The following is a 71,132-nucleotide window of genomic DNA, read 5'->3' on the forward strand; positions in this document are numbered from 1 at the left end:
AGGTCACACATCCTCGTATTCATTGTGGATTTAAGTTATACTCTCATATGCACCCCCAACGTGCCAAAACAAACTGAAATATTTGAGGAGAATTTCTTATGGCCTAGTATCTCTCTATGGATAGAACAAAACCATATATATCATTTTGGCCTATATATCCATATAAGAATGTTGTTCGATAAGGAACTCTTTCCTCAAATAGCATCAATGCGTTGTGGGATTCGCCAAAAGTTTCACATTTGATGTATCAAATAGTGTTTCTGACCACCTAGAAGAGGGAGTACATAAGTTTTTATGCTTCTAACATGATACATTTGTCACATTTAGGATTAACAATCTTATATTGTGACATGTATTGCAATATATACTAAGAAACACTTCCTTAAATCGGAATTTCAGGTAGCAATGAAACTAGTTCCTGATAACAAAACCATTACTGAGATTCTTTTATCTGAAGCAAAAGACGAAGAAACACTCAAAGACGACTTAAAGACCTTCACGGCTTTGCTAATACCACTTCTAGATGACATACACTCGATTTTGGTGCCCTTCTTGTTGATTTTTAGTGATCCTGTATTAATTTTGGGTTAATCTTGAAATTTCAACACTTGATTCTTGATCCTTATTTATTTTATATATACCGCAGGAAACATACGGTTTGGATAGGCTGAAGGCAACTTAAAGATCCAAGAGAATTCCAAATCGGTTTAGAAAAAACAAACACTATATGTATTATTGTAAATTATGCACACAGTAGATCATAGAATATCATATATATATATAACACTATCAGGAAAAGGTACATATGACAACAATTGTCATGCTTTATTAATGTATGTTGTCATAGTTACCTTTTTCTCACCTAGCGAAACCCCATGCTGGGTCTTGTGTAAGTATTAAACTTTTAAATCTGTGCCCAGTTGTAGAGTATGTAAATGTCATGAGATGTATATACGATTAATGCAAGTCGAATAACTAATATAAAAGTGTGCCATCTAGTAACAGGTTTGTAACACACTATAGCTTCAAACACTCAAAATTATCAAATTAGATGAATATTATGAAAGATGCCTGACTTATCTATACCTAATATATCTGCACCATTCTGGCTAGAAGGCGAATGTGGAGGATCATGGAGTGCCACGAGCGCTGCAACTAGACCGGCATTACTAGAAATTGTTGGTTCTGTGAACCGCGGTTTATCCCTTTTGTCTAAGAACATGTCATTCTGGTCCGGTCCTCCTACCATAGCTCCCAAAAGTTCATTAGGATTTGGTTTTTCTGAGTTCAACCATGTACTACCTTCAGCACAAGAATGCCACTGATTATCCCATGGGATAGATGCACCCCTGTGGTGCACATGCATTGGGTAGTTGTTCCCAAATCCTACCACATAGATCATTTTCATGGGATTGTCTCCAAGTATGTAATTGACCTAAAATAAAATAGTAGGTATATGAACTTGCAGTTGATACTAGCTGGCTATGGGTCATGGATACTAATTATGTGTTTATACGAATCATCATCATCATCATCGTACTCAGTATATCCCACCAATAGCAATGCTATGATAGGGTCTGAGGAGGGTAAGATGTAGACAGCCTTACCTCTATCCCATAGGGATAGAGAGGCTGCTTCCGGTGAGACCCCCGGCTCGATAGTAGTTTTGCATCAAGCCTTGGACATAAGGCACATAGCACTCAATCATCGGGACACCGGCTGATCGGTGCATGTGCCCTTGTCTTTCGGCTATCAACGCCACCACATGATGCCTGATTAACCTTCCGCCACTTTTAACGTTATTTTCACGAGATTAGTAAAATAACGTCAAAATTAGTGCAATTTTACTTTTGCCCACCCGAGGGTTCACACATATATACATTATATGCGCGCACCGCAAGCAGGGCGTTATGTGTTTATACGAAGAGGACCAAAAACATATTCAAAAAATGATTAGTTGTCTCCTGTTGGCATAATTTATTTTATCGTAGTTATTATAATTTAATTTATCATTTAACTTTAGTATTGTTTGTTAGTCCTTATTTTGTTGCTAGTCTGAATATTAGACTATATATCCATTGTGGAAGGGTGAAGTGGGGCGCGAACGAGGGGCTTCAACATCACTTGTGAACACCATAACACCTTGTAGCGAATAGGGGCGTACGGCCGCTAATGGTGAGTGGAGGGATCGGCTGGCGGACCACAACAGGCTCAAGTGAGGGAGGGCGCGACTAAGACATGTGACGCAATATGATAGGATGAATATTTGTGGTGATTTCAACCACAACATATAGCCCTATAGCAGTTAGGTTAATTAGCTAGGCTTATTATTATCTTATTCATTGTAATCTCTATATAAAGAGATCTAGTTTTCAATTAATTATTTAATACTGAGAAAATAATACTTATCAAAACCGTTGTTCTTCATTCAAGTTCTTTTTCTCCCACTTAACATGTGTTTATCAATTTTGTTATTATTACTAAAGATTCTTTGTTCAAGATATTCAATTATGATAATTAGTTTAGCACTTGCCTGAGACATAGAGAAATCCTGCAAAGTTTCAACTGAAAAACTAGTACCATCAGTGCAACTGCTACTGGACCTGGGCAAAAGAGCAAGATAGTCGCTATACAGTTTGCTAAGAAAGGATGCGGTTGCAGCATACTCAAGAGGTGCGTACTGATCCGGTTTTAGAAATACCAGCCCACCTATATGTATCAAGAGAAAAATAGTAAGAGTGCTTTATGCGTTTAATTCGATCAATATAAAATATACAGAAGTACCTTGTGTTTTATGCATAGTAGGAGACAAATATGAACACATGACCGAGTCTACGTTGTTAGTTGATGATGTGAAGGATTCTTCGTATGGATATCCAAGATCTTTAAAGAATCTCAGCCTTGTTAACAAAACCTATAGATAAAAATAAGTAAATATATGTACCAAGAAAACCTCTAATTGATTTTTGTGTTTTATATAAATCCCAAATGCAAAATTGGTTTTTATTGAAAAGGGTAACATCGATAACACTATCAGCAAAATCTTTCATGACTGTATATAATATATGTGTGTGTGTTTAGAACGAAAACTCATACGCATTCTCTACTCTACTCCTAAATTACAAAAAATTTTTATGACCACGGGACTTCATGCCCTGTTCCTTGGATAGGCAACCTTATAAATAATGTAAACTTTGAGAATCAACATTAAACATTCAATTATTTTCGTATTTATCTAAATTAAAATATTAACATAACTATTAGCCTATATACTTGAATTGATATATTTATGTGTGTTCATATAGTATTATAAACATTTACATGTAGATTCACACTTATTCTCTAATCTGCATATGCATACCTAATTACAATTATAGAGTGGAAATAAAGTAAGAAATTTAATAATTGGAGAGAAAAACCAGTTAATCTTTCTATGGTATTTAATTTGTAATAATAAATCAATGATTCAAGTTGGTTATGCTTCTTACTCAAAAAAAGAAAAAATTGAATTACTTATTCATGATATTTGGGAAGAAATTGGTTGGTTGGATCACAGAAGTCAAACTTGTAAATCAATGGAGACTAGAAGCACAGGATTGACATGATCGAATACATACCGTGTTAGCAGTGAACTTGTTATTCCAATAGAAGACGCCTTTATCTACTGATAATTCTTCTTCTTTAGCTGAAACTAGATTTTCAGTAGCGTATCTAAGATAACTTGTATTGCCTGTAGCGAAAAATAACCATGTCCCTCCCCAAACTAACTCATCTTTGTACCCTGTTGAGTTATAGACACCTCTAGCTTGTCCTCCGCATTCTTCTTTCGTTGTATACATACCTTGAACAAACCTGGGGTCATCTTTTGTGACTATATCAAATAACTCCATAGCGGTTTTGGTTAAATTAGTTGAGTATTTATTGTCTTCCTTGAAAACTAATGATGCTGCTGAAAGTGCTGCAATAATCTCCCCAGCTAAATCTGAGGCTGTCTGGTCGCAACTAGAAACCGGTCTTGTGTATCTCATATCCTCTGGTCTTTGCCAACAATTGTCATCGTCCTCAGTCGACGTTTTGTTGTTTGACATGGCACCTACCTATAAATTTAAGGTTAGGAAACTAATTAGCTTAACTAGGACCCATGCCACATAAAAATGTTGGTCAAGGAGATCAACTTAAGCTGTCCCTAAAACATATCGCAATTGTGAGTTTTTAGTGTACCTGTGAAAACAAAGTAGCCGAACCAGGAGAAGTTTCATTCGGACGGATAAAAAGCTTGAGCAAATAGTCACTGCCCCATCTAATTATGCTCTTGATATGATCAAGTTCTCCTATCTCTTCATATTTTGGATGATATTCAATCACAGACCAACTCAACAATGTGATCGTATATGCTGTAGGAAAGCTAAACTTAATATTGTTTCCCGAGTCATAAAAGCCACCTACGAGACTTTTGTTTCCGTCCTCTAATCCAGAATCACCTCGAAACTTAACCATGTTATCTTTCGGCAACACCCCAGCTGCCAAGACAAAAACAAAATGAAAAGATGAAAAATGGTCAGTAAAACGTCAACAGAGTTTTCGTCACTATATCATTTTGTTGAGCTATACAAACATCACCGACACGCTATCAAGACACCATTTACATGTCATACCTGCCATATAGTCTATATGAGCCGTATGACACAAGAAAATTTTCATATGGGTTGTATATATAAGGGGAAAATTATATGACACGTATCATATGTTTAAAAGACAAATAATTGACTGATATGATCACTAATAAAATCATATAGCCCTATTTGTGCATACTTTTTTTGACATCATACGACACATACAACAACATGATAATATGGCTCGTAGGATATGACAGCCACGTTGATGTATGGTGTTTGTATATCAACACCCTTCCATTAAATATAAGTGTGGCGTACATTTCTGAGCATCGAAGAAAATGAGAGCCTGTTTAAGTGCTAGTGTCAAGTCTTTTGTTGCACCACGATGACGATTCTTGTTTGGCAAGAAATGTAACAACAAGCATAGGATTATAAGGAGGGATACAATGGCTGATGAAGCATAAATGAAGCGTTTGAAGTTTTTCTTGTTAATAACTGTTAGTTTGAAATCAACGGACTTTGAGAATCTTGAAGGGATGGATTCGTAATCCCAAGTGTTTCGAGTTTGAGGGAAGAGGTTAAAGTTGACTTCGATTGAGTTCCATTGGCTCGACGAAGGCAGAAGGCGGCAGGCGGGAGAGATTGAGTGGATGTAAAGTGTGGGTTCGGCGTCGCGGGTTTCGCTAGTGTCCATTGGAGATGGGATGGAGTAGGAGAGTTTAGATTTGGTGGTTTATGAGTAAGTGATATATGTTTTTGGGTTATACTATGAATTCATCGACGAGCATGGCTTTGGAAAGTGCTCCGGTTAATTAATTAAGGAAATTTTGTCATGTCCATAAATCCAAAAGAGAATTAGTCTTTAAAAGTCGGATTATTCTTTTGGTTACTTTTAATTGGAGAAAAAAGCAAAAAGATGTGGTGTATTAATAACAAGTGTTTAACTATAATTCGGTCTCTATGTTGACGGAATCAACTTATGAAATAAAACATGATCAAATATATTTTATTCTTAACATGAAAACAATAAGAACTAATTTATTGTTATCATTAGGTTTATTTTCATAGGTGTTTGTTGTTATCTTTTGTTCGTATTTGCTAATTTTCGATTATGTGACATTATAAGTATTTGTTGATTTATATTGTTGTTATTATTAGATTTTTTTTTCTTTTGCTGTTATAAGTATTTGTTGGTATTTGATGTTATTATTTTGTTCTTTATTTTGATTATTTTGTTGTAAGTTTTAGATTTTTCTCTTTGTTATTATAAATTATTATTTATGTAAATTGGTATTGTAGTTGGTATTGTTTCTTACGTTCTCATATTTTTATAAATTAATATTATTTTCTACGTTCTCATGTTAAGATTAAAATGTACATGAACTTTCCCCGTCAACTTATAACCATATTTTAAAATTTTAACCACTTGGACCCACTTATCTTTACATTTTTTCCCTTCACCAATTAAGTGAACGTTAAAAACGATATGAAATTATAACCTTACTCACAGTACTCAAATTGCAATTCTCTCTCTCTCTCCCTCTCTCTGAGTTCGAAGCATAACCCGTAGCCCGTGCAACTCGGCACTGATACAAACTTAACACGACATCGAAAGCGTAACTGTTGTTAGTACACATGTAGCATGACATCATGAGTGTGGAAGCGCAATCTGGAGCTGGTATATTTGCAGCTCGGCGCAGCTACGCATTTAACACGTCATCATTCATCATTCGTGTAACCAGTGTTAGTACCCGCATAACACAACATTGGATTGTAACCAGCACGGTATGGCGTAATGCAGTGTCGGTATGCGTGTAACGCTGCATCAAACACGTAATCAGTTTGGTACGTGCGTAAACCAACGTTTGGTACGCGTGTAACATGGTATCGAACACGTAATGAGCACTGATACGTGCGCAACCCGATATCAGATGTGTAATTGATGTCGGGTACTCGCATAACCAAAGTTGATTACTCTTGCGGAGCCAGTTGCGTGTCAAGCGTTGAGTGAAACAAGTGTAACCAACTTGATGCACATAAACGACATTAAATTCATGTAACCAACATCAGTTACTCGCGCAGAGCGTCGAGGTAAGCGCGCACTGGCATGGCCGACTCTCAATGAGGGCAAGGTGGTTGACGGACCCTAGCCTGAAACCCTGCTAGGCCTGAAATTTTTTTTAAAAAAATATACATATGTTTTTTGTGAGAAACGGTATGTATATTTAATGTTTAAACTCAATTACATAACCATTAACTTGGTCTACTAGCAAATACATATGGCTCCCAACCAAAAGGTTGTGAGCTCTAGTCTCACTTAAGACTGTTTAAACCTACTTTTGTAAAAAGTTTTTGACACAATCCAAATCATAACCAAGTAGGCCCATTTTTTTCGCCTTCAGTTCTAAAAAATTTAACAATTCTCGAAGACGGCCCTGCGTACTGGTCCAGGTTACATGCATTTTGAAGTGTTGGTCGTGCGCTTCCCAACGTCGGTACGTATAACTGGCCCCGCATGGTTAACCAACACCAGACTGCACATAACCGACATTTAAACACGTGTAACCGGTACCGGAAACCATAAACAAAGCTAATATGTACAGTAATTTCAAAAAAAAAAAAACAAAGACATTTTTTAAACCAACATGTTTGACCTAAAACTCGTTCCGATCCGAATATGTTCTAACCTGAAAGGCTGAAACCCATTCTTACTCGACCCGAAGTCATACAGAATCGAACCAAATTAACCTTTTTATTAATCAACCCGTTCCAACCTAACCCGACAAGTCCTAACAATAAGCATCGATCATAAAACATATTGTTTTCATTATTATTATAGGGTGAGGTTTCTGTACAATAATTGCTTAACGTACGATAGGTGAGCGAGACGTTCAAAGACAAAAACAAAAACGCTCAAAGGCAAAACATTCTAAAACGCTCAGCCAAAAAACTATAACGCTCAGCCAAAACCTAAAACGCTGAAAAACGGTTTTCGTGAAAAAAAAAGTAAAAAATTGATCGATTTACGATCCAAAACTGTTTTTTCGGTGAACCAATGATTAACTGGATATGTATTGACGATTCCGAGATGGTGAGAAGTAATTTCATCGATCGATTTCATGAATATAGGGCGTTAAGATATTATTTTATTCCATCTTTTCTCTATAAGTATAATAGAGAAATCTGCATTTCGTCTCCCTGGAAAATAACGTCGCGAGATGGGTTAACCACTGAAAAATATTTTGCGAACTTTGGACCATTGTGATATTTGGGCGGGTCAGTCTGTGCCCATCCGTTAAATATTTTCGTTAAAGGCCGTTGAGTTGAAGGGTATTTCAGACTTTTACAAATATAAATTTGGCCGGTCACATCTGTGCCCCTCTGTTAGTTATTTTTTTTAAAAGCTTGAAAAAACCAGCTTGCCGGGAAAAATAACAGTCCGACCACCGGGTATTATCTTCTTCCTCCTTCCTCCATACTCTTCCCCCTTCTCCACCTCTCCTTCCTCCCTCTTTCCTTCCTTCGTTTCTTACCCAACACCATCACCTACATTTTCCCCACAATTTCCCCACTATCTATATATATACACCACACCATCACCATCACCCATCACCAACACCATCACCGCCATAAACAACACCATCACCGACGCCATCTCCATCACCATCACCGACGCCATCTCAATCGCAATCTCCATCTCCAACACCAACCCACGCCGCCACCACCGACGCCGAGCCGCCATCCCCATCCACATCCGACGCCGCCATCCACCGCCGTACAATGGTTTTCGTGTTCGTTATTCGGTTCAACTGTTTAATCGGAGTCCCACTTGCATTGAGTTTTCGAATCCGGTTTCGGATTCGAAGAATTTCCGTCCGTGTTGTTGTTAATATCGTCGGTCAAGCCCAGTTGGCGTTCCGTAGAACGTGGAATCTCGACCCGCTTCTCCTACCGTAGTGTTCGGGGTCGGGGTCGGCGCGTAAAATCCCGAAGATTATAATTCGGGTGTTTTGATATATGTGTTTATTTATTGTATGTATTGTGTAATATATATAAAAGAATGGTTGTGTTCATAGTGTGTTCGGGCTCGGGTTTGGGGTTAACTAAAAAATGAGTCGGTTCGGTGTTTTCGGGCGTATAGTTTACTAGAAAACGACCCGTTTCGTCGATCTTGAGATAAAATTAAAATAAAAAACGACCCGTTTCGTTGTTTTTTAGCTAAAATTACAATAAAAAACCACCCGTTTCGTCGTTTTTGAGCTAAAATTACAATAAAAAACGACCCGTTTCGTCGAGTTTGAGATAAAATTTCAATAAAAAACGACTCGTTTCGTCGTTTTTGAGCTAAAATTACAATAAAAAACGACCCGTTACGTCGATTTTGTGCTAAAATTACTAAAAAACGAGCCGTTTCGTCGTTTTTAAGTGAAAAGTTTACTAAAAAACTAGTCGTTTTGGTCGTATTCGGACGAAAAGTTTACTAAAAAAACGAGCGGTTTCGTCATTTTTTAGTGAAAAGTTTACTAAAAAACTAGTCGTTTCGTCATTTTTGAACGAAAAGTTTACTAAAAAACGAGCGGTTTCGTCATTTTTTAGTGAAAAGTTTACTAAAAAACTAGTCGTTTCGTCGTATACGGACGAAAAGTTTACTAAAAAACGAGCGGTTTCGTCGTTTTTTAGTGAAAAGTTTACTAAAAACGAGCGGTTTCGTTGTTTTGAACGAAAAGTTTACTAAAAAACTAGTCGTTTCGTCGTATTCGGACGAAAAGTTTACTAAAAAACGAGCGGGTTTCGTCGTTTTTGAACGAAAAGTTTACTAAAAAACGAGCGGTTTCGTTGTTTTTTAGTGAAAAGTTTACTAAAAAAAACTAGTCGTTTCGTCGTTTTTGAACGAAAAGTTTACTAAAAAACTAGTCGTTTCGTTGTATTCGGACGAAAAGTTTACTAAAAAACGAGCGGTTTCGTCGTTTTTTAGTGAAAAGTTTACTAAAAAACGAGCGGTTTCGTCGTTTTTTAGTGAAAAGTTTACTAAAAAACTAGTCGTTTCGTCGTTTTTGAACGAAAAGTTTATTAAAAAACAGCCTGTTACGTCGTTTTCGGACGATAAGTTCACTAAAAAACGAGCCGTTTCGTCGTTTTCGGACGATAAGTTCACTAAAAAACGAGCCGTTTCGTCGTTTAAAAAAACGTTTTAAAAAGGGACCAACTCGTTTGATTTTTTAGAAAAAAATGGCCGTTTAAAAAAAACCGATCCTTTTAATATACAGCATATATATACAGACTATATATATACAGGATATATATATATATACAAGAAACATGCAGTTTCAATTCAAATGCTTAATATATATTACATATTGTGTAGTTTTATTAAATGTTAGTTCAGTTCAATTGGTTTGTCTTGTGTGTTATTAAACTAGGGGTCTGGGGTTCGAACCCCTTCCTTTACACAAATTTTTGGTATTTAGTTTTAGGATTAATTATAGGCTCAGGGGTAAAACGGTAATTTCAACGTTTTTTGGTCAGTCAACTCACAGTCAACTGATGGCAAGGAGACAGGACTATCACAATGGTCCAAAGTTCGCAAAATCTTTTTCAGTGGTTAACCCATCTCGCGACGTTATTTTCCAGGGAGACAAAATGCAGATTTCTCAGTATAATAATAACTAAAAAAAAAAAACATTTATAAGGGTCCATTTTGCTGTATATTTTAACTTGGGGGATCTCTTGACCAAGTAAATTCCTTTCCGTGTTTCAAACTCAACTGAACAGAACACAACTGCCTGATCAGAAATTGCTTCTTCCATCAGATCAGATCAGATCAGATGCATTTGCTAAATCACGAGCATCCATCATAACTGGTAACTAGTTATTAATTTCCATCTCAATTGTGAACCTAATAAGCCATTTGATTTAGTAGCTATTATTATGTTTTAACTTCATCTATAATGATAAATAATAGTTACCAATCCTTCAATGCGTACCCGAAAGGCGATTTCGATATAGAATCCAATAACACTAGACGACCCAGAAAGCCCAAACACATCCCATTTACAATGATCAAATCATTCGGAAACCGAATAATGTACTATTACAAACTCCATCCAGTTATGATCATGTTAATCTTCTTGTTGTTCGGTATCGCCACCCTCATAATTCTTTCGGTTTACACGACAAATAAGATTAACAATGCTGGAAAATATAATATTGGTACGGGTGATGGTTATCCGTTTCCGAAGCTTAAGAACCTTGTGATGGTGGCTGGGCATTCGATATATACTAGTAGTAGTTGTGACAAGGTTGATAAGGAGGATTCGTGGTTTCTTGAGTCGTATCAGAAGAATCCGGGACAGGCGTTGACGTTTGTGGCGCATATTAAGGAGGGGGTTGAGGCTGCTGGGAAAGATGAGGATGCTTTGTTGTTGTTTAGTGGCGGTGAGACGAGGAAAGATGCCGGGCCGAGAAGTGAAGCGCAGAGTTATTGGATGGTTGCTGACTCTAAAGGATGGTTTGGTGAGTTATTATATGTGTTTTTGTTCTGTTTTGTTTGATTTGTTATGTAATTATATTGATGTTTTGTATGTCTAAACAATAATTATATTGATCTAAATTCTAACATAAGAACTTAAGGTAATTTAATTATCAGGGCACTTAACTGTGTGTATCTGCAACATATGTCGGTTAAATGATTCTTTTAACGTTATTCAACTTATTCTGTTATCATGGATACAGAAAACCAAGAGAAGGTAAGATGGAAAGCGTTAACAGAAGAACACGCGAGGGACAGTTTTGAGAATCTTCTCTTTAGTGTATGCCGATTCAGAGAACTTACGGGCTCTTATCCACAAAATATTACTGTAAGTTTGCATCCAGAGGTTGTATGATGAATGGGTCGATCTGTTAAGTAACGGGTCAAATGGTTCGGGTTTGCCTGCAAACTATTACTTTTTAAACTACCAATCCTAACACATGATTACAAGAACAAAATATTACCGTTTTACAATCTAAATCCTGTAAGTTTTAACCTGTTCACTTTTTAGCCAACGTTTTCGACCCAACTCATTTGTCTTGTTCAGATAAAAGTCATAAAACACAACTCAAATCGACCTGTTTATAACTAAACGGGTCAAAATCACTGCCCGACCCATTTGTCTTGTTAAGAACTTAAGATAAATCATAACTCAAATCGACTCGGGTCAAAATTACTTGTATTTTTTTCCCTGGCCCATTTGTTTTGTTAAAATAAAACATAACCAAAAATAACTTATTTGTCTTGTTCAGATAAATCATAACCCAAACCGACCCATCTATATCAAAATCACTCATCTTTTTTTAACCTGACCCGTTTATCTTGTTAAGATAATACATCACCCAGATTGAACCGTTTGTCTTGTTAAGATTAAACATAACCCAAATCTACCCATTTGTCTTTAGATAAAACATAACCCGAATCGACCCGTTTATAACTAAGCGAGCCAAAATTTTTACCTCTGTAACATAATTTAATTCTTAAAATTATTTTTTATGTTTTGAACTTTTTACTTATAGCCCTGCTTGCGGTGCGCACATATGATGTATATATGTGTGAACCCTCGGGTGGGCAAAAGTGAAATTGCGCTAATTTTGACGTTATTTTACTAATCTCGTGAAAATAACGTTAAAAGTGACGGACGGTTAATCAGGCATCATGTAGTGGCGTTGATAGCTGAAAGATAAGGGTACATGCACCGATCAGCCGGTGTCCCGATGATTGAGTGCTATGTGCCTTATGTCCAAGGCTTGATGCAAAACTACTATCGAGCCGGGGGTCTCACCGGAAGCAGCCTCTCTATCCCTATGGGGTAGAGGTAAGGCTGCCTACATCTTACCCTCCTCAGACCCTACCATAGCTTTGCTATTGGTGGGATATATTGAGTACGATGATGATGATGATGATGATGATGATGATGAACTTTTTACTTAATGAAATAGTTTTCGGTTAAACACAGGTTGTGGGTTATGATTTCAAGAAAGAACGGTTCGTTTATTTGCACCGGTCTGCAATTCGGTTCCCAGAGTTACGGTTTTCCTATTTGGGCACTCCAGCTGCCACATCATCAAGAGAAGCAGCATTAAAAGGGGAAGCATTAGCGAGAACTCAATTTGAACACGACCCGTACGCGTGTTTAGGCTCACTGAGTCGCAAAAAGATTGGCCGTGATCCATTTCACAGGTCAATACCTTATCCTAGTGGTTGCCCTGAAATTGAAGGCTTGTTTAGATATTGCAGTGGTTCAATATATACTGGTTCCCTTCCTTGGGCCTAAGAAAATTGATTATATTTTTTCTTCTTTTTTTTCATTATTTCTAGATTGTATTATTTTCGAATGATTTGAAGTAGATGGATTTTATCAATGTGGAAACTTAGTCATAGAATACATAGAAAATCGCATACCTCTATAGAGTTTCACATCTATAGCTATGAAATACTTGAACATAATTTGCGTTTCTGTTTTATTCTGGTGTATCATTAGTCTCATTCAAAAGTTTAGTTTGGCCCACTTTCTATTTATTTATGTTTGCGTTTTCGCGTATTATATTCTTAAAATGTGAGTTAGTCTGTACATTTCATGACATTTATGACAACATGAGAAATAAATATTGTATATGGGAGAATTTGTTTTAACGTCACTATATAAGGACAATACACAGTTTGAATCTGAAGACACTAGTTATAAGTGCTTTTAGACAATATTTTTTTAAGAGGACAAACTCTCTCTTACAGGCACCATCCACCTAGAAGATGGTGATGTTTACTTGCCTTGATGAGATGTGTAAGGAACTATCTACCTATAAGACAGTGATGTTTACTTGACTTGCTTTACTGAAAGATATGTAAGGATCTCCTTGCTTTAGGCCAATCAAATATTGTCATGTGGCATCGTGGCGTTTTTCCCAAGCAAGGTCTAATCAAGATACAACATTGTGAGGCATTAGAATTGAAAATATAGATGTGAACTTGTGAAGCTATCTAAGATGGGTCCTCATAAGATATTTGCTTTCATTTGTTTGTGCATGTGTGCATTGCTACTTATTACACAAGACAAGATATCCGAGATTTAGGCATTTTTTCTTATCGCTAAACGCGTGAGGTTCGGATATGCTCCATTTTAATTTCTCTATTAAACGTTCTAAATACAAATATATTATATATGTCATTATTGCAAAGGCCTCGTTGTATGAGGGTTCACACATGCACACTCCTTTCATGACAAGAGGAACAAAAAGAATATAGTAAACTCACCCAAGACCAATTTAACAATGAGAAGAAAGATTGTCCTTGGATTAAGAGTCATAAACCAACTATAAAAAACAGACAACGGTGATGGTGACCAATAATCATTCAAAAGCTAAAATTGCTTTTCTGTAACTTTTTAATCAATCCTATGATGCCTATATTCTATTCGGCTTCCTTATTCATCATCAAACTGGTCTTTCGTAGATGCACTCGTGCACCCCTTCGTGGCCTGACTTTTTAGTTTTTACAACCTATGAAGTAGTGTTTAGAGCCTTGGAGTAATGCTTCACGGCTTTGACCTTGTTTTCGTGAAATATGAGCAAAAGGATTGATCTTCGGAAGGATTATATATTATGTCAAGGAGAGCAAATTATTGAAAATGAATTTGAATGAATATTTTTTTTATAGAAATGATTGACTAGCAGTCTAACATAAAATACACGTTTGTTTAATTGTTTTTCATGTAGTTATGTCATTTGCTGAGCAAATTGGGCCCTTAGAAAATAAGATTAAACAGATATAATTGTATTACATATAGTTTTGTGAAAATAATACTAATTAGGCAAATAGCTATGTTCATCTATTCACATTCTTGCATCTTTCGAAAATAAATTTTGGGATATTCTAAACTAGAGATACAAGAATATGTAATAGTTTGTTCTCGTGCTCTAAATAACATAAGAAACTTGTGTTGAAAGGTATACAGGCTATCTACCATTAATCACATAACCGTGTGACAGGTAAATAAGAGAAATCGAGTTCTAATGTAAAGTACACAATCGTGTACTTTTGTTTATGTAGTCAAGTACACTTAGGTAGCGTTTGGTATGCAAGAATGAAGGATGGAATGGAATGACCCATTGTGAGGGAATGGAGAAAAGTGTGTTTGGTTGATCAAATGAATGGAATGACTCATTACCTAGTCCATTCCATTCTTTTTAAAATACCCAATTTCATTCCCTCCATACCCCCATGTTTTTTTTTCATTCCATTCCCTCCTTCACCCTACATCACCTCCACCACCCACCCACCATCAACACCCACCACCACAACCACCTACCATCGCTGCTACCTGCACCAACCACCACCATCGCCGTCCACCTTCGCCACCACCCACCTCCACCAACCATCGCCATCAGTACCAGCCGCCCACCGTTACCGCTGTCCACCACCGCCACTGCCACCAACCACCACCATCACCATCAGTGCCAACCACCCGCCGCATCCATCAACCATCGCCCCACCATCACACCCGCCGCCCACCACCACCTCCACTGTTACCGCCACCACCCACCTCCAACCACCATTATCTCGTTGCCCACCACCACCCGCCACCGCCAACCATCATCACCGCCCACCAATGCACGACCGCCACCTACCACCCACCACCACCACTCACTACCATTTTAATTTTATTTTTTCTTTTTTCCAACCTACCAAACAATGCAAAGTAATGATTCATTTCATTCTCATGTGGTAACCAAACATTTCATTGGTTTCATTGAAATGGTAATAACTCATTTCATTCCTTTGTCCATTCTATTACCACGTTCATTCCATTCTGTCGTTCATTCCATTACCTCATACCAAACTGACCCTTAATATATAGAATTGTTCGGTTGGTTATAAGATTCCGGGTTTATACAAAATAACTTTTGACTTGATATCACAACAATAAAAGTTGAAAATTTGAAACTTCACATGAAGACCATCAGCTTAAATTCTTAAAAGTAATCTCAGACATGGTCAATTTTAAGTTCATTGCTATGAAATATATACAATCAACCAATCAGTCATTTTAAAACCTAACAATTTGCATTCCAAGTTCACATATCAAGGATTCAAGATCAGCAATGGGTTAGTACTACCTCTATTATCAGCTGCAATATATCCTAAGTTTGTTATGGCAAAATCTTTATCGATTTGCTGCTACCCTCCACATACTTGTACAGTGGCTTTGAATTAATCAAACCCTGGAAAACAGAGTAAACTGTCATCAGAACTTGAATCAAATGTATATCCTAACATGCCCAACAAGTGAAATTACAAAAAATATCCTGTAAGGAATTAAGAGGGCATCAGTTTCGATGTCTTACTTGGTTAAGAAAACGGTGTCTTAGGTTGTTGTCTTTGTCGTCTACCATTTAGATTGCTGTCACTAAAGCTGCCTTTTTCCACGTCATCAACTTGAGAAAATTCATTGTTCCATGAATTTAAAGGAATTAGATGGCTGTCATCTCTCGGGCCTCTTCTTCTATCCTCGTGCCGTTTTACATTTTCTGATATTTCATGAAAAGTTCTGTTTATCTTTGCAAATCCCCGTTCTACTGGCTCTACAACATGAGAAACTGTATACTTCATGTCGTCTGCAATCTGTATCATATAAGGTTAGAATAATTAATATACTTTCGGCACGTTTACTAACAAATGGGTTTATTCGGGTTCACCCACCACAGCCGCTTATGTTACTTGGGGTGTAAACAAGTCAAGTTGCTTACTTGCTCGTGAGCTACTTGAGACTGGCTCACTAGAAGCTCGAATCAAGGCAAGCTTAAATGAGAGCCCGAACATAAACATAAGCTCGTTTAAAAAACGAGCACATGCTTAGCTAGGCTTGTGAGTCTAAACAAGCCAGATTCATAATTCAACTTTACTTAATGTAATATACATGCATATGTATGTATAGATATATGTATATATAAAAAGGGGCAGCTTATCGTACAAAGGAGGCTAATGTGCGAATAATTATGCACAATAACAAATATTTACGCATAAGGTTAAATAATTACACAGCTTATAAAAATAATAAGCAGCCTATGTTATTAATTAAGCAACCTATATTCAGTCCTTTGTACTTTAACAATTCTTTGTATTTAAAACTTAACCTATATAAAATTTATATTAAAAAAAAACCAAAAATATATAAACAAAAAATATATAGGATCTGGATCATTTCAGAACTTCCAAATAGCTTAAAAACTTTTAACAAACAATCATTTTATTTAATTATTTTATATAATTAATATTATTTAAGCGTAGCTTTGTCATTTATTATATGTAATTTTATAATTGCATATATGTAGATTGGTTATTACACTATGTAAAGTTGTGATTGCGTATATGTATTCACAAAATTACATATAATACATGACAAAATTACCCTCAAATAAATAATAGATAAATAAAATGATTGGTGTTGAGAGTTATTCAGGTTCTTAAACTTTTTGGAGTTCTGAAGATATCCAAAACATACAAACTACTAATCTCAACCACTAGATCCTAGATCCAAGGGTCTAGATATATTCTTACTCTTCCTAGAAAACTCTCTTTTTACTTTAACTCACCCCTATGTATATAAACAAAAAGTTAAATAACTAATTAGTAATAAACATGTCAATCCCGAGTCGGCTCGTTTACACCCCTGTATATTACTAGTAATTGATAAAAACTTACAATTTCACCACTTCCAAACACAACATCACGAACACTCTGATGTAACCTGGGACGGCGCGGTCTATCTTCATGGCAAGCAAGATTTAGTCTCGGTGTTTTCTCACAATCCTGAACCTCTTCCGGATCGGGTGGAGCTCCTAATGATGCATAGTTGGTCATCACAGACACATCACGCACACATCGTTCTCCACGTTTGTAAGGTGCAGCTGGAAAAACATACAAGTGCACCACGGCAGCAACACTCATCTGCTCAAACAAGTAACGAACTCAATATTGCAAAAATCCCCTCAACATTTTCAAAATTACGCAACAGACCCTAGACTTTAAGCAATGAAAACATACCTCGATACAGATGATATAATCTTGTATACGGGTTTTTAGTTCCTGAGCTAAAGATCCTTTAAGGGCGCCCATTGAGAAAAGGAAGGCTACAGCAACACCTTGCCACCAAGTCAAGAATACTATTGACTTAAAAGTCAAGAACTTGGCTAAAGGTTTGATTGGTGCTAGTTTATCTTTGGTTACTGAATAAAACTGCACCAGACAATATAAGGCCCAGCTCTGGCTGAAGTTAAGAACAACTGCTAAGTATGGGTACCTGCATGCACGCCACATGAGTGTCATACATATATATGGATACATACATGCATACACACGCGCACAAACATCTACATATATACATGCATACATATATATATGTATATATACACATATGAGGTGCATTCATAACAGAAGTAATTTTAAGTAGAGAACTTTGAGAACCACATAAGCACTTTGAAGCGGTGCTTTAAAGATATAGTGAGAGAAAGAAAGAGAGACGGCTATCCAGTTACATAACCGCCTTATGTATCATAGTTAGAGCAATGTCTACAAGCTTTTGTGCTGTTCTCGCAGTTCTTACTTAAATTGGTTCCATATTGAATGAACCTTGCGTATACATATACATACATACACACGCCTCCTTAGCACTGCAGAGAGAGCGAAACAACTTGCAAACAAGATATTTTAGCCATTTGTCCTACATGATACACAATATACAATTGTTCTAAAGCAAAGTTGTTATAATTAGATTAAATGGGTGTTTGGATGTGTGTTTCGAAAGTGCCTATATAATATCCTATAAACAGAATCACATACTCAGCTGGAATAATGTATGTTTGAGTGTGTGACAAATCTGATTAAAAGTTATTAAAATGCTAAAGTATCTTACGCATATCCCCATTCGAACTTCCCTTCACCATAAACACCAAGAAGCTGAAAAATCATTGCTAACGGCGCACAGATCAGCTTCAGAATCATCTGAAATCAGGCAACTTTGATCAGATTCAGATATGAATCAATGAGGAAACATATTATTAAAATTTACAGAAGTAGTCCATACATATTGCACGATGCCAATTTTTACAGCCTGGTAGAACTCAGGACCAAGATACCATTCCTTCAGGAAGCAACTCAGTGGAAAAGGGTGTTCCACAATTCCATAAGTGTATGATTCTTCTATAAGAGGTATGCTGTGGTTAATACGGCTATTACTTTCCATGAACTCAATAGTACTGTCCTCTCCACCTTCAATAACCATAAATTATTGAGTTAAAACCATGTAAGAAAAATCAAAAAGAGAACAATTTACAAAAATGCTAAATAGGGTTTCTCTGAAACACGTTCATTTCAAATCTGCAGAATATGATTTGAAAGTTCAACTTATGACAACTAGAATCAGATTTACTGAATTAAAATATTTTAAAGGCTTTATGCACTAAAAACACACTTTCAACACGTTTTACATTTTATTATTTTTATTTAACGCTACCCGTTTGACCCTGTTAAAACTCAAAGATGGAACATTAGCCAAATCAACCCATTCATATGTAAACATTGCAACTTTGACTTTAACATATTCGTACATAAAAGACAAATTTGGAAATTTCGAATCAATAACATTGACTTTTTTCAATTCTTATAGAATCCTAAACAGAAAGCTAAAACATTGATAAGTGTGATGTCCAGAACATCAATAGTCTCATGAGGATCTTTCAAGAACATACCTATGCAGGCTATGAGATATCTTGCAAAGCAATATAATGCAAAAGCTTCATACCAGTCTCTGATAATTTCATAGTTGAATGCAGCATCTGCATCCAATAGTGACATAAACTGTACAATTTGGAAAAGTAAAAGTTAGGCATGATCATTGCATAAGACTGATTAAATAGAAAATCAGTTGCTAACAAATTCAAAAGCTCAAGAATTATCATTGCATATGACTACTATAATACAAAAGTAGTTGCGACAAATTCAAAAAGACTGAAACTTAAAAAAAACAGTTTGTAAGCAGAATCCAGAGTATTATATGAGTAACCATCAACCGCAATTAAAAGAGAAGCAAAGGTGAGTGTATGGATACAAGAACCTTAATTATTCTTATTATAAACTATAAAGTATAGAGGCTTCGTCATAATGTGTTAGAAAATTTATTACTTTTGATTGGTTGTATTTGATCATCATAAATAATTCATTCCGTCAAAATTCCTCACCCTCCCACTGTACAGAATACAGAAAAAGAGAACGGAATAAAATCAATAACTTGAATTCCAATCAAATAGATCGTCAGCACACTCATAAATATTTTTTTATATTCAATAGAGGAAGGCAGATTTCGGAAAGATAAAAACCTGTTCAGTTCATTGCTTATTATGTTACCATAAATATCACAAGCAAGATTTAGTTTTATAAATTTAATGTTTACTTATAACTTCTTTAAATAAACAAACATAATATCAGGTATGAGATCCCCTTACTGATTCCAATGCATAAACAGGTACCATCAGAATGATCCCAATTAAGAACTTCTGTTCCTGTAAATAAATTAATTTTCACTGCCATCAGCTAGAGATGTTAAAAAAACAGAAAGATCATATTAACATGACTTGTAAGGAATAAGGATATATGCAATATCAAACCTCAGGTTGATTGTAAGCAGCTAAATGCTCAAAGATAAGATATGTAGAAAGAAAAAGAGCAACAAGTACACAAATGCTTGCGCTCAATATTGTCCAGGTGAAAACCGATGACTGCTCAACACCAAGGTTGCCTAACCAAATTGACCACGGTCCACTCAAGGACTCTGCCAAATTGAAAATAACAAATAGAAAAGGAAATACTACCCTCCATCTAACCAGAAACATCTGTTTAATCCCACAACTGTTTCAATGAAGCATTAACACATAAAGTAGATCAGCTATTGGATCGAGTACAACTATGCTGAATTTTAATCTCGTACAATACATTAATTAATCAAAACTGAAAATTAGCCGCTCCAATTCATGTTTCAGGGACCTCAATCAATCTTTGTAAGCCAATAAGATGATGAAACCAGCAACACCAAGAAAGAAGCCTGCAAAGATTTCACATTATCAAACGTCAAAACACTGATGATAAGTTGATAACGTAGTAACTTCTGCAAAAACGAGACTAGCATATCAAAGTTTTTTTAACAAGATTTATTGCTTTGATTTGATTCCTCACTGAAAAACTACAAAACTGAAACATAATTTCATGTCAAATTGTCAAAACTACAAAATTAAAAGACTAACTTCTGCAAAACTGATATTGTTATATTAAAGTTTTTTTTTATCAAGATTTATTGCTTTGATTTGATTCCTCATTGAAAAACCACAAAGCTGAAAAACCTCTTAGCTTTAAATTAATTCGTAATCGAAAAACTAGCCGTTAATCTGTTTTCGGTCCCAACATTCAAGGCATTGTACGTAACGAAAAAAGTTTCCAATAACAAAACACTTCAATCTACAATCTATAAGCAAAACCATAACAATTAAAAAAACATATACCTATCTCCTATTTCCTAAAATACCCTTCCTCCTCCACAAAACCTAAGGAATTTGTGTAAAAGTCAATCAAACAAATTCAATCAGCATTCTAGGTCAAATATTATATGAATAATATCGAGCACGAAGATGAACAACAAATCCTTTATAACATAATAATACACGTTTGGTTCCATTTTTCAGCAAAATGATGAATTAACAATACACGCCTAAATGCACAAGAGCAGCATTACGTTACGAAATGAAACCCTAAATATTCATAATCTAACTTACAAATCAATCCGTTGATGAAATAGAAATAGAAATAGAAATAGAACGTCGGTTCCACAAAATGTAATTGATTGATATTTGAATAACTCGCCGGCGGAGATACTTTGGTCCGGTAACCGGAGCGGAATCTGGCCGGAAAATCGGGGAAGCTTTTTGATATAATAATATTAATATGTGCAGAGAGGTTCGAATAATATTAGTATTTGATTTGGTGCCTTGGCTGTTGGGAAAGAGGTTGGTGGGGCTTGGCAATTGCAATATCTAATTGGGATTCTGAGGGTGGTAGAGTCACAGGGGTCGTGTGGTTTTCAGTTAGTTGATGACGTGGATTGGATATGTAATATTGTAATGTGTATTTGGAGGTTTGTTATTTGTTTGTGGGGGTATTGAAAGTGTTGAGTGCTGTGTACAAATTGGTTTAAAATTTGAAATTGATTTGGTTTGTTTAACAAAAGTTAAAGTCGGTCTATTATTGGTTCGCTTGAAACCGGTTTTTTGACTAAGTTACGATTGGTTTAGTTCGGGTTTTGATCGGTTTCCGTTTGGTTAAACGGTTGGATATGTTTTGGGGGAGAAAATTACAAATTGGTTCCAAACCTACGGTTTCAATCGGTTTCAAACCGACTCAGTTTCGGTTTAGTTTTCGAGTCGATTAAGTTAACCGATTTATTTCCCCCATCCCCCACCCCTAGTTGTGACTAGAGGTGCACAAACCGGCTTAAAACTCAAAACCGGTTTGGGTTATAACCGGTTCGGTTTGGTCAACAAAAGTCAAAACCTGTTTATGATCGGTTTCGGGTCGGGTTAAAACTAGTTTCTTACCATGTTACGATCGGTTTCGATTCGGGTTTTGACCGGTTTTTACCCAGTTTTAGACGGTTTCGGTTCGGTTAACCGGTTTGGAAACGATTTTGATGGAGAAAATTACAAACCGGTTCCAAACCGACAGTTTCAATCGGTTCCAAACCGGTTTCTACATAATCGGTTTTAAACCAGTTCAGTTTCGGTTTGGTTTTCAGGTCGGCTCAGTTAACCAGTTTATTTGCCAACCTCTAGATGTGACTGAGTTTCTCAGGTGCCATCAGTGATTTGTTTTTTGGAAACGTATTAAATGGATGAGATTGTAATTAAGTAAATAAATTTGATGATGATTAAAGTGTATTGATAAGATAAAATAATTATCATTTATTGTATTAATAAAAAATATTTAATGCTAGTTTAATGAAGATGCATATATGCATTTATTTAGAGTAGCCAGCTAAATATATTTGAGATAAACTAAAAAACAAAATAATGTTTTTAGTTTGTATCACATCGGTACCGTAATGATTGAATCGAATTGCGTTTGACCGAAGTTGAATTCTTGTTGCATCATGTGGAGGAATTCCACTACCTTAGGTAGTTAAGCAAGTATTTAACAAGCAACTAGTACCAGTAGTACCGGCCTATAGTCGAAAGTGATACCAAAGGAATGATTGGCAGATTTAGAGAACAAATGTTTAAAGTTAAGTCACTCTAACTGATTATCTTTATTGTGATTTCGGTGGTGCAAATGACGATGATGACGTCCAAATCACCATTGAAGGTAAAGTAGATTTTGCAGTCAATCAAGTTCAAGTATTTAGAATCACTTGTACCTAAATATCGGGATATAGATGGTGATGTAGCCTACGCAGACAAGTGGGTTGCTTTGGGTAGAGGGTAGCATTAGGGGTACAATGTGACATGAGGTTCTCAACCAAATTAAAAAAATTATAGGGTTGTAGTTTAACCAACTATATTATACCAAACAGATTAATTGGTTATCAAGAAGACACGTATGGATAAGCTAGAGCTAGCAGAGTTTCAGAATGTTGAAGTGGATGTGTGGGCACACTAATTAGTTGGATCGGATACGAAATGAGGTTTTAGTATTAAGATGGAGAAATAGTTCTGTCATTTAGTTGAGAAAGACAAAGGCATTATGGAAACCCTCACTATGAAAGGGGATGAGCAGAGGAATTGGGATAAGCGAATTAAGCATAATTTGTTAGACTACTAATCAAGGAGAAGACTTCTTAGAGACGTAGTGTAACATCGTATTTTGGTATAAATAAAGATCTTTGACTTTTATGTAACATCGTATTTTGGTATAAATAAAGATCTTTGACTTTTATATATATCTTCACATTCAAAGTGTGTAAAAGGATTTTATGAATGTGTGAAAGGAATCAAAATGGCCAGCCATATGTTAAGCTCAATTGCGTTTTCTCTCATTGGCCTCAATAACGTAGTTGGGCTAGGATTGTGTCAATGTCAGTTAACATATATTATTATTAGTCACATGTGAAGATGTAGACGTATAGAAACATAGTGGTACACGTTTACTATATATCTTGTGGGGAGTGAGTAACCATGTATATACCATACACTATCATTGTTTAAGTTTAAATCACAAAAAAATGTGGTTGGATTTAGGGGTGTTATAGTTCAAATCAAATAAACTAGAAAAGACCAAATACTTGAAGATTGTTATCGTTAAAATTTTCTTTTTATTCTTGTAACACTTGGTCTATGCATTATTCATCAACAAATAGGGGAGTATTGTTGGGTTCAAAACTGTATAGTCTTGTTATATGAGATCTTGTGTACGTTTGTTATATGGAGTTTATTTTCATTTTAAGATCTCTTGACTATTATTGTTATTGCTACACACTATTATTATTATTATTATTAGTTTTTGTTACTATTATTATTATTATTGATTTGGTGTTCTATTGCTTGTGTTTGTGTGTTTAGTTGCAACCATAGAGCGTAGGAACCATGACTATTACTTGAGACCATGTCCTGAAACGAGGGGTGTAGGAAAGAGTAAAGATAGGGAGCGTATATTGCGTTTGGCTTCTTGGAATATAGGAACATTAAATGGTAAGTTGCTAGAATTGGTAGATGTGCTTAAAAGACGTAGGGTTCAGATAGCATGCCTCCAGGAGACTTAGTGGAAAGGACATAGAGGGGCTGAGTGTAATGGGTATAAGTTGTGGTACTCGGGGTCTGATGGAGCTAGGAATGGAGTGGGGTTTCTAGTGGCTAAGGAAATACACACTAGTGTGGTGGAGGTGATAAGACATAAGGACAGGATTATGGTATTGAAATTAGTACTAGGAGAGGAAGTAGTGGCAGTAGTCTCCGCCTACGCGCCCCATGTAGGCCTAGGGGATCAGGAAAAGAGAGAATTTTGGGATTGCCTAGACGCAGTGGTAGGGGGCATACCTAGGAGGGAGAGGATTTGCATAAAAGGTGATTTTAATGGACACATTGGTAAGGCTAACGATGGTTTTCAAGCCGTACATGGGGGTTTCGGTTTTGGTGATAGGAATGAGACCGGAACAGATCTTCTAGAGTTTGCGGTGGCACATGACCTAGGTATTATAAATTCTTATTTTAGGAAACAAGATTCTCATTTAATCACTTTTAGCAGTGGCGGACGCGACACGCAAATTGACTACCTTTTGATAAGGCAAGGAGACCGACGTTGGTGGAAGGACTGCAAAGTCATACCTGGGGAGGCAGTTGTGACTCAACATCGACTACTAGTGACAGATATAGCCTTCAGAATTAAGCTGACTGTTCGAGAGAAGAAAGGTACACCGAGAATTCGATGGGGAAATTTGAAGGATGAAAATCTCCTACTGTTTAAGGATAAACTCATGCTGCATACGCGGGCTCGATTAAATGGGGACTCAACTCATATATGGGAAGCTATGGAGACAAAGATCATCCAAGTAGCAAAGGAGACTCTCGGGGTTACAACAGGAAAGACAAGTGGGCATAAGGAGTCTTGGTGGTGGAATGACGCAGTGCAAGACAAGATAAGGGACAAACAAGGATGTTTTAGGGAGCTAATGAGGTGCACGAATGAGGAGGAGCGAGTGGAATTGAGGGACAACTACAAAACGGCCAAGATAGAGGCGAAGAAGGCAGTGGCGGAAGCAAAGAAGGCGGCCTTTAAACGGATGTATGAAAGTCTAGAAACAAAAGAGGGGGAACATGCTATGTTTAAGATTGCCAAAGCCAGGGAGCGTAGAAGGCAAGATCTAGGACCGGTGAAGTTCATAAAGGATACAGATGGGCATGTACTGGTCAAGGAGCAGGACATCAAGCTAAGATGGCAAACCTACTTCCACAATCTTTTTAACAATGGGAGAGCTTTCCAAGAAGAACATGACAACACAAACTTTCAACGACAACAATCGAATAACTGCTACTGCCGACGGATCACACGAGAAGAGGTGAAGGATGCACTTAGGAGGATGGGAAGGTCTAAAGCGGTTGGCCCAGACAACATACCCATCGAGGTGTGGAAGTGTCTGGGGGAGGAAGGAGTCATGTGGTTAACTACTCTGTTTAATAGTATTCTCAAATCAGGTAAGATGCCAGACCAGTGAAGAAGCAGCGTTGTAGTTCCTATCTATAAGAACAAAGGAGACGCCCAATGTTGTGGTAACTACCGAGGAATCAAACTACTAAGTCATACTATGAAGCTATGGGAAAGAGTGATTGATGGTAGACTTAGACGAGAAACTCAGGTTACGGTCAACCAATTTGGCTTCATGCCGGGGCGTTCCACCACAGAGGCAATACACCTTCTAAGAAGATTAATGGAAAAGTATAGGGAGAAGAAGCGTGATCTACATATGGTGTTTATTGACCTAGAAAAGGCCTACGACAGTGTGCCACGACAGGTGCTCTTGGAGTGCTTGGAGGGTAGAAGAGTGCCCAGGAAATACATAGAGATAATTATGGATATGTATACCAGGAGTGAAACAAGTGCCCGTGCGCCAGTGGGGGATACTGATTTCTTTCCTGTAGAGGTAGGTCTTCACCAGGGGTCAGCGTTGAGCCCGTTTCTTTTTGCAGTAGTCTTGGATGAGTTGTCAAAGTCGATTCAGGGGACTCTCCCGTGGTGCATGATGTTCGCAGACGATATTGTGTTACTTGCTGAGAAAAAACAAGATCTAAACATGAGGCTTGAGGAGTGGCGAACAACCTTAGAGACAAAAGGTTTAAAGATTATCCGATCTAAGACGGAGTACCTCCACTGTGATTTTGGTGGAATAAACGACAATGAAGACGCACAGATCACAATTGAAGGGCAGGTGGTCCCGCAGGTAACGAAGTTCAAGTATTTAGGATCATTTGTACAGAGCGATGGGGAATTAGACAGTGATGTGACCCACTGAGTTCAGGTAGGATGGTGTAGATGGAAAGCAGCCACAGGTATATTGTGCGACAAGAGTTTCCCGACTAAACTAAAAGGAAAATTCTATAGGGTGGCAGTTAGACCTGCAATGCTATATGGAACAGAGTGTTGGGCCATCAAGAAGGCACAAGTGCGGAAGATGGAGGTAGCAGAAATGAGAATGCTACGTTGGATGTGTGGGCACACAAGGCTAGACCGAATAAGAAACGTTGTGTTTCGCGAGAGATTAGGGGTGGCGAACATAGCAGACAAAATAAGAGAGTGGAGATTGAGATGGTTTAGACATGTAAAGAGAAGACAGACGACGAATCCTGTTAGATCCGTAGAAAACATTACTATAGAGGGGAGGAGGGGTAGAGGACGACCGAAATTGACTTGGGATGAGAGGATTAGGCATGATTTGATAGACCTAAACCTCTCCGAGGACATGGTTGAGGATATGAATTCGTGGAGAAGTAGAATTAAAGTTAAGGATTTTTAGAGATAATTGAATACCTTAGGGTTTAGACTTAACTTATTTAGGTCGCATACCATAATGGTATTTCCCTTACATATATTATTATTATTATAATTATTATTAGCTTTTATATAGCTGTTAAACTGTGATCTTATTATTAATATTATTATAATTAGTAGTAGTTTGTATATAACTGTTAAACTTTGATTCCCTTTATTTTGCTTCATACACGTGTACTTAGAGCCGAGGGTCTCTCTGGAAGCCACCTCTTCATTCCTTTGGATGGAGGTACGGTGTGCCTACATCCCACCCTCCCCAGACCCTACTTATAGCTTTGCTGTCGGTGGGATTTTACTGGGCATGATTGATTGATATATATTGATTGACGGCTAGATCTTGTTTCTCATTTGATTCTTGCACAAAGCTGATAGAATTTCCTTCTTGATACTTAGATCTTCGAGAGAGAGTTTGAGAGAAGCTTGTTTTAGGGTTATAGGCTGGTAATTATACTAATGATCTACCTTCAAGCTCATAATTAAGCCCATGATCACCCTAGCCCATAATTAAATTATTTAAACCAAGAATATAATAAACAATCTTTATTTATTAGAACGACTCATAAGTTAACGGATGTTACATGACGACTAACATCTTTTAATTATGTATCACAAAATGAATTTGATTTTACCCTTTTATCATATGACCCTACCCCGAAAGCCATGCATTATAAAATTTCTATCAACCTTGAAAATTATACTTGGAATCGCCACTAGTCCCATCATGGATGGTTGGCTGGCTACACAACCTTATACTTGTTGTGCTTAAAGATTGACATCTTCCCATAATGAAACCAACATGCCATCTTCTTCATCACACATATCAAACTTTGTAAAGTCAACCTCTACATCCCATTCAGCCCCATCATAACCGAACCCCATTGTTTCATCTTCTATCCCTTCAACATTCATCTCATTTTCTCTTTCATCAGTATTCCTCTCATTTTTCTTAAGATTTTCAACTTCAATTTCTGACAACCATTTTTCTATCTGATCTTCATCATGGATGATTGGAACTACATTCGAACCCATAGCTTCACCTTCCCGAAAATAATCGATGTTGGACAATTCATCACCTTGAAACCTTAACCAATTCAACTCCAACTCCTCACTAATAACATTATCATTAACTTGATTTTCTTCGGTATTTTTTGCAACAAAATTTGAACAATCCTTCACATTACTCTCATAACAAATTTCCATTGTTTTTGAAGAATTTAAGTTCAAGTTTTCAACTTTTCTATCGTCAACAGTCCTCTCATTTTTCTTATGATTTCCAACATTAAAATCTGTCAACCGTGTACATTTTTCTATCTGGTCTTCAAAATAGATGCTTGATGCTCCAGCTGAATTCATAGCTTCACTTATTAAAAAATAATCAATGTTATATTGTTCAGTATCTTGAAACTCAACCCAATTTGTCTCCAACTCATCACTATTAACATTATCATAAACTTCACTTTCTTTCATATTTTTCATGACAAAACTCGAATGATCCTCAACATTCGTATTCCCTTGTGTGTCGATCCCTTGTGTGTCGATCATCGTTGCTGATGGGCTTGATTTTTTGATGGTTGATAAATAAGGTGACTTATTACTTTTGAAAAGCCCACTCTTGTTATACTTTTTTGCGAGTTTGCGACTGACACGACCAACTCTTTTTTTCTTTTGATTAACCAGGTTGGCTATATCTATTGATGTGTTTATGTTGTTTTTGTTCCTAGAGAAACGATAACTCTGGCGACTTAGACGAGTGTGCCAATGATTTTTAATCTCATTGTCTGTACGCCCGGGTAGATGACTAGCTATCATTGACCACCTACACAAAATATTCAAGTAACCCTTTAGTAACTTATAAACGAATTTACATACTTTAATTGCTACGTTACAATTAATATTTAACGTAAACATGCAATTTAAAAGAAATGTGATATTGAACTTAGTGAATAAAAAATTAGAATCACACTATTTTATTTTGAAAATAGTTTAGTTATGGGTATACTCTAACTTCTTCTAACTCTGCATAAGCACTGCATCACTTATTTTTCTATTTCATTCCATCTTACCAAAGTAAATGGTTTAAACCATTTAACATCTCACTCCTATTAATTGTTAATTTAAAGGATATTGGCTTTTAATACTCTCAACTTTCACCCGTTGGTTGATATAACTCCGAACTTTCGATTGGTCACTCACAACTCCCAACTTTCACCTTATTTGTTTTTGTCACTCCCTCGTTAACAGACGACTAATGTCGTTAGTGAAAATGCTGATATGAACGTTTTATGGGTAAGTGGTATGCCTACGTGGAAAGTACCCTTTAAAAAAATCATAATTTCATCTCACCACCCTTAAATAATAATAATAATAATAATAAGATAAGTGGGTCCCACCCTCTTCTTCCCATATCCTCACCATCCACCTACAACCACTACCAACCACCTCCTCATTCTTCATTTCCTAATTCTAGGTTATCAAATAAACTGGCCATAAGATCTATAGCTTTTTAAATAATTTCACATCCAGGTTATGTTTAAGATTTCAAATCCTCAATTTCAAAATTCAAAACTTTAACTCTCAAATCCATCATATCATCATTCAGTTCCAAATTTAACTCATTCTCCATCATTTCTAGACATCATCTATATGTCACTCAAACCTCAACAGCCACCATGGTGATAGAAAAATCGTTCACCACTACCATCCACCACCACTGACAACATTCATCCCACCAACAAACCCTTCAGATCGACCAGAACCGTCGAAGAAAACTCAGCTCGAGCACATCATCCTTCGTCCGGACATTTATCTTGACTCTGTTAGCTGCTGGTCTGTATCAATGAAGGAGAAAAAGAGGGGGGGGGGCGAAGGTGGACAGTCTGAAATTTGTGTACCTGTGGACGGGTAAAAGGACGGTTGTGGTAGAGGATGCCAGTGGTAGAGTCCGGCAGTGGGGGAGCCCGGTGTTGGTGATGAAGCTGGTGGTGAAATTAGGGCTTTAAATTAAGTTGTATATGGAATTAGGGATTGAACTTAGGTATTGTAGGTGGTGGTGGAGACCGGTGGTGGTTGGTGGAGGTAGGTGGTAACTGGCCATAGGTGGTGGTATAGATATGGAATTAGTTTCTTTTAAGTGGTTTTTAATTTCCACATAAGCATGTCACGTGCGTTAAAAAATTCCACGTCAGTAAGAAAACTAACGAAGTTAGGGCAATTTAAGTTTGGAAGTGCCAAAAACAAATAAGGTCAAAGTTGGGAGTGATAGGTACCAAAGTGAAAATTGGGAGTGCTATCATCCAACAAGTGAAACTTGGGAGTATTAAAAACCAGTATCTCTTAATTTAATATATTGTTCATTGCCTTTAACTCGTGAAAAACATAATCAATGACCCTTATAAACAAATTTAATACAAATGGAGGGTGGTTTAAACAAATATAATCTAAACAAATTTAGATTCACGTCTCATCATTAATCAAGTTCAGTTTTGTTATTTGTTATAAGACCATGAGGTATATTTTAACGCCTAACATAAATTAAGATGATTAAATTGGTTGTTGATGAAGTATGAATTGGAATAGGATTGAAATTGATTATTGATTTAACAATCGGAAATGAAAATCTAGGTTTAGAATGAATCTAGATGGATAAATTTTGAAATTGATGAATTTAGATTTTCAAAGCATCAACTTGGACTTTTGAGTCACCTTATTTAAACTTGGTTAAGTTTTATCACTTTGTATAACTGGAGTATTATTTACGGTATACGAGTGGAAGGGACATTCATGGGTATTACCCTTGAACTGTCAAATCTTACATTGTCACATCTTTTTAACTCTTAAGTATTCATAAACTATAAAATTACTGGAGGCACCTACCCACATGTGTAATAAATTAATTATTAAGTAATTTAATTCTCCAACCTTCGCCATTGAATTAAGTTTGTGGCAAACCTTTGTTATGAAATGAACCCATGCATCCTACCCACATGAGGTGGTGACGGTGTTACCATGTGGTTTGGAAACCATACAATCTATCCATATGGGTGCCTCCTTCTAATAAAGATAGTTTTTTTTATGATGCTAGTTAATGAACAAACTTTTATGATGTTACATGTAACATCCTACTTTGGATAATGATAAATAAAAGGGAATGTGTTTACTTAGAAGTGTGTCGATATTTAATTGGGTTAAATAAAATAATAGAGTGTGAGCTTGATTATTGAAAGACGGAATATGGGATGTAGATGAGCCTTAGGTCCATGGGCTTAAGAGAGTATAAATACTCCTTAAACCTTCCTAAAATCCTAAAATCTCTCATTCTTATCCATAAGTTTCCTTACACACTCAAAAACACACACAAACACCCGTTAATCTTACGGCTCATGATCCAAAACCAAAACCGAGCATAGTTCGTGTTAGATCTTGGCTAATACAAGCAAGAAACAAGTCTAGGAGCATGTATTGAGCCGGGCCCGTAGCTCAAAGTGAACCAAAAAGGTACGTTTTAAGCTTAAAGATTGTGTTTTTAAGAAAGGTTTGCCCTAAGACTTGTTACTAAGGCAAATCGGGTATTTTTATACCATAAAAATGTAAACTTGCCGTTAAAGGTAGACTTAATGAACTCGTGAGAAAGAACGGTTCGTGTAGAAACCCTAGATCTAGCTTAAATGGGTTTGAAATCAATAAAGGTGTAAACTTTATTGATAAGTAAGCTAAGTCTTGGTCTAGAATAGAAAGGAGCATGTTTAAAGATAGAAGAACACTAAAATATGAGAATGGATGATAAAGTATGTAGTGAAAATAATAATAAAGGTATAAATACCCAAAAGTGGGTGTATTCGAATGAAAACTAGCACTCGAATACAAGTGTTCAAATGAATGCCATTCGAATGGAAAAGAAAGAAGGAAAAGAAAGAAAGGCAAGAAAGAAGGAATAGAGGCAGAAACCTTTGACTCGAATGGGGGGACCATTCGAATAGAGTGTTTGAAGAGAACAGAAAGTTGATTCGAACGAAAGGTTGATTCGAATGGTGTATCCATTCGAATAGAGGGTTAATTCGATTAGAAGGTTCATTCGAATATAACCCGCCATTCGAATGGAAGGGCCATTCGAATAGAATATGCATTCGGATGGAAGGTCCATTCGAATATAATCTGCATTCGAATGGAAGGTCCATTCTAATAGAATCTGCCATTCGAATGGAATGTCCATTCGAATAGAATCTTCCATTCGAATGGAAGGTTCATTCGAATAGAACTGCCATTTGAATAGACTGAGGATTCGATTAGAATAATCCAGACTTAGAATTTTCTGATGAACTTTTAATAAAGGACTGTTAATGAAAATGAATTTTTTCCAAGCTGACCAAGCAGCTTAACCCCAGCCAGGGGCAAAGCCCCTTGGACCCCGTTAGGGGCTATCGCCCCTAGAACCCCGCTGCCAGGGTGTAACATCCCGAAATTTCTAGAATCATATTTAATGTATTATTTACGTCGGGTGAATTAATTGAGTTAGTGGAATAATAATAATAATAATATAATAATAAAGTGGGTTATGGACTTGGATTAGTAAGAAAGACTATGGGCTTAGACCCATGACCCATGATCCATAGTATATAAGCCATAATTATCCTTTAATCCCCCATTCTCATCCATTCCATACACCATCCAAAACACACACTTAAGCTCCCTCTCATATTTCTCCCTTTTTTCTCAAAACCGAAACCAAGAAGAAGAATCGATCCCGACCCGAGGTAATGATAGTATGATATCGTATGGATCCAAACCCGCTAGATCTAGTCGCGAAACGACGAGCCGACACCCTTAAACAGTTAAAGTCACGAGAACCGAGTGGAATCGGGTATAAACCGATAAAAATATGAGCTTAGGGTCACCCTAGCCCATATTTGAATCGAACGGGATGAAAAACGGTGAAAAATAACTGAGATCTCGCTTTTTCGGCGATGACAGCGCCGGAAAAGTCAGGTACGAGGTTAAGTGTCAGAGAATGTTTCTGACATTCTCTGACATAACCCTAATTCGTTAGCGGGGAAATGACGAACTAGCAGTAATTCGTTTAGAGGGAATGACGAGCTAGCAGTAATTCGTTAAGGGGAAATAACGAACTAGCAGTAATTCGTCATGACCATTCGTTAAGGGAAATAACGAATTAGCAGCACTTCGTTAAGACCAATTCGTTATATGGATGAATTCATTATAGAAACCAATTTGTTAAGAAATAACGAAGAAGCCTCCTTCGTTAACGAACTGGATAACGAAGTAGACTTTGAAATAATGACAGAAAGGTCCCTGGACTTATAATAAAATGGATTAATTACAAAGAAGCCCTCGAACTTTTGAGTTAGCAATTAAAATAATGAATTAGAATTTCTAATGAAAAATGTGTTAAGACAGTTAATGAAAATAAAATTTTACCAAGCTTACCTGGCAGCTCGACCCCAGCCAGGGGCTCTGCTCCTAAGACCCTGCTAGGGACTGCTGTCCCTAGAACCCCGCTGCCAGGGGTGCTGCCCCCCGGTCCCCCGTTCGTTGAGGGTTATAATTAGACTAGAAACGCGATATGGGTAGTGATAGTTAATTGATACGTGTAATTGTTATACAGTTAGTCGCGCACAGCTAAAGAAAGGAATAACCATTAACGGTGAACTTAACCGATTTTAGGTGAGTTTCTAGCCCCAATTCCTTGTTATGTTTTCGGGGCTGTGTGCATACTCAATGTGAAGTGTGAATACACTTACCTTAAGTGGTAAGTGTATGATATAATGATTGATGTGATAGTAAGTATGAATGTTATGAATGAATGTTTGTCGGTGCGTGAACGATCTTCGGATATTGCGCGTACCGCCAATGGGAATGATCTCCAAGTGGTTATTAGTGTGTGTAAATGTTATGATGTAACTTGGTTATTATGTAAATGATGTAATGATAGAAAGTGTGTTGTAAACAAGTAGAGGTAGAGTGTGATAGAAGTGACAAGGGTCTAGTGAGGGTGTTAGTGGCATGACGATAGTAAGTGGTAGGGTAAGCCTATGCGTGCCTTTGTTATTAAAGTGGCATAACGTGAGTGCGTGGTAGGGTAAGCCTATACATGTCTTCGTTATTAAGTGGCATAACGTGAGTGCGTCGGAGGGCAAGCCTCTATGTGCTTCCGTAAACAAGTGGCTAAGACATAAGGGGCAGTGAAGAGGTTAAGCGATAAAGTGAACATGTTAGACAGAGGACCACGTGTCTTCGACACGTATATAATTGCATGTAATGGTTGTATGATAAATTGCTTTATTTACTAGAACTCACTCAGCGTAGCTGACTTTTAGTACGCACACAGGTGAACAAGCTAAAAAGCTAGCATGAGGATGGCACATGGCATGGATTGAACGGCTTGCATCTGAAGATGGAAGAAATGATGTTTTAAATATGATGTTTCATGTTATGGTTTTAAAGAAAAAATTGAATGTTTTGTTACGAATAGTTGAAGTTAACGTTTCCGTGAAAAGTTTAAATTAACTCTGATTTGTAAGAACTGTGCTTATGAGTAAATCCGACGCTAAAGTAGGGCACCGGGATCGAGGCCTTACACATGGGCTCTGCCCCCGGACCCCCGTTCGTTGAGTGGTTACAATAACTTAGAAGTATGATATAGTTAGAGATAGTTAATTGATACTTGTAATTATTATACAGTTAGCCGTGCACAGCTAAAGAAGGGTATTACTATAAACTCAGAAAGAAACAGGACCCATGTGAGTTTCTAGCCCCATTTCCTTGTTATGTTTTCGGGGCTGTGTGCATACTCAATGTGATAGTTAATACACTTATCTTGATTGGTAAGTGTATGATATGTGTTAGTATGATATATGCTGTATGAATGATGTATGTATGCTACTATAAAGATTGAAAGTATGTATGAAAGTTTATTATGATAAAGATAAAGAAAGGTAAGTATGGTTGTATTGGAAGAAAGGGAACGGGACCTAATAATACTCGAGGAAGAAGGGAACCGAGCCCTAATAATACTCAAGGAAGAAGGGAACCGAGCCCTAATAATACTCAAGGAAGAAGGGAACCGAACCCTAATAATATTCGAGGCAGAAAGGGAACCGAGCCCTAATAATACTCGAGGAAGTAGGGCGAAATGCTCTTTAATACATAAAGATTATTAAGTATGTATTAATAGACTAAAACAAGAAAGTATGGAAGAAAGAAAGTATGAAAGTATAAAGTATGACTAAAAGTATGTATGTATGAATGAAGTATAAGCAGATTAAGAAAGTAATATGTGTCTTTGGATACATGTAAGTAAGTTTGGTGAACGTATTGTATGTTGCCTGATTAACTAGAAATCACTCAGCGTAGCTGACGTTTAGTATGCACACAGGTGAGTAGAATGAGACAGCTGGCTTGAAGAGGGACACATGATAAAGGAATAAAAGGCTGACATCTGAAGACTTTATTTATGATGTTTAAACTCAAAGACATATTTATTATTGTTTAAAATTCTAAGTCTTGTGTAATGAATGGTTGATATTTTTATATTCTGCGAAAAGTTTAGTTAACTCTGATATTTAGAACTGTGTTTATGAGTAAATCCAACGCCAAAGTAAGGCACCGGGACCGGGGCCTTACATTACAAATTTTGATTTACAAGAAAGGATGATAGCTTTTGTGAATGGGTCAAGTTATTCTATAAAAGGGAACAGAAATGAAAAAGATTTTTGCCACACAAAAAGAACCCTAAAAAATTAAATAAAAAATTCATAACTCAAAATTTAATAAAAAAATGAAAAAAGTAAAAACACAAAAATGTTTCCACCGTCTTTCTCGTTCACATAAAAAAAACACAATGGTAAGTGAAAAAAACTGTCGTGTCTTTTGTTTATCGTTGTATTTTGTGTTTATTTTTATTATTGATTGTGTCTTTTTTCCCTGACATTGTGTCATTTTTTTCTTTATATAGTGTTATATTACTCAACATTGTGCTATATTTTGTTCTGCATTATTATGTTATATTTTGCAATTTATTGTGTCTTTTTTTAATTAGAATTGTGTCTTTTGTTCATTTTCGTCATTGTCTCTTCGATCTCGGCATTATGATTTTTTTTAATTTATTTTTAAGAGGTTTTTTATGTGGTCACAAATTCTTCTCACACTTCTCATTTTGTCTCCCTTTTTATTTTAACTTCACCCTTTGTGAATATCATTTAAATTGAAAAGTTGTATTTATTTTAATTCAGTATTTTTTATTATGAACTCCAATTGTTAAAAAAAAATCCTTCAATTGTGGCCTAATGATAGGATGTTTCAATTATCCAATGGAGACGCAAGTTTGATCCCCACTTGTGACATTTTAAGTGGAAATTGACAATGAAAGATTTTAGCTAGGCCTAGTGAGGTTGTCAGTTCGAATCCTGAGCCCATCCGGGTTTTAGTCCCTCAGTGTTTTACGCTAAAGAGTTCTACTTTTGTGGTGGCACAACGCTGTCAAGTGGCAGCCGACGGTATGGGTTCCTAGGAGAGCGGCCAAGCCAAAATTCAAAGCCAGCGTGTGCCCGCTTAAGACTATAGTCTAGCCAAAGTGGGACACCAGGGTTCTCCAAATTGAAGAGTGTGATGGTCTAACACACAGAAAGTCATCGTTCTACAAAAAATATTGTTAAAAAAAAGACATTTTCTGATGTCATGCACGCATGCGTCAACGTATGGTTTAAAAGATCAAGTAGTCATTTAAACAAACTAAATGGAACATCAACGGAGTTTGTTGGTGTTTGTTCGTCTAAGCTTAACCGAACAAACGAACATAAACACTTAAATAAATAGATTTTCATTCGTTACGAAATAAACGTGTGTGCGTGTACATTTATGTTCATTCTTTAATATTCTACACGAACACGTATGGACAAATTTAAATGAACGATCATAAAATAACGTAAATGAACGAACATAAACAACAAACATTAATAAACGTAAATAAACCAAAATAAAGAAAATGGTAGAGTTCTTTTTGTTCATTCATTAGACTATGTGTTGTGGCCAACCAAAGGCTAGCGTGAGCAGGTGTCGTGAGCCAGGTGGCTGGCGCACACCACAACACCCTCGTTTCACCACTCGCCACAAGGGGGCGCCGCGAATCAGGGCGAGCATGCTCACTTGGGCTAAAGATGAATATTTATAGGTTGGCTTGCCACAAGCATGCTCACTTTGGCTAAAGAGGAATATATATCAATCACTCAAACTAAACCATTTTCAGTCTCTACAAACTTTATATATTTTTTTCCAAAAAAATGTCTTCCGATTCATCTTCGACACCCGACTTCTACCCCGATCCCGACGTTATTTCAGACTCGGATTTAGGGGATGAGGTAATATTTAGTGCTATTCTAGATGCTGCCCGAGTCTTAGTCGAGCATTGCGAAAGCTCACAACCGCAAACAAGACGTCATCATCGACAACGGGATCGTGTCGGTGCTCATGAACGTTTGATGCAAGATTATTTTCGCCGGATGCGACTTTTGTTTCGGAACAATTCCGGCGGCGTTTTCGGATGAGTCGCCAACTTTTTTTTTACGAATTGTTGGTGATTTAGAATGCGATTATGCATTTTCCAACAACGTGATGACGCGAGAGGTAGACCAAGTTTTTCTCCGTTGCAAAAATGTACGACGGTGATTCGTCAACTCACGTACGGGACCACGAGCGACGCCATGGAAGAGTATTTACAAATGTCGGAGACAGTGGCTCGTGAAGCCCTTCACACGTTCTGCGAATGTGAGTATTATCATTCTTAATATGTATTTATAAATCCTCTCATCTTAAATGCAAAATTAATAAACTGACATTAAAAATTTAATATTAGGTATTCTTCAACTATATCATAAAAAATATTTGACTCAGACCGACATACAAAAAATATACGAGGTGCATGAACAGAGGCACGGTTTTCCTGGGATGCTTGGTAGTCTTGATTGCACACATTGGGCTTGGGAAACCTGCCCAGTTGCTTGTTAAGAAATGCAATATGTCAAGGCAAGTACGACGATGCGCCGGATCCGATGACAACACTAAACAAAGATGTGAGATTTGCTATTTTATTAAGAACACGAAAAAGGGAAATGAATTTCAGTCTTCGATCGGATTTGGTTGAACAAATTTGGAGAAACAAACAAGAAAACGGCGACGGTGACGATGACGACTAAAAATAGTTGATTTTTTTATGTATATGTTTTTAACTTTAATTTAGTTTGTATTTGTAATTATTGTATTTAATAAATTTGTTGGTTTATTAAAATAAAAAAAAATAAAAAAATTAAGGGGCTTCGAAGCCCCCTCACCATAGAGGGGCATCTTTGGGGTGGGGCTTTGAAGCCCCCAGTACCCACGTGACGCTGACGTGGCACTGGGGAGGGGCTTCGAACCCCTCACATAGAGGATGGTCTTAATTAATATCTATATGTGCAAGGTTGAGAATTGAACTAACAAACCTGTTTCCAAAGCCGTTATGTAACAGGACAATCTTTTCATCTTCTTCAACGCTGAAATTACCTCTTTTCAAATCTCCTCTCAAGTAGTTTATCCATCGCAATCTACTACTTTTTCCACATCTCGATAACCCTTTCAAATTTTATTACAATAATAAGATATTCACTTCAGTTTTATATATGAAGTATGAGTAAATTCCTAATTGATATGTTATATAAATATGTAAATGGTACCAGCAATTTTGGGTAAAGATTTCCAAGAACCTTCACCGTTGGATTGAATGTACTTAACCAATATCTCATCTTCTTCTGGCGTCCATTTCCCACTCTTGAGCCCTACCTTTTCACAACAAAGTGATCTTCCCATTATATCCATGAACAAGTTTTGAAAATGCTTTGTGTGTATGTGTATAGAAGAAAGCAATAACATTTATTTGCTATTAGAGAGAAAGCAAATGGTTATTAACTTTGGAAGGTAGAGTTCGACCTACACTTAAAACATATTTAAATGATTGGAGATTATATACAGTAGTACGTGCAACTACATTATTATTATAAGTGAAAAACAATATTAAAATTATACATAAGAATTTATGAGAGTTTCTTTTTAAAAAAGGATTGCTATAGGGGTGCTTAGCAACCAGTCAAAAACAATGTTGAATTGTAGATGAAGTGAATGATTTCATCTAATTTTATATTTACTGTACAACAAACTTTATTTAACCTTTGATAAGCTATCAAGCAAAGAACTTCACAGTCAATTGTATAAGTATTAATGTTAGGGGAAGTAAATCGGGCTATCATGCACTGCATGCCGCTTAACTAAAACCTGATTTTATTTTCCTAAAAGCAAACCTGAAATTCGACCCTATTAACAATTCAGGTTAACCCGATTAATACTTTTCGACCCTATTTAACCCGGCCCTAATAAGCTTTTCAAGTTCGGGTCGGGTTGATCGGGTTTAGGCTTTTTGGATACCCCTACTAGTAACAATTCTCATTGTTATTAAACTATTTATATATATATATATATATATAATATATATATATATATAATATATATATATATATATATATAATTTAACATAATGTACTTAATGAATTTACATTATGGTTACTAAAATCCTCTTAATTTTGTAGTTTTGCCATGTCAGTGTATTTGAGGAGTTGACATGAATATTCGGTTTTGGAATTTTTTTTTATAGTCCCGTCATTTGATTAGCGGACTCCAAATGAGTTTGCTCTTTTGACTAGCGAATTGTTCACAAACCAAAAATATTTTTAAAGCATTTATAATTTTTCTTTACCTAGAAATCAAAAAGGCTTCCGGTTGGTATTAAAAATCAGAGGAAATTTATGAATTAGTTATATACTTTAATTTAAATCTAGACGTAATTAAAGATTGAAAAAACAAAATATGTTCCATAATATATAATGTAGATTAAATATGGAGTGCTTTGATGGAGATTTATTGGACACACATGACATGTGTGAACATCAATTGGTACGCATGTTTTCACATCTACTCTTTTTGTCGTCTCTAGAGATCACAAGCAGCATATCTTAAATACGATACAAAGCACCTCAAAACCTACTTAACAAAAATGGCCCCACATTTTTTGTATGATCAGGTAGTGTAACATAACACATGAATTGTTCTTATCGGTTTTCACCTTATTGTCGGAGGGGCCCTTTCTCTTGTACTAAATTGTTTTAGAATTTAGATACTTCTATATTTTTTTAAAAATATATTCGTATACGCAACTTGTTCTACAACTAGTGTAGCACCCCTAAAAATTTGCCAAATGTTCTCTTATACCGGCTAGAAATGCCACAAAAGAAGGTGATAGAGATTGTCAGTCTCCCGATAGACCCGTATAGTGAATTAGACTTAAAGAACAATTTATATTATTTTTCTTATAATTTTTCTCAAAAGAAAATTACAATTTATAGGAAACAAAGGCATAAAAATAGAAAAAGATAAACAATAAGTAAACCTAATTTGAGTATAAGAAGGAAACTAAATAATAGATACACCTAAATAATATATTAAACTTAATTAATATAATATATCATATCAATTCCGTGCCCATTCAAACTGTTTTTGTCTTCAAGAATGGAACGAGTTTTCCACGGTGGTCGCCACTCAAGTTAGACGACCACATACGAGAGGGTCTCAACCAGCCATCACGGTGGCCACCGGTCTTATCTCTCCGCGGGGTATGTGATATTCATCTTAGTAGTATAATTTGGCTTTGTAGAGAAACTAGGAAGTGGAGTTCTTATTGTCGAAAGCTTGTAAGAAGCCTTCACAAAGTTGGCTTCATTGATCATCTCATAGTAACGTTAATGAGAGCACATGTAAGGAAGAAAATGTTTTGCATATGAGACACAAACCGAAAGTGGCGACCTTTTGCTTTTTGTCTTGATGGCGTTAAAAGAAACAATCACTGGTAGAGGTATACGTATTCGATCCGACTTCCGTTCACTGGTTAGGATATTGGGAATAAAGGGTTTGGGCACTGGTGTGAGTGTTTGGGCTGGTGCGGACTCAGAAGCAATTACAGGCGATGTTTATGGTGGCAGAAGTAGGATTGTAAGGGCCAGTATAGGGTCGGTTATCATCAAGGAGGTACCGGAAATTTGGTGAGGGTTGCGGTAAGGTTAGCGGTGATTTGCTTCATGGTGGTAGTGAGGGAGTCAAAGTTGAACTTGGCTAGGGCGGCTTGTTGGCTGGCAGATGATTTTTGTTAAATCAATAGCCGATCGGTTTTGTCACCATGGCCATGATCAGGTCTTCACGTGATGAAGGAGTCATGAGGACAATTAATGAAAGCACTGAATTGACATAAACCAATTTAAGATGGTGATAGACTCGGAGAGTGGGTTATGATTCATAAACAAAAGAGAAAAACATAAACCGAAGTTGGAACAAATTTCTGATTATTTTACTTATTATTTTTCTCAAACAAAAACAAAAATTACAATTTATAAGAAAACAAAGGTATACAAATAGAAAACGATAAATAATAAGGAAATCTAATTTGAGTATAAGATTGAAACTAAATAATATATATGCTTAAAAAATATATTAAACTTAATTAATATAATATATTGTATCAAGAAGGGAAAAAACTTTTATTCAGAATAATGTTTGTTTTTTGTGTTATAACTTATATAGCTTAGGGTTCTCTATTTGTGAATTCCCATAATGTCGCTTATTGTTAAAATGTAAATTAAATTAAATATACATCGCATGTTTAGTTGTAGAAAAACAATATAACCCCTGATGTTTGTGTGCAATGTGTCGTTAAAGTTGTTATGATGGAATTTAGTTTTCGCATAAGATCGTGTTTAAAATTTATAAAAGTGATTTCTACTGAGACTAACCACACACAAAATAGGCAAGTGTACCAATCGTATATGTAGAATAGTATTGGTAAGAACCAAATATCGATCTGTGGACACAAATACTTCTAATAATAAATCTTCTTTTTAATTTAATCGAATGAGATAATCATTTTGAGGTGATTTTTGAACTTTTTAGAATAATATATATATATATATATATATATATATATATATAGGTGAATAAGAAGAGAAATTCTAAATGAGTAAATCAATTATATGAAGGTTACCATCTAAAATCAAGAATCCACTTCATTCTTCCTTGATGATTATAAAGTAAATATGCGCTAACGTGCTTTAATAATGTATGATAGAATAATCCCTCATTTCTAAGTGAACCTAACCTATGACATAAAAGAAAGTAGCATGCATAAATTCATGTCTGCCACGAGAATGACAATTTAAGTAAGCAAGTAGTTTTAGTAAAGTATAAAGATTAGGATTGACTTCGATTTCTCAAATACTAATTCTAACAACTTCGGGTGGTTATAGTTTAGTCACACAACCTCCCATTGGTTGATTTAAGTAGGTTATAATTACACATTCCTTTAACATATGATTTCTTTAACTAGTATGATAACCTAAGCAATCGTGTTAACAATGTTATTTCAGGATTACCAAAACTAAAGAAATAGATCATAGCTTATATCTCATCATTTCTAAGTACAATATAAGGATTCATGTTTTATCTTAGATAAGTTATCAAGATATTCTTTTTACCATTTCTAGTTTCCAAGAACAAGAGTGAATCATGAATGAGTGTTAATCATCAACCTTGATTTGTTGGATTAAAATGATAAAACATTTTTCATCAAAGGATAATTGCAACTTTCCATGTACTTTACTAAAAATACATCACATATTTAATATAATCATCAAGTAAAACAAAGCTTCTTCATAGAAATTAGATGGTAAATGGAGTTTTAGCTCATAATGAACATAGTTATAAACATCAAAGGAGATGAAGATAACTAACACATGATTAAACTAGAACAATCTAACCAAATCGGATGAATCTTCCTTCTTTAATGTGATGGATAGTGATGATGATGATAACCTCCTAGCCTTCAAACTATCCACAAGATCTTCAATATGAGTGTAAAGTGGGTGTTTTTATAAGTGAAACACGTACATAATTCTCTCCAAGCACACCTTTTTGAATGCAACATGCACCTCTATTTATAGGTCGTCTGGTGATCAGGTAGGACCCCGTGTACAGTGAAGCACGCCCCCGTGTCCAGGTGTGCTGACTCACCACGGGGGAGTGCTTTGTGATGCACGGCCCCGTGTTTTTGGTGTCTGTTATATTTTCTTTTGTCTTTTCTGAAAGGTGATCACGGCCCCATGTTCCCTAAAACACGGCCCTGTGTCCAGCTGTCCAGTATTTTGTCTTTTCTTGCAGCTTTTTGTCTTTTTTTGCACAGGAAAGTATGGGGGTGCGTTTTGCTGTTTTCTTGGGTTTTCTTTAATTTTTCTTCGCATTTTCATTCATTTCTTCGTTTGAGGCTTGGATATACCTGAAAATATTTTCTAATATGATAAGTAGTTATTTAAACTATATGTTATGATAGAAGTTGCAGTATTTAGATATGTTTTGATGTTAAAAAGATGTATATTTTTATATACATCAAACATCCCCACATTTGAACCTTGCTTGTCCTCAAACAAGCTATTTATAAATTTTCTCTAAAAATAGCAAGTTAGGACCATAGCTTAAACATCGCCAAAAGAGTCCCGAGAAAATAGGAACAAAATAACCAACTTTAAATCATAGGAATATATCTAGTGACATATAAAAATGTGATATGCTTTTATGAGCTTCTGTTTATGCAAAACGTCACATTCTCACAATCATGTTCACACACACTTGGCTTTATATCTGATCATACATGTGATGTATGTATATGAACACTCTTAGCCAAAATGTGACTTGTGATAAATAAGCTTGTAACGAGTTCAAATCTCCCCCTTTGTGAAGGTTTGCATAAGTCAAAAGGTAATAGGGGTTGGTTTTGTGAGAATAAGGATTTGTTGTTTTGTGTTGGTTCAAGGGTTAAGGTTAATGATGGTGAGGATGGTTAATACAACTTCTGCTAATTATCGGGAGTCTCAAAATGTCTTCAATGGTCTAGCTCCTTATCTCCCGATTGTTGAGGTGATTTATTTATTTATTTTTCTACAAACCTAGTGACTCTTTTAAGGTCAGAGCGTCAAGACCAGTTTTGTCGATGATGTGAATTAGTTATTTCTCAATCCTGTTCTAAAGATAACTCCCAACTCTAATGGATCGTTTGGCTTTGAGCCTAACAGCCCCCACCCTCATTAGTTCGGTATATTCATATTGAAACCGAGTTTGGCTTTTTCTACATCTTCTTTCGTGGGACCAATTTATCCATTCTAAGCATCGTTCATATCTTTTTTTCATCGCACTTTTGGAAACTCAACAAAATGGTGGCATTTGTTCGTCTTGGCGCCACGTTCTCCTCACGCCATTGCTAATGAGAAAAATTCTCTCCCTAAGTTTTGGAGGCAACCTAGGTTTTGCGAAATGTATGCAGCAAAGGAAATTGAAATCGAAAGAATGCATTCCAGCTCTTTAGGGCCTGCCGGTAAAAGACCAGTGTTGTATTTTACCGATGAGAGGGATAAAGTGGTAAGGTAAGGTTTTTGGTTTTGTGTTTGTAATTTGGAGAATGGTTTGAGGGAACTGTGATAATATTACCTTCTTTCTTAACAACGCTTCGTGCGGTCTTGAAAAGAATACTTGAGCAAGTTCTAGCTAGTCACCCGAAACGTATGACTCACTCAATGTTTCCGAAAATATGTATATGGCATGAGGTTTATCTCACAATAACGGATGGATTGGACATAAACGTCATATTTTGCATAATTTTTTTCTCACTATTACATAACTTTTTTTTTACCTTTTCACTTTTTTGGTTATAGTAGATTTTTAGTTGGTTATTTTCGAAAAATTTCCTTGGATTTTGTTTTGGTTTTGTCACAAAAAAAGTCTTTGTTTGCTACAAAAATTTGTTATTAGAGAATTTTATAATTAGTTGAGCAAGCAATTGGTCAAGTAATTCCCCTCCCCACACTAGCTTGAATCTCACATTGTCCTCAATGTGAAAAGATTCATAAAAAGATTTATATGAAGTATGGAGGATAAATGGAAAGGAACTTCCCTACGGACTAACGAAATTTTGACAGAGCGTCTCCTATTTTTCGTTTGTTTTCCTGTAGTGTACTTAAATTATAAAAATGTCACACAACCAACAAACATCCAAAGCATAATAATACTGAAAATCGGGTGTGGAATCATCCATACCCCTCCCTACATGGGTTTAATAAGTATCAAGTCAAATGGATCGGGGTCATATCAAACAACAACAAACAAAATAAAAGTGTCTTAAACAACCATGATGAAATAATAATAATAATGTCACGAAATACTACCACCCATATCCAAACCTACCAATGCCGCTGCTCGTCAGTTGCTCGGATGTGCCGGGTCAAATGGTCCCCACTGACGGTCCATGCGCTCACCCAACTGATGTATCTCCCGCCTCGTCTCCGCGTACTCTGCGGCACGCTGTGTGTCAGATGCTGCGATCTGACCTGATAACCTATCAATGGAAGCTGAAGTGTGAGTGTGATAGCGGTCAATAAGCCCATATAGCCCCTCAAACGAATACTGGCTATGTGTGACGAGCTGGGGCCGATGTCACACCCTCAAAATCCACTAACGGAGTTTTACCGTCAGAGGGTGTGAACTAACAGGATCGGAATCATTAGTTATAATCAAACCATAAATAAAGTTTTCAAACCACGAAAACGCTTAAGTGTAAATAAGTGCGGAAGCGTAAAAACCATAAACCAAGCGTTGCGTCACGCAGGACGACTTAAAACCCATTAACAATAGTTTAAAACAAGTTTGCATAAACAGTAACGTTCAAATTAATGCATGATCCTATACCGCGCACCCGCCTCGGCTACCTGAGAATAACATACTAAAAGTGTCAACACGGGGTTAGTGAGTTCACAAGTGTATATAAAATAAAGCGTTTGCGTTTAGCGTTACCAGATAGTGTTAAATCAATTATATATCTATAGGTAGCTAGCCTATAAAGCAAGTATTACTAAGTGTTCGACACCGAAGCTGACTGTTTATCATGTGCCTTGCCACCAGGTCTATCCCGACCATGGTAATGTGTTAGCCAAAATTACACCCACTCGACCTCCAGTCGAGCTTAGCGTTGGGTGGGGTTTGTCAAACCCAGTAGTACTACTCAACAGTGACTCGCTATTTTCCAATACTAAACGGTTCGATGTGTGAAGGACTTCAATTGTTTCGTTTGCCACTTAGCTTTTACAAGTGATATATAATTTCATAACAAAATCTAAAAGCGTTTTCGGAGTATGTTATCTCCCCAAGTGAAAAGTGTTTAAAAAGTTTAAAAGGGGAAAGTGAAACTCACTGTTTGCGAAGAATTCCCAAAAACAAGTCACCCAAGTGATGCGCGTCGCAGAAAACTCTCACTAGCGTTCTAAAACAACAAGGAGATTTTCTAAGTGTCGGAACTATTATCGAGTCTCTAGACTCGGCACATAACACCTATGCACAAAATACGTTTCGTGTTTCGTTTGTAAATCGTGTGTGTCTCAACAAGCACATTAGTGATACGTTACGTGTGTGAACAACTATTTACGTGTCACGTGTTAATAGTGTACATTACTAGCAATTATCCCCCGCAAGGGCAATTTGGTCAAAACATAACAATTATCTAGCAACAAGCACGTTTCAAGTATTTTCACAAAGTTCAGCAGCTAGTTTCATCACGACAGAATTCTACTTGAAAGACTACTCTATTCAACATATCATAGTACCTCAATTAATTCACCAAAAATCATCACAAAAGCATTCATGAGTTAGGTTTCCAGAACATATTTTATTGTATTTTTATTCTACATAGTTTACTCATAATGATAAAAACATTACAACAAACTCACAGCAGTCAAATTCATGCGCAACAGAATGTTATTTATTATTCCCGTTAAATGGAAAATCCAATTAATGCAAGACCAATTGGGTTAGGTTCTTAACTCAACAAGTTAACTTCCAGAAGTGGAGCCAACCCATTTGGTCTTGTAGTTCATGAGATATGATATTTATAAAACAACTTAACAGCAGGTCTCACAACTCAGATTTGCACTTCAGTTTTGTAAAATCATAAAGATTAACTTTTACTCGTCCAAAAATTACAAAATTAGACTTTATAGAAACTAGACTCATTATAGTACCCTGTAGTTTTTACAACCTCAACCAATTTCCACATTAACAATTAGTTACAGTTGTCTAAACATAACTTACAATCTGTCCAGTACCAGTTTTGACCTTTAATCACATTTAAATCATTTGACTAATCAAAACACCTCCAAATTAGGCGTGGTTGGACTTTCTGAAAACTAGACTCAGAGTACTACCTTGTAGACTCATAATTAGCTCAGTTTGCTTTTATATGCAACAAGTTACACATCATTCAAGTTTAACAATCACTGCTGTCAAAACTCAGCAAGCATAAACAATCATCTAACATGCATCCTAAGAATACGACATAACTCAAAACATGTAATACACATAATTAATCATATAAATCAGTAGCAACCTCTAGGGTTTACAAACAATCAATGATTCAATGATCTTTCACCATTCAAAACCACATATGATCATCAATATCTATCACTAACACATAATCAATCATCCTCTAGCAATAATCAATCATAAAACACTTAATACATGATATTCAATAGTTAGGGTTTCATGTTTATACCTTAAAAACGCAAAAATAACCAAGGGAAACGTGAGAGGTGCTTAGAAACGAGTGTAGGATGCTCCGATTATGAAGAACAAGATCAAAACTAGGTGATATGTGTGTGTGTGTTGGCTGCCGATCGCAAAGAGAGGGGGAGAGAGAGCTGTCGGGTTTGAGGGAGAGGGAAGAGAGAGTTAGGGTTTGTTAATATTAATTAATAATAATATATTACACATAGGTTCCTCAACTTTTAAATGTTACTTTTCTAGCTTAATTTAAGTTGTTTGCATCTTGAGTTAACGTTCCATACAATGTTATCACATAACACGTAAGTCTAACACATAATTATCACATAATTATTGTTTTGATGTTTTTCATTTATTCACCAATGGTTTGCGTCAACTCGTTTGCGTTTCGGTGCAATCCCGAAAGACTACACATGTAGTAATTGTCAAGCGTCATTTAAAGCCTTAGTTTAAATGTAATGAGATGTGCGTACTAGATACGGAGTTTGAGTTAACGGAGTTAACCTGAAATTGACGAGTGTCGCAGCCGACGACTGAAGATGATGGGCAGCCCTGCTGAGATTTTGTGCGGTGACGGGCCTGTCGGAGCGGTGAGCCTGTTGTCCTTTCGGGTATGTCTTGAATGGTCATCTCTGATAGGTCCTCAAGATCCCAAATCTGATTATAGGCATTCAGGAACCGCCACTATTGCGGGTTTCGTGAGATTTGGTGGACCATTTGTATACTCATACAGAGGCAAAGATCGAGTGGTATTGGCCTTGGGCTCCTTGTTCCTTCTCGATCGGTACCGTAGGCTTTATATTGCTTATATATCCAAGCTCCACCAAAAATCGGGGTAGTAGCCTTCTTTTTGTTCCCATTAGTCTTGAACAGCTGGCTGAACATGTATGTACTTTTGCATGGTACCTTGTTCTTGATACAGTATAAGGACCACAGATCTCTCAAGCCCACGACCCCTCGCTTTGGCCACTCCATGTAACCTTGTGGCTTAGCAAGCGATGAATATAACGAAACAATGGGTCGAGTAGAGCAGTACTCTTGGTGCTGCTTGGAAAATATGGTTCTTCCCCATAGCCTAATTGTTCCTATGCCTCAATTCTGGTGTTCACTGGTTCACCCGTCTCTTGATCATCTTCGTCTGAGACAGTCGTCCCTGCAACCTCAAGGCAGAGTCGGTTTCCTCCAACTCCTATGAACACAACCCCGCATGGTGCTCCAAGTCACGTCCATTAAACTACTCAGCGACCGTGAAGACTTTTTTCGTTCCCCTTTTTCTTAATTTCTTTTATCTTTTTTCTTAATTACGTATTGTAACTGTTGGATCCCGGATTAACAATCGATAACAATAACAGATCTCAGATCTGTGAATATCCGATTAGAAATCTTAAGGACCTAGCTCATAATTAACCTAGATTTAGTGTTATGTATGTGTATATATTATCAATATATTAGATGAATAATGTTAAGGTGAAGCTTGAGAGAGAGCAATTACTCAAAAAAATCTTTTTCAAAAACCTCTCATTAAAGTGAACAGTAGTTCACTATATATAGAAGGTTACCTGGTTCGCTAACATCCCCTAGCGAACCAGCTTCCCCTTCGTTACATAAATTAACATAACGAACCACCCCCTGATTCGTTAACATCCCCTAACGAATCAGGAGGGAATACATTATAATGTCTTAGTTCGCTAACATCCCTAGCGAACTAGACTTAACCTTAACGAACTAGTTAATAATAAACATTAAATTTTACATTAATTAAAAAATAAAACATTAACGATAAATACAAAGACTCTAGACGCAAAACCGTGCACTAACAGACACCCCCTCGTCTTGAGCACTTTGTCTTTAACTTATTTGAAGCGCTTGGACTGCCAGTCTCTGCGACTATGAATTCCATGTTCATGACACACACGAACGACTCGTTGGAATTGCATAGCCAGGTCGTAATCTTCTTGGCGTTCGATCAAAATCTGCTTCCTGCGTAGCACATCATTGTCTGTCTCTGATAAATTAACCAACCACATCGGGTCGATTATCTTGATGAGCTCGATCTGCAGTCCTCGACCACGAACAATAACGGCCTCGCCAGTACGATTGTCATAGTACCAACGGTTGAAAGATAGATAAATATCTTAAGGCATTGTCTTCACAGGAACCTTTTTCATCGTCTTTGGCGGCTTCACTTTCAAGACAAGTTTCTTCCAGCCGGTCCTTGGATCAATCTCGTCAATGTGCTTACGTCTTGGAGCCTGGGGCTTGAAGAATTTGAAACCATTATTGACCTCGAACAGTAAGTGTTGATAAAACCACTCAGCCGTTCGGTAACCCCCACGATTGATAAATGGACATCTCGCGAGGGTACGTACATCCCAACGCGGTAGAGTTAAAACATCCATTATCCTCTCGTAATACTGGACACCCTTTTCCCACTTGACTATACATACTTTAAGGTCAGAGTCATAAGCCCATGAAACAATATCACCGTGTACCTTTGAAACAGTCTTGAAGGTAGTCACCTGATTAGCCTCAACCCAAGCAGCAGCAGCAGTATCTTTTCTTTCTTGATCTACATAACGATAAGCACTGATAATTTTACCCACTTTATGACGTTTGAACCATCTTTCTACGTCCTCAACAGTCACTTCTTTGAGTGAGGGTATTGTTCGCTGCACAACCTTTTCCAATTCATCCTCAGTCTCTTTAATTACTTCTTCATGAAATACCGGAACACCTTGATCAACGTTTGCGTGTTGATACAAGTCCGGGTACTCTTCAGCAGTCACATCCTCCATCTCAATCTCCTCGTTCTCATAAATAAAATCCGTATTTATAAACAACGGATCAACTTCCAAATCTTCCTCAGTTATCACTTCGACATCGGGCTCAGTCTCTAAAGCAGTCAACTGATCGTCATTCAGCCCAAGCAGAATCGAAATCTGCTCCCGTGTCAGGGATCTAACCACAAACTCACCAACCTCTATCTCATCTCTATTTACCACACTACGAACCACCCCTGATCCATCAATAAATATCACTGTGTTAGCTGCAATCATTTCAATTGGCTTGGCAGCTGTTGGATCATGATAAATAATTATCTGCTTGCTCGAATCATCACCGCCACTAACATCTGCACCAGAGGATGAACCATGCGATTGTTTAGGCTCACCTCCTGCATCAGACTCGTCAGGATCATCATCGTCATTTTTGAGTTTCTTGAGGGCATCTTCTTTACAAGTTAATTGTAAAATCAACTCTTCTTGTTACTTTAATTTCACCCCCTGAGACTCAACAATCGTACGCAACAACTTAGTCTCCTTCTGACAGAAAGAAATATAACTCATCATTCGTCGTTGATTCTCCATGAGTCGTTCTTGAGTTTGACGGTCAGCTGCCATTTGATTTTCATATAGATGTAGCAGATTTAGCAGCATTTCAGTTTGACGACCTGATGGCAAGTTGTATACGGATGGATGAACAGGTTGAACAGATCCTTGAGGCCGAGTAATTCTCATGAATGAGACATCACTAGGCGGAGGTGGAGGAAGAGTAGTTGTTGACGGAGGAGGAGGTCTCATTGATGTAGTAGAAGATACTGTAGACAATGCAGTAGGAGATCTCGGTATCTCGGTTAACGCCATTTGAGGAATAAGACCGAGCCTATCGTGTGACACAAACGTCGTTGTTAAAGTAAGCATCAGAGTTCTAGTAGTTAGCGGCACCGCCGAGCTTTGAGGAGTTGATTGACGTGGTGGTGGGGTTCCAATGATTACCCCAGCCTCAGCAGACACACGGGGGCTTCTTTGATGGTTCACCAGTAGCTACAGCTTTACCCTTTCTTTTTCTTTCCAGCTGAGCTTTCATGGTGGCAGCTAGAGCAGCATCGACTCCATCTTGTTGTTCTTTAAGAGCTCATTCACTAGCTCCACCAGCACCATCATTCCCATCATTATCACCATCATCATCTCCACCAACATTGTTCCCACCTTCTCCCCCTTCATGCTCGGAATCCGAATCATCGTGGATCCAGCGCTCATTAAGAGGACATACATAATCCGGATTGATTATATGACCAATCATCCGTTTGTCCTGTGGCTTTTCCTTTCTATAAATTAACATACGATGTACCGTTTCAGCTTTCATATGTTCCATATTAAGAACATCGTTCACCAACGTTCGATCAATCACCAAATTCGGAATCAAATCCTGAATAATTAGCTGTAAAAAGCGAGGATACATCAAGAACTTCTTTGACTGTAGAGTTTGCTGAACCTGCTCTTTCAGATGATTAAAGATGAGTTCTGAGTAGTTGAAGGGCTTGTTCAGGATTAGGGCAACAAACGCCGACTGCAAACTTAGGCGACACTCATCAAACCCACCGCGACGTCCACTCATACAATGAAGTAGAACATGCAACAGATACTTGTATGGTGGACACAACCCATTCTTGTTCAGCATAGATTTACGAATATTACCACCATAGTTCAAGCGTGTGAATAAACCTCTAACCAATGTCCTGTCAAATTCACTCGGGTTATCATCATTATCGTCAAATTGAAGTGCCCGACGAATGACCTCAACATCAATCGTAATTGGAATCTGATTGATTGTAGCTCGAACCCATTTATCTGCCTCAACATATTCTGCCGTGTTCCAAAATTCCCTGATTATACTAAGATACACTTTAGGTTTAGCAGTGATTGCATAGTGTATCTTTGAACGTCGTAAGAAAGTCAACATATCTCCAAACGTTTCTAAATCAGTCACATCTTGATCAACATAAGCACAAATGTTGTGCTTTTTATCAAACGGCAATAAGATCACTTCAACTTGTTGATCGTGTTGTTGTGGTTGTCCTTGTGGAGGTTGATTTTGTTGTTCTTGATCAGCCATGTTTTACTGTATAAATAAAACCGAATATGAGAATAGATATCAAAATATATAATCAAAAGATATGTGTAATTAATCTAGTTACGCGTATTAGACGATTTAAATCCTTTAATTAAATTAAATGAATATTAAAATTTATTTATTTAATAAATGTCATTCGTTGGGAATCACACTGATTCGTTACAATAAGATAACGAATCAGGCGATTCGCTATCAAGTAAATACCTTAACGAACTGAACATAGCGAATTACTATTTAATTTTGACGAACTAAACTCTAGGTCGTTATATTTTAAGCGAATCCATATCTGATTCGTGTAACATCTTATTCTCTTAGCTAGTTCATGTAAAATCTTAACGAATTGGACACGAAACAGTCCCAATTCGCTAAGACTAACGAATGGTCATAATTAAGACTTGTTCTTTGACTTCACAAAGTCAAGGTCAAAATTAGGATGAACATAGATAGTCAACAATATGAACCCGGAAACAATTAGGCCATAACTATCGTCGAATCGTCGCAATAATGAGCTCGGTGTACTCGGAATTACATTCGCAATCGAAGATGAATGAGATTAAGACTCAAAATCTCTAAGTACATAGGTTAGACGAACCTACTGTAAACACCAATAACACAAAACTATAATTAACCCGGCAAACAACAATCAAATCATGATTAAAGCCCACCAAGGTATCAAAATATGATTCTGATCACAATGACATCAAAATCATATAGTTATTAACATAAATTATACACAAATGGATTTCAAAACTTCGGAAACCCTTAAACTCTTAAAAGTTCATAATTTAACTATCAACTCGTAGCCATTTTTGACGAAAATTATATCGCCACGATCGGCTATACCTTAGAAACTCAAATATATCCTTGAAATATCCAAACAAGAAAGTCGGGATTTCAGAGAAAATTTGAACAGGGTTTCTTAAAGATGAAGGAAGAAGGCGAACAGTGGAAGACTGTTCGTTTTCTTGTCTTATATAACATTGCACGCAACCTGAGGTACAACTTGTAAGAATCAGACGATTCGTTTAAATTAAAGTTAACGAATTAGCCCATTCGCTAACTCAATTCGTTACCTTATGTTGGTGAATCGTTACTTGATTCGTTAAATTAAAGGTAGGGAATCAAGACATGATTTTTGTCATGTTTCGTTAAATATGCATAACGAAGGGATGATTCGTTACAGAGTGCGGAAGCGAATTAGGTTAGCGAACCAGAAGCTAGTTCGCTAAAGAATCACCTAGTTCGTTATCCATAAATAACGAATTAGATTCTAATTAAAAAATCTTTTATTTAATTTTAAATTAAATAATTAAATGAATTAAATAATTAAATAAAATAAATAAAATTAGGTTATCGAGAAACCTTTTATTCCGACAACCAAATACCTTAAAAACGTTTCAGTTTTCCGAAACATAACTTAAAATTATTTAAGTATTTTGTACAAAGAAGACGAAAATATTTTTGGTATTTTGTAAAAATTTAAAGAATGTATTTACAAAAAAATATATCCGGTCCGTTAAAAATAGACAATCTTTTGTGTTTTTCAATGATTTTATCAAAAGCAGTACATATTTTTGTATTTTTTGTTGAGTTTGAGCAGAGAATCATATTGACCAAATTGCCCTTCCATCACAGTTTTATATTTCAGCGATATTATGACTGGCGATAAGTCAGTCATTGGTATTGTTGTCCACATAAATCTAATAACACACATTCAAGTATTTTTGTGATATGATTAAATTGTTCAATTAAAGCACAGAATATCAGAAACTATCAGCCTCTAATCTCGGTTCAAGCTTAATTTGATTTTTATCAAATCACCCCAACTTGACTTAAACCATTATATTGTTGATCAAAATTTTGATACCAATTTCGAAATTTTGAGCAATGCATCAAGTTTCCTTTACTGTGAGTGAGTATGCACGAGTCCATCTGTCGGCTTACATACATTGTATCCCCTGGGATCCGTTTCTTATTGATATTAAGACGCACGCAAGGGAGGAACAATTGTATGAATAACAGCGGATTTTGATCAAGTCAGTAATTTAAATTGTACGAAGTACATCGGTGATCAAGTTTAATGACTTTGGGTTTGCTCTAGAAAGCGAGTGTAATATTCATGTTTATGAATACCCAGACGGTTAAGCCGCATAAAGACACACAATGTCCAGAATCTTAACGCTTGTTATTGCTTTATTTTATTTTTGGGTGATCAACAAATATAAGGCTTGAGTATGACTGGTTATTACATTTCTGTCATCCTCACCAAGACTTTTGCTAGAGACTAACACCCCTTTCAATTTGGCGTTTCTTTATGTTTATATCACATACTTTACTCTACTGGGTTGTTTTAAGACCTACCAATGCACCAATTCAATTAAGCACACAGTCTTTTAAGCTTACTTTTTGCTGAATTTGGGGTCAAGATAATCAATGTACTATCATGTTCTCTTTTTGCTTCAAAAACTCAAAATTTTGAGGAGCATAAAATAAAGAAAAGATAAATTTAATCGCCCCAGTTAACTTAAATTTATAAATAAATTTCTAACCATCAATTCACAAGTGAATAATAGGACCAAGACATGAAAGCATGCTTCACAAACTTAAATAACCGACATAATTTTCAGCGAGAAAATAATTTAAAAATCTTTTTGGATTTTCTCTATACAAACTTTTAAAAACACAATATTTTTGTCTTTTTCAAATTTCTTATAAACAAAATAACTTTCACAATTTTTTTGGATTTTCGGATTTTTCTGTACAAATCATAAATCACATTCTTTTTGGTTTTTCAAAATTTTAAAATGTTTTTTTTTAATGTTTTTGGATTTTATCTATACAAACGAAAAACACACTCTTTTTGTATTTTCTAGATTTTCACCCCTAAAACCAAAATAAATGTTAAAAGAAAAATATGACAGAAAATAAAGATAGTCATCCTTGTTTAAGGATATCAGCGAGGGTCTTCAATCCGTTTAAATTAAGAAAAAATTTAAAACGCATTTTGTCAAAAGCTTTAGTAAACAGATCGGGTTTCTGAAAATCAGTATTTACTTTCTCAAGATCGATTAATTTCTTTTCATAGCAATCCCGTATAAAATGATATCGAATGTCGATATGTTTCGTTTTAGAATGTTGTACGGGATTCTTGGTGATACTAATAGCAGCAGAATTATCAATCAAAATAGGAGTAGTAAGAAACTTCAAACCGTAGTCTCGAAGATGTTGTTGTATCCACAAAACCTGGGAACAGTAACTCGAGGCTGCAACATACTCAGCTTCGGCGGTTGAAGTGGAGACTGTTGTCTGCTTCTTACACTGCCATGAAACAAGCCGGTTTCCTAATAATTGACATCCTGCAGTCGTTGATTTGAAGTTGATCTTGCATCCTCCATAATCTGAGTCTGAGTAGGTAGTAAGATCGAAAGTATCATCCTTGGGGTACCACAACCCGATGTCTGGATTTCCCCTCAAATACAGAAGAATTCTCTTGACTGCAGCTAGGTGAGTCACTCGTGGACTTGCTTGATACCTGGCACAAAGACAAACAGCATACATAATATCAGGGCGAGAAGCCGTTAAATACATTAAAGAACCAATCATGGCGCGATAAAGGGTAGGATCAACGGAATCCTCCAATTCATCCGGTGATAAATTGTGTCCTACTTGAAGAGGAGTAGAAGGGATTTTTCCGGCAGAAATTTTGAATCGGCTCAAGACGTCATTCACATACTTAGTCTGGTGAATAAAAATTCCGTGAGCAGACTGGTGAACCTGCAACCCTAAAAAGAAATTCATCTCTCCCATCGAGCTCATCTCGAACTTTGTTTGCATGGACTTCTCGAACTTCTTACACAATGTGTCGTTTGTAGACCCAAAAATAATATCGTCGACATAAATCTGGACTAGAAGAAGATCGTCACCAACATTTTTATGAAATAAAGTGCAGTCAACAGTTCCTCGTTTGAAGCCATTGTCTGTCAGATGGTCGGCGAGCGTGCCATACCAAGCTTTCGGGGCTTGATGTAGACCATACAGGGCCTTGTTTAATCTGTAAACACGGTCCGAATAATCAGGATCTTCAAAACCAGGTGGTTGTTGGACAAACACTTCCTCGTGTAATTCACCATTGAGAAAAGTACTTTTAACATCCATTTGATAGACCTTGATATTCTTATAAGCTGCATAAGCCAGGAAGATTCGAATCGACTCTAATCTTGCAACTGGAGCATATACCTCTGTGTAATCAATACCCTCTTGCTGATGAAAACCTTGCACCACTAGACGTGCTTTATTTCTGACAATCACCCCCTCGATCGTCCTTTTTACACTTAAATACCCACTTAGTCGGAATGGCTTTCTTGACTCTAGCAGGTTTGTCTATTAAATCCCAAACACCTAAACGTGCAAATTGCTATAATTCTTCTTGCTAGCTTCTACCCAAGAAGGATCTTCAAGTGCCTTACGAGCTGTCGTTGGCTCAACTTGAGATAGAAAGCAAGAGAATTTATCAAGATTCACAATTCCCGAAGAATGTAAGTTAGTATAAGCACACAATATGTTATTATCACTTGACGAAACAACTTGATGACGTGTACGAACGCCCACATCAATTTCTCCAATGATATTTTCCTGTGGATGATATCCATGAATCCGAAGAGTGGAATTCTCAGGAACAACAACATTATCAAATAAGTTAGTGTAATGTTCACCCAACTCGGGAGATGAAACATTATCACTGTCAAGATCAATAACTTGAACTTCAGCTTGATCATCATCAGAAGAAGTAGAAACATTATCAATAGCAACTGGAAAAACAACTTGAGGTTCTTCAGTTGGAGCATCTGGTTGAGCTTCAACTTCATTAGAACTTGAAGATCTTGGAATGGTCAAATGATCTTCAAAGTATGCTCGAACCAGATCTTCATCAATGTGTTCAGTCGAAGGAATAAATGAATTAAATAAATTATCATAGTCAAACATCCAGTCTGGACCTTTCCCTTGAGGAGGAGTTGTGTACTTTTGATAATCCACATGGTACCATTCTTCGACACAACCAGATGTGAAATTAAAAACCCTTTTCTTTGGAGATGCATATCCCAAGAAATATCCTTCGATAGCTTTTTCTTCAAATTTACCCGAATCCTTCTTCAACATTGTACACGGACACCCAAATGGTTCCAGGTACTTTAAATTAGGTTTTCTATTATTTAAGATCTCGTAGCTTGTCTTCTTGAGGCGTTTCACAGTTAGAACTCGATTAAGCGTATAACAAGCTGTATTCACTGCCTCATTCCAGAATTGGACAGGAAGCTTAGAATCAGCGAGCATTGTGCGTGCAGCTTCAATCAGAGTTCTATTTTTCCTTTTAGCAACACCGTTTTGTTGAGGTACATAAGGTGCAATATATTCTCGGTGAATTCCCTTTTGAATACAAAGGAAATCCAATATAGTGTTTTTGAATTCAGTACCATTATCACTTCGGATTCTCCTCACCTTTTGTTTATACAGTGATTCGATCTTAGTAATAAGGTTTTGTACCAAAACTGGTGTTTGATCCTTCGAACTCATAAATAACACCCAAGAGTATCTTGAATAATCATCAGTCACTACAAGACAATACCAGTCTCCAAAAATACTCGCACGATTCAATGGACCAAATAAATCCATATGAGTCGTTCAAGAGGAGTATCAATGGAATTCAATAACTTAGAGGGATGTGTCTTCTTCTTCTGCTTGCCCTTTTTGCATGCAACGCAGTGATCGGATAACTTAAAATTCTTTAACGAGACACCCTCAACTAAGTCATTTGCCATTAAATAATTCATCTTTCTGACATGTATGTGACCCATTCTACGATGCCATAGAATCGAGTCTTTCTCGGTTGCTTTCGAGACAAAACTTGTTTCGATCGATGTGGATACTTTAGAACTCATATTTAAGACATAAATATCATTTGATCGTGGTGATCGCATGAAAACCATGTCCTCGGGAATAACATAACCCGGTTTCAAGATAAGACATTCTTTTTCAGTAAATATCGTACTGTACTTTTTATCACAAATCTGCGATACACTCAATAAGTTATGATCAACTTTGTCGCAATAATTCACTTTCTCAAACGTAATATGACCGTTTGAAACTTCACCCTCTTGTGTGATCATGCCCCCAGAATTCCCTGCAAATGCTACATAACCCCTTGAATATTTCTCACATTTGATAAGAGGTTGAGATTTCCAGTGATATGTCGAGAACATCCGCTATCCACGATCCAGTTTTCACCAGAAATGGTCTTGGATGAACCCTACACACAAACAAAAGTGATTAGTTGAAAAAGGCAGCCCAGGCCTCAGTCTTGGGCACCTTTTGGTTTTCTCTTTGATCATTAACTTTAACAGATTTCAATTTTTGTTCAACCACTTGTGAATAAGTTACCGGCTTCCTAGACTTTTGTCTTAAGTAAGCTGCCTGAACAATGTTTGAATTCTTGTTTTGACATATGGGTTCAGTTGGAACGAATTTTGGTTTCACTTAACCGTGTGTCTCATTGACATGAAGAACCTTCCGAGGATTCACATTAGAGAACAAAATATGAGTATCATCAGCATACGACACAGGTCGTTTCAAAATCTCCTTGACCAATGGAATTGGCTTAGATTTGTCCTTGATAAAAGGATGAAGATTCTGATAGTTCTGCTGACTACAATTCCTCACAACATGACCTTGTTGACCACAAAGAAAACAACTTCGCATGTCTACATGATAATGTTGAGAAGTAATTGGAATAAATGATGCAGACGGTTGATGATGACTCACTTTTTTAGTCATGCTCTTAGCAAACTCATCAGATAATTCAGATTTCTTCTTTAAATAAAAATCTAAATTAGAACAGTTCGAAAAGCTTTTTAGTGTATCTGTCCCAGTTGACTTCACAAAGTTAATTTTCTTAGCTTGTTTTAAAAGTTGTTTTGCCTTAGTCAATGGGTCAGATTGAACTGATGTTTTTGTTTGAGCATACACACGTTCAAGTTCTTGAATTTTTGAAGTTTCATTGACAAAAACACTCTCAATAAGTTCAGGTTTAATAATACTTATTGGAATATCTTTTTTAGTGAACATCGTATCCATTCCCTTTAACTTAAAAACTCTAGCCGATGAAGACTTAGAACTCGGAGGATTAATGAAACGCATTAAGTCCTCGTCAGAAATCTTTGGTTTAACTGACTTCTTTGCCCTCACTGGTATGGTTTTCACAGTTTCTTCCTTGTTCACTTGAGACTTGAATGAACCATACACAGCTTCCTCAAACTCTTGAGGTTCGCAAAGAATATGATTAGAACTAGGAATGTTCTTATTCTTGTGTATTATCTCAGGTTCAAACACATCCTCAATAATCACTTTGTCAACATTTTCAACAAAGACCTTTTTACTTTCCACATGAGGTTTTTGAGGAGCAACTTGGGGTTTGACAATTTCAGGTTTAATCAATTTAGGTTTTTCAGAAATCACAGAATCTGTTTGAATCAAATCCTCTTCTTTTCTTGCAAAAGGATTAATTTTATAATCATTATGAAAAGGTAGTGGAATTTCAACAAAACCAATACCTGTCTTGGAATCTTTTTGTTTTCCAGATACTTCAATAATTTCATTCAACAGAAAAGATGAATTCCTAAATTTCCCCAATTTGTTCTTCAACTCAAGAACCTCATTCTCAAGCTTAGTTATCTTAGAACGATGTTTCAAAATTTCCTGAAACTTTTGGTCATTAATGGTCATTTTCACAGATAACTCGGCTTTGAGATCGTGGTTACTTGTCGACAATGCTTCAATCTTTTCTCGAGATCTCCTTCGAGATTCAAGAGATTGTCGATAAGTATCCTTAAGAGAAGCAATTTCTCTTATAAGATTATCATTTTGATTTTTCAATGCTTCTAACTTAGATTTGTTAGATTCACAGTCAACACATGATGCTTTAACAAATGAAGTAGCAGAAATAGAGTTACTAACCTCATTGATCTTGGCCATGCAAGCAAACATTGATTCAGAAGACTTGTCGCAAGAGTCGTCAGAATCATTATCGGAAGACATCTCACTACCAGTAGCATCTTGACAATCTTTATGTAACCCAAACATAGCCAAATTTGCTTGAACATCATTGCATAGTAACCGTTGTGACCAATCAGTTCTATCTACTAACATTGCTTGTGTTGTAGAAGAAGATGGTTTCTTTTTAGTATCACTTCCTCGTGGTGTAGAAGCATTTTGACTTTGACCACGAGGTCCAGTGTATTCTTTCCTTGGTTTGTCACATTCCTTCGCGAAATGCCCAAATTCTTGACAATTATAACACTTTACTTTTAATTTGTCAAAACCCAACTTCTTGTTTAAAGCTGGAAGATCTTTTCCAGTTCTCTGCATGAATCTTTTAACTTTACGAACGATCATAGCGATGTTCCATTTTAAATCCATGATTTCTAGATCATCTGGATCTATCTGATCATAGTCCTCATCTGTTAAATCACTTGTGACAATCTTACTACTCACTAAGTTTTCATATGAAGACATAAAAGCCGTCAGAAAAGCAAAGTTTTGCTCAGCTTCCTTCATATTAACACTAGATGGTGTAGCAAATGGATTGGTATTAGTTGAACTTCCAGAACCACCCGAATTACTAGCAGAGTAGAAACAAACTTTTGGATCATTAAACATAGTTGATTCTTTTTCACTTGCAGCATGAGTAAGAAAAGCAGTGATTGGAGAGATCGTTGAACTAAGAGGCATACTTCTACCATAGAAAGCTGGATCTTGATTTTCTTTAGAGGATTTTTGACACTTAAGATCATATTCTCTAGCTTCGATCTTTTGTAGAAATTCAAGTGCCGTCAAGTCTTCATTCACAAAATAGTCATTTTCTTTCAAAACCATTAGAAATGTTGAGTAGGAACTTGGAAGCACACTTTTAATAGTGTCAATTTTATCTCTTTCAGAAATTTCCATTTTCATCTTGTCCATTTCAGTAATTAAATGACTAAATCTTGTAGTCATCTCTTCAACTGTTTCTCCCTTCAATAGATTAAAGTTTCGAAACTGAAACTTGAGCATCACTTTCTTACTCTCAGCTGTGTTTCCCATGCTTCTCATACGCAGATGTTGAAATAAAGACGCACATCTCTTGATACTACTAACTTGATGAAAGATATTTTCTGGTAATGCCATAGTCAAAGTAGAATAGGCTTTTATTTCGATTTCTAAAGCTTTCTTCTCTTCTTGTGAGTATTGAGAAACGGATTTAGGAGTATACCCAATAGTATCATCACCAATCATTGGTGCCACATAAACTTCATCAAGACAATATGAGCGGTCAGGATGAACAGAACCCAAATGTGCACGAAACCGAGGTTCCCACTTGGCAAAGTCACTGAACTTCATCAAACGTGGACATTTAGAATGTGAACCTATCTCATTATCAAGTTGCAACATCTGTTGCATCAACATGTTTTGAGACGCTAATGCATACATACCGGCCATTTTTGAAAAATTTAAGTGTTTAACGAATCAAATAGTGAAATAGCTTAACGAATCAGTGAACAGTTATAGCGAACTGTGAACAATGCTTAACGAAGTTAAGACTGATCAGCAATGAAGTACCTTAACGAATGAGGTAAGTGTTTTAGCGAATCAAAAGTCAACTTAACGAGTCAACTTAACGAATCACAAATAAAGTTAATGAATCAACCAAATGGCGAAACAGATAACGAATGAGATGAAGGTTTAGCGAATCACAAGTCAACTCAGCGAATCACAAGTCAACTTAACGAATCACAAGTCAACTTAACGAATTGACCAAACGAATCACAAAGGATTAGTTTAGCGAATCAGATGATAATCAGTAACGAATCACTAAGAAATGCTTAGCGAATTAATATAACGAATCAGCTACAGTTGATTAGCGAATCACACTATAGCGAATCAGGTTGTTACAACCGTTTGTAACAAACTCTGACACCTTATGCCACGTGGCAAAGGTTGTTATAACACAAATCCCAAGAAGAACACGTGTCACACGAATCGGTTAATCTAATTAACGAACTAGATAACACGAACCAATAACTCACACGAATTGATTAACGAACTAGGTAGCGAAGTAACACAGTTGATAACGAATCACCATGAAACATATAGCGAATCACCAGAAAGAAGATAACGAAATACATTCATCTTCAAATCTTCAAACAATATTTCCATAAATTTTGAAGATTAAACCCAGAAACCCAACAATAACAAATTCGTAATACAACCTCGCTATTCAACCAAAATACACAAATAACCTACCAAAATCCTCGTAAACCAAATCCGAATCCAATACACATAATCTCGTATCCGATTAACACCTTAAACCAAATCAATTTGACCAAAAACACACCCCTGTTTCGGACTTAAACCGAATCCAAATCCAAAACACACAAATCCAATCCACACCTATCCAATACCTTAACCAACACAAACTCAATCCAAATTATCCATAATTCAATCAATTCAAATCAAAATTGATTCAAAACCAAACAAAACCAAAAAACTTAATAACAATAACAATTAAAACACCAAATCAAGTGTAATGAGCACCAACAGCTCTGATACCACTTGTTGGATCCCGGATTAACAATCGATAACAATAACAGATCTCAGATCTGTGAATATCCGATTAGAACTCTTAAGGATCTAGCTTATAATTAACCTTGATTTATTGTTATGTATGTGTATATATTATCAATATATTAGATGAATAATGTTAAGGTGAAGCTTGAGAGAGAGCAATTACTCAAAAAACTCTTTTTCAAAAACCTCTCATTAAAGTGAACAGTAGTTCACTATATATAGAAGGTGACCTGGTTCGCTAACATCCCCTAGCGAACCAGCTTCCCCTTCGTTACATAAATTAACATAACGAACCACCCCCTGATTCGTTAACATCCCCTAACGAATCAGGAGGGAATACATTATAATGTCTTAGTTCGCTAACATCCCTAGTGAACTAGACTTAACCTTAACGAACTAGTTAATAATAAACATTAAATATTACATTAATTAATAAATAAAATATTAACGATAAATACAAAGACTCTAGACGCAAAACCGTGCACTAACAGTAACGCCTCTTTATGGCCGTTAATTATTTCCAATTTGAAATATTTACCTTTTATCTAATAAATATATAGTTTTTTTATTAAATAGATTGTATATTGAAACCTACTTCTATCATATTTCTTTACCTTCATTGACCTTAAATATTTATAAGCTACCCCTTCTTAAACTTTAAATACTTATATCTTTACGTTTAAAAGTCGTCTTAAATTTTCTTTGCTTTATTAAAATTTACTGCAACTTTTGGAATTGTTTTTCAAATTAAAACTCCTTAAAATTTGTGTTTTCTCAAAATCATTTTTACTCAAATGTTTTGTAACCCACACAATGGGACAAGTCATGTGGACCATCCGACGATCTAAATAATTATGGTCCGGAACATAATTATCGAACTCTTCGCATGAAAATCATGATGCGTAAGATTGTGTGTCGTAATATAGAATTGAAAGTAGTTGGGATAACGGTACAAATGTAAAGATGATAAGTACATGGTGGATACGCCACTGGTACATCCTATATATAAGTGTCCTTATCGGAATTGCATTTAGAGCGTTGTTTTAACTATTCAAAATTCTATGCTATGATAAATTTTTAAATTTTATTTTAAAATTTTTCTCTTCCTCAAACTTTAATGGTTTGTTATTTTTATAATATTCTTTAATTTCGGGACGAAATTCCCTAAAGTATGGGAGACTGTAATAACTCGGACTTTTCGGAACTTATAAACCCGACCCGTTTCGGTGTTGGGTTATTTATAAAATAATATTTCGTTTATCGAGGAGATTGAATTATTAATATATTATTATTTTTAATTATTTACATATATTATATATTTATTATACCTTTCTTATTTTGACAAAACAACCCCAACTAAACCATTGTATCCATCTTTAAACCTCAAGGGGTTAAAAATGAAATATTGATATAACCCATTTACAAAATCAAGTACCCTGACCCGTTAACCCTTTTCATTAACCCATATAGCAACCCATAACCCGTTTACGTTCCTTGAATAACAATCCTCATTCTAATAAAGGAATCGATTAAGGTGAGTACCACATTCCCCTATTTTAATCGATTAAGGTACTCACCTTGTTAAAAGATCATATTTTGTATAAATATTTATTTAAGTAATTATTAATTAAAATATACCATTTATTAAAGAAATAATAAATCTCTGTAATATTTAACTTTAGAAAGAGCACCCGATCATCAAATTTCGAACCTTTACTTAGTTTTAGTCTCTTTATTCAATTCGTATTTATTCCGCAACTATTGTTACTTAGGATTTCTCGTCGATGACTTCCTAAGAGCGTGATTCTTGTTTACTACCGTTCTTACCGCATTCGTTTATCTCTTGCTTATTTAACAAGGTGAGTACCACATTCCTCTATTTTACTTGTTTTCCACGTTTTGGGGACATATGTGTAAATAATACTTCTTATACATACTTATACACAAAACTGCAACTATTGTCTTATGTGTTAACAACTTATACCATACTTGTTTATGTGCTTATTTGCTTTGTATGCTTTCGCATTCGGAGAGGTCCAACATAATCCCAGTCTAGTATGATCATACGCCAGTCGTTATAGCCTTTGTGCTTCTCGACATCTCAGTTATACTTGCTTATTTGGTTAATTTGTTATTCTCATATGACTTGTTGCAGCTACATATTTTGTTATATATATTATATGCACAATTAAACTGATGTGTTGCTCACTCAACATGTGTTGTTGACAAAATTCTATTTTATACGCATATGCAGGTTGGTGAAGACTTAGTGAAGACTTTAGTTAGGAGAATATTTTAATCAAGAAGTATAAAATTTGTATTGTTGTATAAATTATGTACTTGTTTGTATTTAGATTTATTTGATAATTGAATTCAATTAATAGATATTGTCATTTAAATATTGCATGATAGTACCTTGAGAGCTGTGACAATCAGTTCGCGCTCCGACATTTCCGCCGTAGGTTGGGGTGTGACATTTGTGTTGAGCTTTCCGATTTCTCGGTTAAGGAAATTGAGTTTGAAGTCGACTTCCTTATTATGGTTTTCGATTATGTGAAAATTCTTGAACCTTAGTAGTTCTATTTTGTTGGTTAGTTCAATTAAGCGAGCCTCCGCCTGAATGTTACTTTCGACTTGATCCTTCACCATAATTTGGAGCCTCACGATCTCTTGCTCAAGAGATGCCGAGTTCTCTCCACTCTTGAACTTTCTCACCGGTTTCCATCCCATTCTTCTGTTATCCATTTGGGATATTTTTGTTTGAGATGAATTGAATAGTGAAGTGTGTATGCAATATATAGAGGGACTGGACGTCGGCACATATCATGCTGAAGTAGGGGTGTTCATTGGATCGGATAACGGGTTATTCGGTTTATATGGTTCAGATTGTTCGGAAATGAAAATTTTAGAAGCCTATCTGAAATCCGATCCAATTCGAATTAATTCGGATCGGATTTGGATAATCCGAATTATCCGAAATGACCCGAATAATCTGTTTAACAAACATACAAATAAAATTCTAACTAAATAAACCTACAAACGAATAATATAGTGCACAAACAAAGTCTAAATCCATCAAAATTCAGAAAATAAAAAAAATACATGAAGAAAGTCTAAATCCATCATAATTAAGAAAACTAAAATAGTGCACGACAAATGTTAAACTTCAAACCAAAAGCCTTTATGTTCTGAAAAGCACACTGCACATCAACATGCTCCATTATCTTAAATAGATTTGCATAAAGTTAACATGATCAGTTAAGTTATTTTACAAAACACCAACAAGTGACCTCATAATTCAACCCTAAACTTATAAGAGTACCTTTTGCATACTTCACCAAGCGGGCCACAAACTCTTTTATTTGATCGATAGAAGGCTCATCTCTGCAAGACACGAGAACATATAATGGACAATTAGAAGTTAACATTTAGATATAATAAAAGATGAATGATAAAAAAATGACTCATGAACAAATAATAAACAATTAGGAACAAATAACCTTCTTTAAATTTATCAAGATCATCAATGTCTTCTTCACGTTGAGAGAAACACCACTTGAGCGAATCCAATCTTGAGTACAAATTAAAGCTTCAGCGATTTGAGGAGTTAAAGAACTCCTAAATGAGTCGAGCACTCTACCTCATGTGCTAAATACAGATTCAGAGGCCACTGTTGAAATAGGAAGGACTAAAATATAACGAGCAAGCAATGACAAAACAGGAAATGCCTGACTTCTCTTCTTCCACCAGCCCAAAACAGTGAAATCTTCAAATATCTACTTCAATCTCATCTTTCATATACCTATCCAATTCAGTCTTAGAATCTTCAGCCACACCTGATTCTATTTTTTGTCTTTTCACCTCAGCCATATTTCTCTCTCTTAATGCTCTAAATGTATCTTCAACATTGCTAAAAAAAATTAAAAATCTTACCACTTAAAGTCTCCTCACTCACGGGCCTAGATGATGATGATGATGAAGCTTTGGTTGGATTACTATTCGAGTGAATTCGTTTATATTCATTGAATAAGTTTTACAATGCTTCTTCGCACAATTGATAAACTTGATCCCCTAATTCGTTTCCATACGTACTTTGAAGATTGATGTTAAGGTACCCCAACTTTGTCCTCGGATCAAAATGAGAAGCAATAAACACCATTAGGTTGAATTTCTTAACATCGCCTCAATATCTATTAAATTTTAATGTCATCGTTTCTACCATCCTTTTTAACTCCACATCTTTTGCTGTATGACAATTTTTCAAAACTGTATTTATATAACTAATGGAGTCCAAATATGTGTTTGAGGTAATGTACTTTGTACCTAAAAGATATTAGCACAAAATCATCAAACGAGATAAAATTAATAAATTAAAAAACCTTTGACTAAGCTTGCAAAGGTTTAAACTGGTGGTTTTTGCACTAATTTTATTTTTATTTTTTAGTTTTTCCAAGACTCATTATTTGTTTAATCCGATCCTAAATATATATTTTTTAACAACATAAATATATTTATAAACATCACATATATGTATTTATTAATAGCACAATAACTATATATTTATTAACAACACAAAAAGTATATCATATATCTATATTATATTATTAAGCATAAGTGATGAACAAAATAATAATTTCACAATTAAAGATCAAAGACAAAGATGACCATTCATAATAAGGCAGCAAAAGTAATTTGTCATTATCTTGTTTCGCCCTTCAATTGTCTCGTACAACTTTAATATGCGTTATGTCTTTTGTATTTATTCATGTGTCCTTTGTGGCTTGTACTTTATGAGCCATTATGATCCATCAAGTGATTCAATTATCTATATTTATTATTGTTATTATGGTTTACATGATAGGCCTTTTAGTATCTTTATTATTATCATTATTAATTAGGGTTTATTGTAACTGCCCTTTTAATTCAATCGGGCCATGAACATTGATGAATTGAAGACTTCAATATGTGCCATCCCTTGCCATTGAATGTCATCACGCCACCAATTAAGACTATGTGAAATCAATTGAACGGTTATGCAATCAATTTCATATTGAATCAATTGACGGTTGAAGAGCACCAATTTCAATTGATAAACTGCAAAAGAATGCCAACTTCCAATCAGTTGAAGCTCCCATCATTGCTATAAAGGTAAACAAAATTCGCCATTTTATCAACATCAACTCCTTTATCAGCTGTTGCGCGAGTTGAACAAGAAAAAAGATGAGATGGTTAGTTTTATTATTGCATTTTTATTTCAGTTAATTTTGACAACTGTTTGTTGGATGATTTACATATCTGTTTGATTGGCGTTTTCTCTGTTTGTTTGTAGTCTGTTGTAACGAGCATGGACGAAAATGAAAGCCAATTATGGAGTTGAAGGTTCAAGTTATTGTCTGCCTGAAATATCTACGACAACTGGTGATCGAATAGGTAGATTTCATTAGTTGTATGCTGTGGTTTTATGTTTAATTTTTTAGTTCGTTACTTACAGTCAACCGGTCTGAGTTTCTTATACAACGGAATTAATAAATAGTCTTCATTAGGAGTAAAACTAAATCTGTAGTATGTTTCTTAATTTTAGTTGGTTTCGTATGGTTTTTTACTCTTTGATTTGTTAGGTAATGAAGAAACACTAATCGACCCCGGGCAGATTACGGATAATCTGGGGGTTAAATAGATGTTTCCCACGAGGGGTTAGGTCCGGCAAAGATGGTTCTTCTGATGACCTGCAAAACAGACACCGTGAGCTCGTCACTGAGAAGGGGGGGTACCTCCTTGTGACCACCCTCCGGCGTGAGAATCAGACTAGATTGCTCTTGAATATAAGTGTATATTAAGAGATTGCTAGAGAAGATAAGATAATGAGATATAAGATGTGTTCCATACCATTCCAAGGTGTTGGAGTATTTATAGCCGAAGGTAGGTTTCCAAGAAGGTACAGCCGGCTGAATAGTATTCCTGTTCTGCCAACTGTGGGCTACGCACATGCCATGCTGGTGGTTGGTGGGTAGGCAGCGGCTGATAGTGACCAGGCCGGCTGTGTACTATTCCTTTTCCACCAACTGCAGGCTATGCACGTGCTACGACAGGTTGATGAGTAGGCAGCGGCTGATAGTGACATTAAGTAATAGAGCATGTTGCTCGTTGTACTGTTGTCAGTGAGCTGTCGCAGCTTTGGTCAGATCTTTTGTCCATACCTTGTCAGATACAGTACAAAAGATCCTCCAGTAGCGTACGGACTGGCTCATTTGGGCGGGAGTTTTCCCGGCTTTGGGCGGGAATATTCCCGGCTTGCTCACTCCTTCTTCAGGTGACATTACTGAATTATTTAAGAGTTAAGTGCCTTGTGCGTGTAGCCTTGCTGCGCGGGTAGCCTTCCCTGATGGCTAGTATCCGTTGCTGTGAGAACAGGCGGAGTACGTCGACCATTGGGAGGCTTTTCCTGCGGGAACAGCTTGCGTACTGCGCGTAAGGACGTCACGTCTCTGAGCATGGTGGGTCCTGCGGATCCAGTTGGTTTCTGCGCAGACGTCTCTCTTCAAGGTGAGTCTTGCGAGTTTAGCCTTTGCGCAGACGTCCCTGTTGAAGGTGAGTCTTGCGGGTTCAACTGCGCAGACGTCCCTCTTTGAGGTGAGTCTTGCGGGTCCAACTGAGCTCTGCTGGGACCTACCTCTTCAGGTAACATTGACTGGACATCACTGCCACCAAATATAATGTGCATTTAATAGCGTTGGTCCAAGCTGGTTTCTGCAATCAGGGTCAATCAGTAATTGTCTAACGGGCTTAGCTCTGCAAGATGTCGAACGGTAGTGGCGTATGGGTTTGCAGAAAGAGTGCGACTTATAATCTCCGTGATAGTTGCATCCAAATTTGGCCATTGCATATGGTGCTCTAACTCATCGGACGGGACATGAAGCTTCAGTGACTTATGTAATTACAGCTCAATCCTCTGGCATGCAAAAGGTTTCAATCCTTTTAAAACAGACCCAATGTTTAAATTCTCCCCTTCAATTAATAAAATAATCCTGGTGATATTAATGATTGGTTTCTGTTTGTTTATGATTAAACAGGTTACCAGTTAATGATCGATTTCATATCAATATATCAAAATTCCTCCAAACACGATCAATGAACTAAATGGTGCAATCAATGGTAACCGATCAATTGAACGGGCAGTCGGTGTTGAATCAATTGCCATTACCACTCTTGTGCTGCTTTAAGACTGTCGCCTAAGCTCCTAAATTGTCTTTTATTTTGCCATAATCAATCAACTCTCCACCATGGTGAATCCCCGTACTATTGGATTTGATCGTGTTTATAATCATTTCTGATCATCGGTGTTGAATCAATTGCCATTACCACTCTTGTGCTGCTTTAAGACTGTCGCCTAAGCTCCTAAATTGTCTTTTATTTTGCCGTAATCAATCAACTCTCCACCATGGTGAATCCCCGTACTATTGGATTTGATCGTGTTTATAATCATTTCTGATCATATATAGCACGAGGGAATTTTGTGCAACATGTTTTCTCTTACCAACAGGTTGATGTTATCTCTTCTTTCTATTTATCTTTTAAATGTTGTCAATTTTGATGTTGAGATTAAAGTAGATTCA

The 71,132-nt window shown here is 36.3% G+C and overlaps 3 protein-coding genes across 3 annotated transcripts; 1 reads left to right on the top strand and 2 right to left on the bottom strand.

The window, feature by feature from the left end:
• Nucleotides 1-1,042: 1,042 nt before the first annotated feature.
• Nucleotides 1,043-5,467, bottom strand: LOC143564259 (endoglucanase 9-like). Its single transcript, XM_077051589.1, has 6 exons — nucleotides 4,935-5,467; nucleotides 4,222-4,520; nucleotides 3,618-4,097; nucleotides 2,785-2,914; nucleotides 2,534-2,709; nucleotides 1,043-1,435 (listed from the first exon to the last, which is right to left on the bottom strand). The coding sequence occupies exons 1-6, from the start codon at nucleotides 5,308-5,310 to the stop codon at nucleotides 1,043-1,045; spliced, it is 1,854 nt and encodes a 617-aa protein (XP_076907704.1). The 5' UTR covers nucleotides 5,311-5,467.
• Nucleotides 5,468-10,415: 4,948 nt separating this feature from the next.
• LOC143564252 (uncharacterized protein C57A10.07-like) lies at nucleotides 10,416-12,998 on the top strand. The gene is made up of 3 exons (XM_077051584.1): nucleotides 10,416-11,129; nucleotides 11,349-11,473; nucleotides 12,605-12,998. Exons 1-3 carry the CDS (start codon nucleotides 10,565-10,567, stop codon nucleotides 12,920-12,922), a joined length of 1,008 nt encoding a protein of 335 aa, XP_076907699.1. The 5' UTR covers nucleotides 10,416-10,564; the 3' UTR covers nucleotides 12,923-12,998.
• Nucleotides 12,999-15,493: 2,495 nt separating this feature from the next.
• Nucleotides 15,494-20,923, bottom strand: LOC143564260 (protein LAZ1 homolog 1-like). The gene is made up of 9 exons (XM_077051590.1): nucleotides 20,307-20,923; nucleotides 20,145-20,201; nucleotides 19,392-19,500; nucleotides 18,728-18,912; nucleotides 18,557-18,645; nucleotides 17,689-17,944; nucleotides 17,347-17,592; nucleotides 15,990-16,266; nucleotides 15,494-15,866 (listed from the first exon to the last, which is right to left on the bottom strand). Exons 1-8 carry the CDS (start codon nucleotides 20,529-20,531, stop codon nucleotides 15,994-15,996), a joined length of 1,440 nt encoding a protein of 479 aa, XP_076907705.1. The 5' UTR covers nucleotides 20,532-20,923; the 3' UTR covers nucleotides 15,494-15,866; nucleotides 15,990-15,993.
• Between the last annotated feature and the right edge of the window lie 50,209 nt (nucleotides 20,924-71,132).

The sequence above is a fragment of the Bidens hawaiensis genome, unplaced genomic scaffold (assembly GCF_021521415.1).
Source record: "Bidens hawaiensis isolate Kalapana, Puna unplaced genomic scaffold, B.hawaiensis_p1.1 tig00021843_1, whole genome shotgun sequence".
Taxonomy (NCBI): Eukaryota; Viridiplantae; Streptophyta; class Magnoliopsida; order Asterales; family Asteraceae; genus Bidens; species Bidens hawaiensis.

Coding starts and splice junctions, on each gene's coding strand:
- LOC143564259 (XM_077051589.1), bottom strand. CDS start 5,310: ATGGACACTAGCGAAACCCGCGACGCCGAACCCACACTTTACATCCAC. Junction 4,098..4,221: donor CGGCTACTTTGTTTTCACAG/GTACACTAAAAA, acceptor TTAAATTTATAG/GTAGGTGCCATGTCAAACAA. Junction 2,915..3,617: donor ACAAGTTCACTGCTAACACG/GTATGTATTCGA, acceptor TTTTATCTATAG/GTTTTGTTAACAAGGCTGAG.
- LOC143564252 (XM_077051584.1), top strand. CDS start 10,565: ATGATAAATAATAGTTACCAATCCTTCAATGCGTACCCGAAAGGCGAT. Junction 11,130..11,348: donor TGACTCTAAAGGATGGTTTG/GTGAGTTATTAT, acceptor TCATGGATACAG/AAAACCAAGAGAAGGTAAGA. Junction 11,474..12,604: donor CTTATCCACAAAATATTACT/GTAAGTTTGCAT, acceptor GGTTAAACACAG/GTTGTGGGTTATGATTTCAA.
- LOC143564260 (XM_077051590.1), bottom strand. CDS start 20,531: ATGTTTCTGGTTAGATGGAGGGTAGTATTTCCTTTTCTATTTGTTATT. Junction 18,913..19,391: donor ATATCTCATAGCCTGCATAG/GTATGTTCTTGA, acceptor TGGTTATTGAAG/GTGGAGAGGACAGTACTATT. Junction 17,593..17,688: donor ATTATATCATCTGTATCGAG/GTATGTTTTCAT, acceptor TTGTTTGAGCAG/ATGAGTGTTGCTGCCGTGGT.